The sequence below is a fragment of the Blennius ocellaris genome, assembly GCF_963422515.1.
Source record: "Blennius ocellaris genome assembly, chromosome: 9".
NCBI classification, from domain to species: Eukaryota; Metazoa; Chordata; class Actinopteri; order Blenniiformes; family Blenniidae; genus Blennius; species Blennius ocellaris.
In genome coordinates, this window is record NC_137658.1 from 3,302,703 (window position 1) to 3,374,300 (window position 71,598).

A 71,598-nucleotide genomic window follows, 5' to 3' on the forward strand; every position below is an offset into this window, starting at 1 on the left:
TTAAAAATAAATCATATCAAAGGTTTTGCAGGTACCACTTTTAAACTCTAGAGGCAATAAAGGAGCGAGTGACTCATAAAGGCTGGTTTGCTTTCATGTCATCACATCGACTTAAAGTAAACCTTCCCTCAGCACGACTAATCTGTTGTTTTCTGGAGTGAAGAAAGCCGAGAAGCCACAGAGGAAGAGGTGGAGATTCAGCGCCGAAAGATGATTTCGCCACCTAATTTATCTCCGTCAACCACCGTTTGGATTCAAATCGTGTCGTCGGACAAGGAAGTCCAACACACGCCCCCCTTCCGATAACCAATGAAGAGGCTAAATTAATATTTATGTTTCTTTAGTGAACGCAAACTGAAGAGATCTGACAATAATGAGACGTTGGCATGAGGCTGTCCTGCGGCGACGATTCACGGCATGTTGGTGTTGATGAGAGCGGAATGGAGGAGGAATGAAGGAATCCGATGGGTTTATCAGGGTGGAGGAATGCTGCGGGGCCAGACGGGCGAATCAGCTGATCGGAGGTGTGCTGCACTCTGTGACTCCAGCATGAAATATGGGGAAACTCATTGTTGTCAGAGATTTTCTTTTTTTCTTTTTCTTTTTCTGCTTCTATATTAGGAAAGTGACTTGATTTCAAAAGGTCATTCTGTCAGGACAAAAAACTTACACGACACTGAATCTTTACTGTGGACGGCGACACATAAGGTTTTTTTTTTTATTTTAATCTAAAGGTGATTTATCACAGGTGTTGCATAACATTCATTTTAATAGGATCCAAAACCTGCACACCTGCTCAACCACTAAATAAATAAATAAATAAATAAAGGATTTACCGTACTGTATGTATTGAACAGGAAATGTGAGAATTTGCTTCAATCAGAGGCGTCAAACATGAGGCCCGCGGGATAAAACCGTCCCGGAAGAGACTCCAATCAACAAGTAAATTGTAGAAACGTCCAAGAAAACATCGATTTCCTTTTAAAAAAAGAGTTTTAGACAAAACACTGAGATTTCAGACATGCTGCCATGACAGAAATCAATCTTGTTGTTATCCAACTGGACTCAAAACCATGCTGGGTTTTTGGTTTTTGTTGGGACATTTCACTGAATTTTGTACCGCAAGGTTTCATTAAAATTAGCTTTATGTTGGAATTGTAGTCATTTTCGGTTGTAACTGTTTGGTTTTACAGATAAAAGAGTTTTCATCGCATATACTCTGCGCCACAACAAAGAAAAACGTTTAAAAAGTTTAAAATGAAAGGCTTTTAAGGCCCTATGTTAGCAGTCCGGCACACTCGGGATGAAACTAGGCTGCATGTTGCACCTGAACGAGAAAAAGTTTTACACCAATGTTGACTGAAAGTCAGACTTTACAAAGCGGTTGTGAAGTTACATTACTGATCTCCCCGATACGGTCACTGTGACTCAACACAATCAGACTTATTGTTTGTTTATCTCATTCTTCTAATGCGCGTCAAACCTTGCAACACTTGCACAGAACCCGAGTCAGAGGGAGGAGCGGTGACGTGGTAAGAAAGCTAAATTAAGAATGTTTACTGTAATTGCAGGCTGGACCTGTTCCCGCGTGTGTTTGCCTGCACCAGTTTACATGTATAGGATCGCTCGGAGGTGGTTTCAGACGACAATTAGGTTAAATTTAGAATAGCAGCAGAGCTTCCCAATCTTTTTTGTTTATCAAAATAAACATTTCTAGGCGCCCTCATCCAGACATACACAAACTATTTTTTTTTTCACTTTCAAACTGCAAATTTAATATTAAATAGATCAGATAAAGTAAAAAAAAAAATTAATACGGTTAAAATATGATGGTTTGAAATGTGGGGGTGGGGTGGGGGTGGGGGGGTTAGCCCATTAGGTCACTTAACTTTTCACTGTGTTCACTGTGAATGAAGGAAGTGTCGTACTACAGAGTAATGTTTAATAGATCATGGATCAAATGTGAACAACTGCACCACGTTAAATCAAGCACATAATATGGTCAAAATGAAACCAGCTTCTGGGTTAATAATCAACAGGATCGACTCACACCACTGTTATAAAGTTCAATATCGTCGCTGCCAAACCAGAGGAGGGAAATCTGATTGAACAGTGTCGGTTAAAAATCTCACCGCGAGGTCTCCCTGCGGCAGGTGAGGTGGCAAAGTGCCGAGAACAAAAAACAAAACAACAAAAGCGGAGATGAGAACACAGCCAGTCAGACTTTCAACACGAGGAGGAAGGAATGACGTCAGAATGGACAGATTAAAAGCTCAGACATGCCTTTATTTGTCAGTTTGAAGTCACTTTGGATTGTAGAGGTTTGTAATTTGCAGGTGTTTTGGAGGGAAGAGAAATCCTGAGGCCTTGACCTGATGTGTCTTTTATTGTTTTTCTTACGCTAATGTCTGATAAGATAATGACTGTGTCAAAAGTCTTCCTTTAAACTTCTATTCTCTTTTTTCACTTGGTCTCGACTTTTGTAAATCAGAGTGCACCTGATGGGTGTTTCTTTAGTTTAAGTATTTACGGGATCATTTTTAATGTCAAACTTCCTGCCGATATGTAATGATAAAGACTATAATAAAAAAAAAACAAAAAAAAAAAAGATTATGACAGAAAATGAGTACAATCTTAACATAAAGTCAACTTTAATGAAATCATGCTTGGTGGTTTGGCTGGATTGGAGCCTCTTCTGGGTCAACTGCACTTGAAAGTTTCAGAGAAATGACATTTATTTCTAATATTTTCTTCTTGGTTTGGAAAAAAAAAAAGTGTTTACACTGTGAGAAAAGCTCCGTCTCATCGTTTCCCTTCTTGAACAAATTACATGTGACGTAGGCCTCATTCACACTGCAGGGAAATGTGACCTAATTCTGACTTTTTTTTTTTTACTCACAAGTGCCCGATATCTGACATGTGAACTCTGAACTCATGAAGCCGCTTTCTGTTATGAGGCGTCGCCGCTGACATTCCTGCCGGAGCAATTTACTGTACAAACCATGAAGGGATATCAGATATAACACATATCACAAAATGAATACAAATTATTACGTATATAATTCAAGAATATGTATTAAAGTGCAAAAATGCAGTAAATAGGACAAAGGCGTGTGAAGAATGTCAATATTTTGGGAATTTTACTGTTTTGTATAAGTGTTTGTTAATCATTTGTGCTGAGATTCCCCTCCCATCAACTATATCTTTGTTTTTACTGCAAGTCAACTTGATCCAACTCAAATGTACCTGTGTTTTCTTCTATATTAAAGCTGCTCCCCTAATAAAATTGAATAAAGTTATTCAGATATAATTACTACTATTGTGTCTCCTGTATGTTCCCCTGGTGTTGCTATACATTTGTAGCTATTAAAACATTTAGACATGTTTCTGGATATGGTGATATATTTTTTTTTTCTTAATTAAAGCTATATTTATTTTTTTCAAACTTTTATTAAATGATCATGTGTATTTTTGTTACAAGTCTTTACTTTTTCTAGGTTTATTTTTACCAGTCATAATGTTCATAATGTGTCGGAAAGGTGCTTTATAAATACATTTGACCTGCAACTTTCAGCACAAACACACCTGAAAGATTAGAAATATTAAAATTTTAGGGAAGATATTGCATTTGTGCAGGACATATTTACAGCAACATTTGCAATGCATTTTATTTCTCCAGAGAAGGCTATTTTCTTCTCCTAAGCATCATATTTCATTAAAAAGACATAATTTGTAGTAGATTTACCGCTCCCATATATATCCTTGTTATTTTAATTGCTATTCCACCCGATCTCAGCAATAACATGCTCGATTATAACATTTCAATGACTGTCTGGATTTCATTATCAGTGAGGGGCGGTAACCACACAGTATAATATCTGGGATTTTTAGCGTTTTCCTCAATGGACGTCGATATTATTCTCATAAAATAACCAGAATCCCGTCGATGAACCACAAATCGAGGTCACAAATAAGGTGAAACACGTCGTTTTGGTGTGAGATAATGGGATGAAAAGGAACGTCTGTCTGTCGTTTTGTCCGTAAAAAAAAGAAAGAGAGGATAAATAAATGTAATAAAAACGTTTACCTTTGTCTTGTCCTCCGGTAGCCGCGCGCTTATTGTCGTTAAAGCGTCCAAAACGTGTCGCTCACCTGTTGTCAATCACGCAGAGCGTCAATCACCTTAAACCAATACACGCTGCTTCCGGTATGCGCTCCACACAAATAAAAGCGTTTTAAATGTGACTTCCGCTCTTCTATTTCCACAGTAAAAGCTCAAACATAAACGAAAACTCAAACAGCGCTTTAACATGATAATAATCTGCAAATACCAGAAGAGAGATTTTACCTGCTTCCTTTTTGATGCTATAATTCGTCTTTGATAAAGCTGTAATATCAAGAATATTATTCATTCAACTATATATATATATATATATATATATATAAAAATCTAAATCTAAAATCAAAATCTGCATTGCGCTGTACTTCCTCCTCGCCACCAGGGGCAGACAACGCTGCGTCCTCCTGTTACGACGTCATCGGTCAGAGGTCATGCGAGTCTGACAGAGCCACATGCGTGTTGTTGTGTTCTTGCTCCTGGATGATTTAGAGATTTTATCCCCTGATATTTTATCATCACGGTGAGTTTAAGCTATTCGATGCAAGTTTGAAAGCTTCGTCTTTCCTGTTTGTTGTTAAATCGAGACAGATTGTTGTGATTGAAAGAGCAGCTAGTCGCACTAGTTCCATTTTCGGACAAGAGGTAAATAGGTCTTTATAGATCTCAGTTTATAACTCAAAGATATGATCGAATAATGTATTTGAAACGTTACGTTGCCTCTCAATTCGTCGTTGTTATTGTCAATGTGAAATATGTGTAATTTGTGACGCATTCTCTTGGAAAAATAACTCATTATTACCGTAAACAAATGATTGTGATTAAATATTTAATAACATTATAATTACATTAGTATAATGTTTTTTTGCACTTCCACCACTATGTTTTCTATTATTGTTATTATTGCTAAACTATTTCACTGTGATATTTGCTTCTTCTTGTCTTTGCTTGGACACATACTAATGCTTTTAATGTGGCTTCCCTTTTTAAGTAGAAATAAACAAACTACGCTGACGTCAAGATCATCCTCCTCTCACAGCTTCCACTCATCAACGTGTTGTATTTTCAGGTCATCCTCAGTCTTTGGGACCGAACTGCTGAGGTGACATGAGGAATCTGAAACTGTTAAAGAGCCTGTGCAGCTCAGAGCTGCAGGGTCCGGGCTCCCCGCTGGGTTTCTCTGTGAGGGCTGACACTGGCTCGCTGCTGATCGCGTCTCAATACTCGATCACGGAGTACGACCCCCGAACAGGCCAGGTGGAGTACTGCCGTTGTTAATATTGGCAATATTGTGCCGATTTTCCAAGGAGGTTGAATAGAAAATGAACTGTGAGAAGAAGATTTTGTCACATGTGATGACTGATCCTGAGGGTTTTTTTTTTTGCTGCGCAGGTTGTCAGTGAAGCTTCATTGACGGCAGATGGTTTCCTCCCAGAGGATGGCAGCGGGGAGGTGGTCGGGCTGCAGGATCTGGCTGAGCTGGAGTCTGCATGTTTGGCCACAGCAGGCGGCGACGTCGTTCTCTTCAACCTCAACACCCACCAGGTTGATGGAGGAGAACTTTTCTTTCTTTTCACTGTTATAATTAAGTGAGGAAATTGCTATGAGTCCTAATGACAAAAATGTTCCCGCAGTTGGAGTGTGTTGGCAGTGTTGACAGTGGCCTTACGTCGATGAGCTGGAGTCCGGATGAAGAGCTCGTCGTTCTCACTACCGGTCAGTATTTTGTACCAACGGGTCAGAAGTCAGTCCTCCATGACTTCAATGTCGGGATTCCACTCAAAAGTCGCATTACGTGGACATACAAACACTGTGTGATTTTAGTCTGGTACAATTTCAAGAAAGGGATTAATTTAAGTACATTTTTGAAGTTGGACTCTGAAGACTGAAAACTAATGTTGTGTATAATGTTTCCAGGTAAAAACAAGACATAGTTGCTCTGGCGTTAATAGAATAGAACTCTAACACACTTATGAAGTCATAAACAACTGAGAATTTGTGTTTACAGGTCAACAAACTATCATCATGATGACCAAAGACTTTGAACCCATCACTGAGTTTGGAATTCACCAGGATGATTTTGGTGAAGGTACGCTGCCTCCAAATTCATCATCTCTCTCAGATCAGGAGCCATTGGGTTTGGAAACATGCAGTTTTCTTGTTTGATTTTCAGGAAAGTTCATCACAGTAGGTTGGGGGAAGAAGGAGACGCAGTTCCACGGGTCAGAGGGGAAACAAGCGGCACAGAAGAAGATCCTGGTCAGTGGTTGAAGCCTTTTGAAGACCAAATTTCATCCAGAGCTTTTTGAGTAATGTGAACCCCACCCCCCACAACCACAGGAAGTGCAGCCCGCTGTGGCCTGGGACGACCGCAGGCCTCGGGTGACGTGGCGAGGCGACGGTCAGCTTTTTGCCGTCAGCGCCATCTGCCCTCAGACCGGCGCCAGGAAGGTGCGGGTGTGGAACCGGGAGGGCGTCCTGCAGGCCACCAGCGAGCCCGTCAACGGCCTGGAGCAGGCGCTCTGCTGGAAGTAGGCGCTCTTTTAGCTTCTTCTTTTTTTTTTAATTATATATATATGTTATAAACTGGACATGAAATGAAAAACAAGAGTCTCTTCCGATAAGAATAACTCCCTGTGCGTGAGTCGTTGCTCTCCGGGGTCACCAGATTCCTTCAGATCCAATCGGCTCTGGTTTCCTGCATGCTCATAGACTCGCTCGTTTCACATTGTTTTATCATAAGAGAAAAGGAGTCACTTTGATTCTTATCGACAGTTATTGAGCACCGGTGAATAATAGATTACCAGATATTCCGTGAATTTGCAGGATGAACGTACTCTTCATTTCGTGGGTCTTTAAGTGAAGAGGATATGTTCAGAGATAGACGTCGCTTTGTCGTTTCAGGCCATCAGGCAGCCTGATAGCGAGCACCCAGCGTCACCCCAACAAACACAGCGTGGTGTTCATGGAGAAGAACGGACTGCTGCATGGAGACTTCACTTTGCCGTTCAGTAAAGACCGAGCCAAGGCCAGTTCAAATCCAGATTCACACATTTGGAGTGAAATAAAAAAGATGCATGTAAACAACATTTTGAATATCGGCTCCATGAAGGTGTAATCGGGTCGTTCCTTGTTTGTGATGCAGGTTAAAGAGCTGCTGTGGAACAGTGACTCCACTGTTTTGGCTGTTTGGTTGGAGGATATGACTGCGGGGGACGATGGACGGCTCAACACTTACAGTGAGTTCTTCTCTCGTTTTCTGGAACGACACACAGCAGATTCTGAATGCAGCTCCTATGATCCAACATTCAAATGGAGGGAAAATCAATCTGATATAAACCCGATACTGAACAAGTGGAAGGATGACGTAGGAAGAACTTGTCCCTCTCGCTGTAGTCCAGCTGTGGTCCGTGGGAAACTACCACTGGTACCTGAAGCAAAGCCTGGACTTTGGCACAGACCCTCAAAAGGCTCCGGTCTGCGTCTGCTGGGACCCTGAGCGCCCCCTACGGCTTCATCTGGTGACTCGCAGTTGGACCTGCATCACCTACGACTGGGGCTGGACGACCGAGCGGAGCTTCGGGGCCGACGCCTCCGACAACGCCAACGTGGCCGTGATCGACGGAGGTGAGGTTTGAAATTCAGCTCACGTGTTCACGAAGGGATGAGTCACCGCAAAGCATATTTTAAAATACTTTGTAAAATGAATCTTTTTTTTTTTCGCTGTCTCTCTTCAGATAAAATCCTGGTGACGAGTTTCAGGCAGTGTGTCGTTCCTCCGCCCATGTCTTCGTTCCAGCTGCAGTTAAACTCGCCGGTCAACCAGGTGGCTTTCCTCTGTCGGGCTCAGGGAACCAATCAGCTCGCAGCGTTCACGGCAAACGACGAGATCGCAGTTTACAGCCAAGGTTGGTCTTCAAGCGAAGCACAGCCCTCCTGTCAGAAAAGAAACGACTTTTGCCTGAGACGCATAATAAAAACCACATCATGTTTTTATGTTTTGCATTTGTTTTGAGAATTTTAAATAATTGTTCATCTTGCAGTTGAGCTTACTTTTGCACACATTTCCCCCCACTGGTAATTAAACCACATTGAACTCATAAGGTGCCAAACATGATGCATTTCCTTCGGTTGTTTTTGCCTTAGATTCTCGGGGTCAAGCTGAGACAAACGGAGACGTGTTCAGGATCATATCTCAACCTCTGCTCCTCCAGAAAACCTTCAGGTAAAACAAAGAAAATGAGTAAAAAAAAACCGCTCCCTTCAGGCTTCCTGAATTCTTTCCGCGATTGTTTTTATTTCAGGCTGGCAGTGCCTCGGGACGCCCCTCTGGCCCTGAGGCAGCTGCTGTGGCTGCAGGACGAGCTGTTTGTGGGAATCACTCCCGGTCTGCTGCCGACCTCCTCCACCCTGCTGATGCTCCGCCCCCTCCAGGATGCAAGCCACACGCTCGCCGTCAGGTCGGCAAACGTAACGTCATCTCCTTCGCGTTTGATTTCAATATTTCTTGCACGTGTTTTGAAACTGTTTGTGTGAAATCCTTGGCGGTGGTTCAGGTGCGAGGTGGAAGTGGACGGAGTCGTGGTCAGTGTGGTTCACTGCCCTCAGACCGGAACGGTCGCTCTACAGCTGGAGGACGGACAGATCAGAAAACTGCTCTGGGGTCAGTAAAGAATCTGTGTTTATTAGTCTTAGTTCATACAGCGAAGAGCCATTATCACAGCCTGAGATTATTACTGGTTAGTATGAAAGTTCTCGTCTTATTACGCGGCAGCTGCAGGTAGTCGATTCCAAAGCAGGTAAAAAGCGGCAAAATGTCCACATTTTCTGCTTTCATATCAAATTTTGCTGTGTAGATAAATACTTCTCGAACAACGGCTCATTTTTGTCGAATGTACCATCATCGGACGTAAATTTCATGCAAGCGAATGTTATTTTTCTTGTGTGGTGAAATGTATCATATCAGTCATTTTGTTACTAAAGATTTAAGAGGTCTGCATTGTTTATTGTTTTTGTATAAGGCTTACAGATATTATTTGAAATCTAGCAAAATGATCAGTGCATACACAAGGTATTTTTCACAACTCAGACTTGAGATTGGATCTTATCATCATTTAGCGCTATAGCGGCACTCATTAACTGCTGGGTCTGCAGAAAGTAAAAAGGCTTTACTTTAAAAGACTGTTTGTTTCAGAAATTGTATTATCAGTTTATAATTTTGGAAATTCTTGAATCAACTAGATAAAGACATACAAATTGACATTTTAAATCTATCTTCTATTTGACCATTGTTTGAAATAAACACAACTTGATTACATTAAATTTTTTTTGTCTACTTTAGAGAATATTGCTAATGTTATAATTGTAATTTATATCTTTAATCAGTTAAAACAAGCCCAGTCAAGGGCTTATAATGCTAATTTTATGTATGTCTGACTTGAAAACAGACTTTTTATTGCTTGAAATAAGCACGACGTTGGTTAAATTATAGATTTGTTTGTCTAGTTTTGTGATCTAGTCTTTCGGTAGATGTTTCTATAATTTTTAAGAATTATAGCCAAACATAATTTGCTCACCCCACCCCCCAAAAGGGAAATAACTAAAATAAATAATGTAATAACACTTTAAACTTTAAGTCTTCCATCATTTAAACTTTTAATATTCAATTTCAAATTGATTTTTGCTTTAATATCTCAGCACACAAGTGTGTAAATATGCTATTTTGCAGTTTTGCTTCCATTTATTTCCCAGTGGTCTTCTTTCCCTCTTTGCGCAGACTGCCCCGAGCCCTCGGTGGAGGTCTGGCGTGATTCCAGCGGCTGCAGCATCAACTTCCCCGTCCCCTGCGTCCAGACGGCTCTGTGCTGCATCAGCGGAGAGGTACAAACACCGTGGAACCCATGAGCAGTTGCCAGCAGGTTCTTGTGTTCAGCTTGCACGTTCGGCCCGAGTGCATGAACTTCTCCTGATTCTCCCGTCGTCAGGAATGTCTGCTTGGCCTGACGGACCGATCACACCTCTACGCCGGAGACACGGAGGTACGTTGTCGGCGTACCTGTTTAGGATCTTGAAAGGAGGAGCAGGAACCGAGCTGTCTTGTGTTCTTTACTCCTCCTCAGCTGGCCTCCAACGTCAGCTCCTTCGCCGTCTGCAACGACTTCCTCCTCGTCACGACACACTCACACACCTGCCGCTGCCTTCAGCTGAGCGCGCTCACACTCAAAGGTAGGCAGCAGTTCAACACAATGGTGAAATAAATACAAAGTTGGTGTTATTGGGTTCTGGTCATTTTTAGTTCAATGCTCATGATGGTGTTGCGTCAAGTCTGTTTGAATCATGGCTGCATGAAATGTTCAGAAAACCTCTCGTATAGCTGCTGCATTATTTATGGATTTACAAACTCCCCCTGTTTGAAAGCAACGGGATAGATGCCTTCCATAGCAGCATCACTGATATCTCAGCTCGGGGCTTATGTTTGACACCCCTGCTTTCAACCCTGACATGAGCTTCCTCGGGCTGGCCTTCACACTGCCTGCTTAAAAGTTAATTTGATTCAATTTCCAATTATCGTTCTCATTTAAATGGGTCTCTAGTTAAACACAACTGCACATCCTCCAGTTTTATTTCTTCTCTGTCGTGAGGGATCTTTTTCGACGTCCCGTCACAGTTTAGTTGAGTGACCTCTGACCTCTTCAGGGCTGCAGGCGGCCTTGGCGTCCGACGGCGGCCAGAGCGACGAGACTCTCCGGCGCGTGGAGAGAGGATCCCGGCTCGTCACCGTGGTGCCTCAGGACACCAGAGTCATTCTACAGGTCAGTTCATTACATGTGGATTAAAAAGGGACTGATTTGGATTGCAGGTTTGATTTTGTGTGTGTGTGTGTGCGTGCGCGTGTAGATGCCTCGAGGGAACCTGGAGACCGTACATCACAGAGCGCTGGTGTTGGCTCAGCTCAGGAAGTGGCTCGACAGGTCCGTACGCCATCTTTTAAATCTGCGAAGTAAAACTGTATTGATCAAATGCAGCTGTACTTTCATCCCCAACCCTCCTAACTGGCTTTGCCAGTTCTACTTTTCATCCAGTTTTAGCCTTTGAAGATGATTCTCTTCACACAAAGAATCATAAAACAGTTGAAGCAGTTTTTTCTGCTTTTTTTAACCTTGAAATTGAGGTTTTTTTATTAACCTTGTTGATTTTCACCAGATGAAAATGTGAAAATCTTTCTTTCCTGGTTATCCTTCTTTACTGCAGCCACAGTTTTTTACTTTTCACTGTGTTGTCGCGGTTCGAAAAGCTCTGATGATTTTAACGCCTTGACATTTTCTACCTTTAGAAGCGTTTTGAGCTGCATGTGATGTGAAGCAACAGCTTTCTCACTGTCTTTGAACTCATTCACATGTTGTTTGTTGTAGTTTAAGGTTTAAAGAAGCCTTTGAGTGCATGAGGAAGCTGAGGATCAACCTGAACCTGATTTATGACCACAACCCAAAGGTACGCAGCGGGTTTGAACTTGGGAGTTGGAAATTTATGTTTAATTCTATTCATTTATTTAGTTTTGTTAATATATTATCACTTTGGGGTTTGTTTTTTTTTGTTTTTAAGAATCCACAAATGATTAAAATTCATTTTTATCCCAGTTTCAGTTCAAAAAGTTATCCGAATAATATTCAAATAACAAATTTATTATTAAATAGATCTGTAAAATGTTCATATTCTGTACACTTTTTAATGAATGAATGAACTGAAACCATCAATGTTTAAATAAATGAATGGAAATGGACAGAAAAACCAAAAACTACAAATGTTTTGAAAGCCTATTAACAAGAAAAGGTTCTTAGGAAATAATGAACATTTGAATGTTTAAAAATGTAAATAACGGGTTTCATTGGTGTTGTTTTCCTCGCGCCAGGTTTTCTTGGAGAACATCGAGACCTTCATCACACAACTCCACTCCATCAACCACATCAACCTTTTCCTCACGGAGCTCAAGTAAGCTTGAAGGAGAACATTGTCACATGTTGAATTCCTCTCCTCTCTGAATACATGTTGTTTTATTGGCGTTGTTTTTTTTCACGGTGTTCCTCAGAGAGGAAGACACCACCAGCAGCATGTACCCTCGTCCTCACAGCGTCTCGGTCCAGTCCCACCCCGCCCCGGGGCAGAAGAAGGTGGATGTGGTTTGTGATTCTTTACGGAGCGCGATGGAAGGAATGGATTCCAACAAGTTAGTGCTGTTTTGCTTCTTTTTTTCCTACCACATGTATTTTCACAGTTAATGTTAAAATGTCTAAAATGCCCCATTTTCTAAGCCAAATCGGTTCCCAGAAAAAAAAAAGAAATCTAAATTAGAGGAAACCAGTGAAATATAGAAGTTGCAATGAATTTCTGTGAAAATGAACTTTCAAAACGTGATTGTTTTTCTATTAAAGTGTAATCTTCTATGTATGTTTTGTCTTCACGAACAATCTGCCCAATTGTAAAGAATTGTAGGCTTTCGGTGGAATGGTTAAGATTAAGATTTAAAAAAAAAAAAGTGCAATCATTTTCAAGTATGATTCAAGACAATTCACCGTGATTAAAAAGGAAATAAAGGAAATACATTAAAGCAAAGCAATTAAAAGTCTTAATTTAAAGCGATTAATCTTGTGAAATACATTAAAACAAATGGATTAGGAAAAGCCTTCAAAGGAGAATAAATAAAGTAAAAGCTTTATTAAGATAAAGGTCATAAAAATAAGTCAAATCTATCGTTTAATGGAACGCCCGAGCAAATGAGAATGTTTAATGGCTGATTTAAACGAGTGTGTCAGCAGGAAGTTTGTTCCACAGCTGAGGAGCGATGGATCTAGAAGTTGCTTCTCCTCATTTCTTCTGACTCTGAAACATTGAGAAAGCCTCTTCCTGTGAACCTCGGGGGGGGGGGCTCTGGGAGTGTCAGTAGATAATAATGTCGGTGTCTCCTCTCAGGTTCTGTCTGTCTATACTGACTGCACATGTGAAGAAGACCGTCCCCGAGCTGGAGATCGCGCTGCAGAAAGTCCACGAGCTTCGAGGTGAGGACTCCTCTGATTGTGACTTGCAGGAGGAAAAAAAAGTTTAATATTTGATATAATATTACTGTTTTTGTGTATCTGCACAGAAAACCCTCCGCAGGCTGCAGGCGCTGTGAATGCCGAGGAGGCACTGAAGTACCTCCTCTTCCTCGTCAACGTCAACGACCTGTACGAACACTCTCTGGGAACGTACGACTTCGATCTGGTCCTGATGGTGGCCGAGAAGTCTCAGAAGGTAAACAAAAACAGCAACAACAAATAAACACCAGGAACATTCCATCAGTCCCATCTTTTGCACTGACGCTCTGGCAGGTTTCCACACATCGCGGAGATTGTCACAGTAATGACTCGTGTTTTCACTCGTTCTCTTTCTCTCCAGGACCCCAAAGAGTATCTTCCCTTCTTAAACATGCTGAAGAGCCTGGAGTCAAACTACCAGCGCTACACTATCGACAAACACCTGAAACGTTACAGAAAGGCTTTGGTTCACCTCAGCAAGTGTGGTCAGTCTGTCAGCAGTCTCCTTTTCTTTAATGGACTAAATCATTGAAAGTGCAATTTTAAGTCTCCTAATTGGGTTGTAGATGAATAGTTCTGCATTTGACAAAGCACTAATTATGTTAAAAAAAAGTGTGTATATCAATATATAATCTTCCAACATTAAATGGTGGACAATTAATGGGAAAAGGGAGGAAAGTTTCACAAGATGAAAGAGCTTCACTCACTATTTTCACATCAAGAACTCATGATCCCTTTTAACTTTCTCCAAAAACCAACATCCACCCGGAAGCAGTGCTTTTCGTTTTTGATTTTACACGTTTATTTTTTAGATGAAACTTGAAAAGAGTCACGTACCGTGTCAAATCGCCAACAGTGAATGCTGAAAACACATCAATTTGTTCTGTGCCTTTTAGGGGAAGAGCATTTCCCCGAGGCCCTCCAGCTGGCGAAGGAGCAGAAGCTGCACGCCGAAGCTCTGAGACTCTATGCGGCCGACAGCGCTCAGTACAAGGTCGACACAGCCCGGCGTTTCCGAGTCACTGACCCTCCGCCCCGTCGGGCCGGACGCTCACTCTCTCTGAACTCCGTCACCTCCAGGCTCTGAGCTGCGCCTACGCCGAGCACCTGGTGGAGCAGCAACAGGCGGAGCAGGCCGGCTTGTTGCTGTGGCGATGTGGCGAGACGGCCAGCGCCCTGCAGGCGTTCGCCACCAGCTCCAGCTGGAGGAACGCCATCTGCGTGGCGCAGCAGATGCCGCTGCCCCCGGACCAGTTAGCGCTGCTAGCCAGGGACTTGGCAGGTAACCATGGCGACAGGTAGAAGAAAACAAAACAACGCATGCAGCTGTTGGTGAAACGTTTTGTGCTTCGCTCTCCCGCAGAGAAGCTGATTGAACAGAGGCGATACTCAGAAGCCGCTCTGCTGCTGGATCAGTACGCCAAGGTAAGTTTGTTTTTATTGGAATCTCACAAATCAGAATCCGTTCACACCACTCCTCATAGAGAGACTGAGGTTTGAATCCTTTGGTTTCATCCAGGACTGCGAAGAGGCCATCTTGGCTCTGATCACCGGGGCCGTCTGGGAGGAGGCACTGCGGCTGGTCAGCAACTAAAAAAAAAAAAAAAAAAAGATCAAGCTCTTCTGAGAATTCTTGTTTGTAAAGTGATTTGTTTTTTTTCTGCCTCTGCTTCAGATTTACATGCACAGCAGGCAGGATATCACCGAGACCAACCTGAAACCTGCACTGCTGGAAGGTATCAACAGACTTCAGTCTCGATCAGATCGTAGTGGCAACACAGGATGTTAATTGATGCAAATCTAACGATGAATAGAGGTGCAGATATCATGAAAAAGACCTCGTCCATCCGTCCTGTTTGCAGAGGAGGCAGTTGCTCGCTGTGCCGGATCTCTGCAGCAGAATTTTTCTTTGTTGCGGTGCAGATGATACATGATGAAAATATCTATATTTTCACAAAACACAAAACATTAATTTTGGATAATTTCATCATGAAGCCAAATTTACTCAGACCTCCTGGTGCCAAATACAGTGAAATGTCTCCTATAAGTGTTGCATTATGGGTGTTTTTACAAACTCACCCATGTTTTCTTAGAAGTTTTTCTGTATACAAGTTCGATTGGTTTTCTCTTTTTTACTGGAAAACAGTAGAGCACTGCTGAGCACATCTCAAATGTTTTTTTTAAAGGTATCATCCAATTAAGCTTAGTAAATATTTTACAATCGGCATTTCTTCTGGTCGTCTTTCACCAGCTTTCGGTACTCAGACTGCGTTCCTGGAGGCTCAGGTGGCCACGTTCACACGTCACAGGAACCGGCTGGCTGTGGTCCGAGAGCAGAAAGAAAAAGCCCGACAGGACATGCTCGGTAAGTAACAGGCAAACTTTACAAAATATTGAAAGATGGCCTTCATGGTTTGTTTTTTTTTAATTCATTAATGTATTTAAAGGAGTCATGTTATACAGCTTTTCCCTCAATTTTCAATTATATAATGGGATTCAACATTTTGTGTTAAATATTACAGAACATCTGTCATTTAATTAAACTATGAACTTTGTGCTTTACCAGATGAAGACGGCCCGGACTGTGCCGATGCCGAGCTTTACTCCGAGGCGAGCACCGTGGTGACCGGCTCCAAATACTCCCATAGTAACTCCCGGATCTCCTCGTAAGGCTAACGGTTCACAGCGATCCATCTTCGGTTTTGTTTACTGGTTAAATTTTTTTTTCCACGTCGTTCCCGCAGGAGATCCTCGAAGAACCGAAGGAAAGCGGATCGAAAGAAGCTGAGTCTGAAGGAGGGAAGCCCGATGGAGGACCGAGCGCTGATGTACGCGCTGAGCGAGATAATCTCCACCGTGGACAAGATGAGAGGTACAAACACTGAGTGGGGTTATTTCTGTGTGTGGGGGGGGGATGAAAGTTGGAGAATATGTTTTGTGTGGGGTTTTTTTTCCACATCGGCCTTAAAACAATACTTAAATATTCATTTGAGAACTTGATCTGGAAAACACTGACCAGCACATTGGCCCTTTTAGTGCCGCATTATGTAATAATGGTGTAATATATACTATCGTCATACATTTTTAACTCACTATGCAATAATGCCGTATTTATTATAAACTAAAATAGTTATAAATTTTACCAAATTAAATACAGAATATGAGTACTTTTAGAGCTTCTGATGCAAAGTACTCTTATGAACTCTTTTTTTTTTTTTTAAATACATTACGTCATGTTTAGTTTGATTAAAGAAAAGCCCAGTGGGTTCTTGTGAATCTATTTGTGGAAGTGGGAGTGAACATATGCTGGCGTGTGCTCCATGCAAAAACAACTAGTTTAGGTGTTAGATTAAAGTTTGAAGCACTTGTTCTTGCAGTTTATTGTAGTTTAGTAAAACTGTTTTGGCATTGAATTGTTGTCGAAATTATATCACATTATATACCTCCATCAGCATGTTTAGATCCTATATGTTGTAAATCCAATGTTAAAAATGAGAGTTTCAAACAAACTGGACCAAGCCAGAGTGTAAAGTATTGTTTTTTTTTATTTGGTCCTATGGTGGAAAACGCCACCGAACTGTTTATTTCTCCCTCAACTCTCTTCCAGAGGAGGTCCACGGCCTGCTGAAGGCCTTGGTGCTGTTCCAGTTCGACAAGCAGGCGGAGAAGCTGCAGCTGGCCTATGAAGAGGCTCTGCAGATGATAGAGGCGGCGGTTCCTGAGGTGTGGCCTGAAGGCCCACTCAGCAACCAGGGACCGGTATGAATACACTTCCTCCTCAGTCTCATCTTTTTTTTTTTTAAGTTATTAAGCTTTAATTAGGCATTAAAATACATTTCTGCTTCTCTGGAGTCTCAATAATCATCTTAGGATTTAAGGTACATGCATATTTGTGTGTATTATTTTGAATTCCTGTGTTTTCGCTGCAGCTCACTGGACCGAACTCCACTGCAAACAGCATCATGGCTTCTTTCCAGCAGCAGCAGCAGCAGCAGCGGCCTGCAGCTCCACAAGGTTTGGAGAATTTATTTTGATCCGTTTTCTGTTATTATTGACTTCATTACATCTAAAATGGTCAAATATTTCATCTTATTGGCTGTTTTTACATCATTGGTGTCCAGCACCATGGCGAGCAGACTTAGCATTTGATATCTCACAGATTAAAAAAACATATATATATAGTTTTTATTTACTGAATTTGAAATGGAGATGTATATTTAAAAAAAAAAACTGGGAAAGGAAAAGTGAAAAATTGTTTGAATCCGCTTTTTATCAAGAGATAATTAACTATTGAGCAAAACTTGAATTTCTCTGCCTTCAACAGTCGAATGTTTCATCTGTATCGTTGAGAAAAGTAGTTTCCCACCATTTTACCTAATCTTAGCCTCAAATAGATGTCCACATATCTGAATTTATTCTCAGTATTTAGTTTTTTTTTTTTATCAGAAGTAAATGCTGACTCTTTGCATTAATCTCGCTTTCTGTCATTGTTTCTCATTTTATAGATGTTGAAGTCCCAGCACCACCAAAGATGAGAAATGGAGTCAAGTGGAAACTTTCTATTCTCAAATAAATCAGTGGAGTTTGTTTAGTTTTTTTTACTAAAACTTCAAATGTCAGTTATGTAATAAATATGTAATAATTAAAAATTCAATCAGCGTCGTCTGTCACTCATTCTCTTGAGTTTAAATGAACTACACAACATAAAATCACCCATTTATTACAACAGTAATTGCAAACATGGAACATTTCCTTCCAGCTGCACACAGTCGCTCTGCTGCTCCACAGCAGGAAATCAAACTCTTCTTCACGAAAAGGAGCACGGTGCTGTTTGGTCTTTTATTTTGAAAAGATAAAACAGACGTGAATCCGGGCGTCTCTGAACCAAGTCCTGCTTTGTTCTCAGTAACTCCCCTCCTCCTCTTCACGCCCTCCTCGCCTGTTTGCCGGCGGCGGCCCGCCTCTGGTTGATGGCCTTGGTTGTGGCGCGGAGCTTCCGCATGCGGAGCTGCCGCAGTTTGAGCTGCAGGTCCTTGGGAAGCTTCCCTCCCTTCGCCAGGATGTCCACCAGCCTCTGCTGGGGCATCTTGGTGAGGCGGAAGTCGCAGGTTGTGGGGTAATAATCGTACATGACCTGACAGGAGCGAGAAGAAGGGAAGTATCCCTCGGCGGTGGCAGTGACCCGATACTCGCCCGGGTTCAGCAGACGCCAGTAGTCTCCATCAGAGGCTGTGGGAGTGGAAAAAACAGAGGATTTCTGAGATTTGGTGCCAAATGGGACAAAAAAAAGGCAGTTTGAACAGACTAGACGAGATTAGAATAGAATATTGTTATCATTCCCAGCTAGTATTAATGAAAATTGTTGTTCAAAGTAAATTGTGCAAAACAATAATAGTTCTTCCATAAAATCAAGTGTTGAATTTTTTATTTTCAAACGATTTTGATTAAGCGTCCTATTTAAGTTAAGTACAGTAGCAAAGTAAAAAAAAATGCTCTCAACTGAGCCACTAAACTGTACCTGATCTAATGTGATGATCGATGTCTTCAACTTCAATGGCGGCATCCGCGATGCCGGCCTCGGTGTCTTTGTCCCGGACGACCCCTTTAATCCCGCGGTGGACCTGGAAGGACGCATGAAGAACAGAAACATGAGGGGCGACGAGCCTAAAGAGGAAAATCAAACGCAGAGGCTCCGGGAGAGAAACCGCTACCTGCTCCATGTAGGTGAGCAGAGACTCCCGGTTGTTCTCCCACTCGGTGGGAAGCTCGCCGGCGTGAGGAAACTTGTCGCAGGACAACTCCACCGTCACCTCAAAGCAGTTGGTGTGCAGGTAGCTGAAGTCATTCATACCTGCAAAACGACCCACAGAAAAAAAAATGCTTTTAATTTATTTCTTTTTTGGGGGATTTTGGAATGCCAAACTGATTATCTAAATTTATGAAGTTAAAGTTTCCATTGGAAAAGAGTGATAGGAAGAAAAAGTTTTTTTGGTTTTTTTTAGTTCAACCCCTTTACATCTTTCTACAAATCACACAGACGATTTATTTGAAGATGAACACTTTAGAAAGTGTTCATGGAGCTTTATAAAAGTGTCTTTTTGTAAGCGTCGCGACAGAAATATTTTGAAATGTAGTACCAGGGGTAAATGGAGTACCAGGGGCGCGGAACCTAAGTGTGGCATACAGGGTAACCTCGAATTGTGGATTACCCTGGTTACCCTGTATGCCACACTTAGGACCCAGCAGGATTTCAGAAACCCAGTTTTCAGAAACATTTTTACGGTTTCACACCCCCTCTGGAGCTCTTTATAAACTTTATAAACTTTTCAAACCTCACTGATGCAGTGGCTGGAATTAAACCTCCATCATATAGGGATTCTTATTACACTGAGAAAAAAAAGTCTTACTTCCTGGTACGTTGTGCCAGTCGGCTCCATTGATGATGTTGTTGTATCTGAGAAAGTCTATGTAGTGACACGGCCGGCGGTCCGGGTTGGACATCACCTGGTCGCGTGAGAAAAAAACAAAACAAAGAGTTCAACACAATCCCTCCCGAAGGTGTCGACTTGAGCGCCGAGAGCCACAGAGAGAGTGCTAACCCGGTTGGTGCTGGCGTACGCGGTGGCCAGCCAGCGGAAGAAGCTCTCGTCGGCGGTGGGAGTGTGTTCGCGGGGGGCCCAGTCGCGGGTCATGTCGTAGGGGTAGGTCACCACCAGCTCTCCGCCGTGCAGGTTGGCGCTGAGGACGAAGGGGATGTCCTGCATCCAGTTGATGACGGCCCGGGTCTCCGGGGCCACCTGATGGCAGAAACACAAACGGGAGAGACTCAACTTTTAGACGTTTTATTAATATCAGACTGGCAAAACGCAAAAAAAAACAAACATCAAAAGCACAAAACTGCTGCCTCGCGGACCGCCCATAGTTATCTGAGATTGGATCTAGCTCAAAGATAAATGGATGGAACTCCATGGACATTTCCCTTTATTATATCTCTTGGGTGGAAGTTTATAGTAATCCTGCCACAATCTTTGGCATACACAACATTCGGCAAGTTCTTTAAAACTATTAGAGGTGACTTTAATGTAAAATTTTTACACTGAAATTGACTTGTCTTTTTTTTTTTTAAACCAGATTATGCATAAATCTACTATACACTGCTGTCAAGTCACAGAACCTGACTTACACTTTGAGATATATCAGTTTAATGTGTTTTCTATTATCTGCTGTTTGATAATCACTGATTAAATGAATGAAAGTTAGGAATCTCCTATATCCTCTTTGCAAACTGCACCATGAGCATGTGTGCATCATGTACTAGAATAGTCTTTATTCAAACTTAAAATCCTTCGTGGGAAGTTTGGTGACTGTTACTTGAACTATTCAACTTTTATGAAGCCTGAGGAAGAACTTTTGAAGATTAATCAATAATGAGACGGGGAAAGAACATTTCCACACTCACAAAAGCTTCCTCGGAGGTGTAGTGCTCCGGGATGGGGAAATAATGGTTGATGAGCTTGGACGGGTCCGTCTCCAGCTCGATGGCCAGCCACATCTCCGAGTTGAGGTCAGCGAAGTTGTGGTTCATGTCGATACCTTCGTAGCTGTAGCGTCCCAGGGCCCAGCCCGACAGCTCCGAGCCCTGCGGGGGGGAAAGAGGAATGAGTCGGACGGTCTTGAGGTTAACAAACGCGTCTTGCCGGCGGCGTCCGGCACCTTTTTGAACGCCATCTCGTATCCGTCTGGGTTCATGGAGGGCAGCAGGTGGATGCGAGTGTCTTTGACCAGGCGGACTATTCTCTGATCCCCACGTTTGTACTCTTGGCACATGTACTGCATCAAGTTGAGCAGAATCTCCCTGCCCAGAACCTCGTTTCCGTGCATCCCTGCAACGTATCGGAACTCCGGCTCTCCTGCAGAAGAAAAGAGATGAGATGAGATGATGAACCGCCTGGAAACAGTGCACAAGGTGTAAAGCTCACGGGAGATAAACAGAGGAATTTAATCTCTATTAGTGGCACAGGTTAAACAATTATACAGGTTAAACAATTATACTGTAATACATACATACGAATACATCCTGAAAAATGTTTAATCCACTTTTTTTTTTAAATCCATGGAGACAAATATAGATTGCCCAAAAAAAGAACACTGGATCCCTAATTCAGCTCAGTTCAGTTTTATTGTGTCCCTATTGGGCAATTTGTGTTGCAGAAAGCGAAAAACACACATGAATAACACACAAACATACTGTGAGCTGTATATTAAGAATGCTTTGTGCCCCAGAAACAGTGTTCTGAGAAGAAAGAAAGTTCTGAGGTGCTGAGATGGTGCTGAGCCAGAAAAAACACAGAAAACAACTCTTATTTCTCGCTGCATGATCGCACTACATGTAATTTTCCTACTGACTAATTTTCATATATCTGTCTGCAAGTAAAAACTTCTGTTAGCTTTGCCTTCTGATAAGAAAAACCCAAACAACCTATTTATGTGATCTCCACAGTCATACAAGCATCTTCAACAGCTTTAGATGCAGACTACATTTTGGAAAACATGAATGTGGACGATCTGACCAACTGGAACCGCTGCAATAATAACTCGTCAAACACTGGAACAGAAGATTTTACCAAGCCAGCAGTGGCCTGTGGGAAAAAAAATTAATTATAAGATGAACTCAGCAGAGAGAAAAGGAAAAAGTGATTTTTTTTTCCTTCATAAAAGCTGCAAGATATCTGCAGAGCCTAGACTGTGGGTACTTGTAAGCATATTTTCTGCAACGGTATTCAAACAAGCTGAAAGATATGATACGGACTGATTAGGGACTCCTTCTCGCCTGTGCCGCTTTCGACCCGCCGTGTGTTTTGGCGGGAAAATCTGCTGCCATGTGGTGTGAGTCGAGGAGGCCAAAGAAAACATTTGTACGTCTCTGAGCAAACGGATAGGAGCTGCAGTCTCTACGGGCTCACAGCTTGCACACTGCAGCCCTCTGTGTCTGTCGCAGGACACTGAGTATCAGTGTACAGGTCCGCTCTGACCCCGTGACCCCGCAGATTACTGCGTGATTCACTCCGTCAAATTCACATGGACGAAGAGGCAGTGCATCATGGGCAGTGTGTGGCGAAGTTAATCCCTTTTTTATGGATTTATTTTAACTCTTATGGCTACAGAAGTACAAGGAAATGTGAAATGTGTGAGAGTTTCTACCCATTGTTTCTTCAACTTTAAAAATCTGATATACTTATATGTGCTTTTGACACGTAATAAATTAGAAATAATGTTAAGTGGATCTAGTCTGTGATCGGCTGATCGTATTCTATTCTGCTTCATTCAACTCAGCGCTGCAGATTTCTGGAGTTGATCCCAGTTGAGTTGACTGTGTCCTTCACGAGGAATACTCTAATAAATCCTAGTGTGAATACTACATTGCAAAAGCTCTCAGCCCTGTTCCACTTTTGGAATTTTCATTTTCACTATCAATGGTTTGAGAGTGCAAAGGTTGAAGAAGCATTTCTCAATTTTAAAACAATCTGAACAACCTGCATTGTATTTCCTAAGTAAGCTGTTATTTTTGAGCTGTTTCTTTAAAAGATTTTATGTTACAACGAAAATTTTCCGAATTTTCTTACAAATTTAAACTAAATATGGTAAAATTTCAAAATTCAAACGCCCGTGACCGTGAGCCACCTCGTAATATTATTCAACTGAAAAGATATTTGGGGATTTTCATTTGAATGGTAAAAGAAATACAATCAAGCTTGATTTTTTCTTTTTTTGTTTTGGGATCGCCGTACTGTACATCTCTCATATGGGCCCACCGAGTTCGTGTTTGCCGGGGTTGTCGGAGATCTCCATGACGTAGAGCTTCAGGCCGGTGTAGCTCTTCCCGATGCTGTAGATGCGGGTGATGTCAGGACACGCCTCGTTCACAGACTTCATCAGCTGGAAACACAGTGAAACTTATTGCAAAATGTCTGACGATCTACATTTATAGTCTATAATTTAGTTGTGAAGCCTCCTTCTCTGAGTAGACCGGATGAAGCTTTTTATCAAATAAAACAGGAAGCAAGGATCAGACTTGTCAGGGGGAGTTTTTAAAAACATGCATAATGCAACAGTTGTAAAAGTTTTTTTTTTTTTTACCATTTCACTGTATTTTGCACCAGAATTTTGATTAAAATTGGCTTTATGTTGAAATTGTTAGTCATTTTACGTGGTAATTGTTTAGTTTCATGAAAATATGGACATTTTCATCACGTCTGTTCTGCGTCAAAACAAGGAAACAACTTTGAAGTGTAAATTTCAAGGTTATTATAGCACTATTTTACCAGTCTGGCCCACTATCGATGAAATTTTGAATTAGTGTTCTATACATAAATATGTATAATCTTCATAGAACTATGTTGGAGAACACATCATACTGAGTCAAGTTGTGCGTCCACCTGGTAGCTGAGTAAAAGAATTACCCAAAACATTGGGAAAGTAAAGACAGAAATTAAAGAAAGATAAGCAAATGTGGTCTAGAAAACTTGATCGTACCTTTCTCATCTCTTTATAGTTGTGGTGTCTGAAGTCCAGCTCGTCTTTGGAGCCCTCTGGTTCCGTCTGCCATGCGTAGATGTTATTAGGATCTGGAGAGCGTGAATGATGTGTGTTACGGCAGTTTTAAAAAAAAAAGTGCATGTCAGGGTAAGTGGTCTCCGGTCGCTGGGTTCAGGTACCTGGGAGAGGACATCCCAAGACTTCGGCCCTCAGGCAGATGTCCCCCTGCGTCCCGTTCTCATACCACGACTGTGGGTTGATGCGGATGTAACGCGCCACCGTGGAAGTGTTGAACAGGGCGAGGACGGGCGTCTCTGCATCGCGGTTTCCTTCAAATACCTGCAGCTCGATGACACGTGCTGATTGAAAGCAAGACTCTGAACTAACTTTTACATTGAACAAACATGGGAAATCTATCTTTTAATGATTTGTCATCCTTACCTTTGAGAATGACTACTTAATTCCTGCCCTTCCTGTTCTTTCATATTTACACTATCCTCTCTGTTTTACATTTCTTCTTAAACACAATGTTTGTTTGGAGAATCCCAAATGGGAAGTCAGTCCAGAGGAGTTCACCAACAGGAAGCAGCCACTAAATGCTTTGAGGGCTCCGTGAGGGATCATGCGACCGTGATGAAATATCATGTTAGATTTAAATTTTCCGGATAGAGATCAGAACGGTTGACGTGTTCACTCACGGCCTCTTGCGTCCCGTTCATGCTCGGCTTCCAGACCAGCGTGTCGTTGCTGAACTGCACTTTGTAGCTGTACACCACATCCCAGCTGCAAGTGAACAAGACATTACAGTTTTACTGCAAGTGACAAATGAAATAACCTTTGATTTATGCTGTTCTTACATCAATTTAACCGCCTCAGTACAATAAAACATGGAAAAGTCAAGAAAATTCTGCCTTTTTGCAGCACTACCATTAAACTTCTGTTTGAAAGTCTTACACTGTTCTAACAGAAGTAAAATAATGAAAATTAAAGCAGCTGAAGCATGTGATAATGGCCAATTATGTACCGGTAATGAGATAATCATTTTGACCACTTTAAATGTAATGAAGCCATTGATGAAGCAACTTGCTAAAAAAAGTGATAAAATATCTGAGCAAATATAGCAATAGCGTTTTGCCAATCATTTATTGAGTTATCACATTATTGGAGTAGTATTTGAAATCCTTTGAAATTGCAAACATTTCATATTGTATTATTACAGAAACTCCAGAAACATAGTTTCTGTTTCAACAGTTTTTATCCAGCTTTCTAATCAATAGTTGTAGTAGCTGATATAACCAACATTATGATTAATTGAGGATAACAATTATGCAGTAGTCTCTCAATTATAGTTGTAATTTGCAGTATTATATTATTGGTTGCTCTGCTTTATCACTTTAAAATGACTATTCTTCCAAGAAATCACTGTGACACTACATTACTGTGCATCACGGACCTCCAAATGGAGTTGCGACCCTGCAGGATGACTCCGGTGAAGCGGGTCAGCTGCCGGGCGTCGACCTCCAGCCACTGATTCTTGTCCCGGTACTGAGCGCACCACGCCCCGTCGTAGATGTCTCCATCCTGGATCCCAGACTGCACACAGACGCGGCAGGCTCAAAGAACAGGCGCTCAGGAGGTCACATGCAAAATCTATATGAACACAGTTTTTCACTGCTTCTTTGAAATTACCTCATTAACAAAGTATTAGCTTGACTTCACTGCTAATTTAATTTAATTTAATTTGATTTAATTTGATTTAATTTGATTTAATTTGATTTAATTTGATTTAATTTGATTTAATTTAAACACTTTTTTCTATTTATTTAATTTTATTAAAAAAATGTAATCATTCATTTATGTCCAAACATGTACACAAAATTACAAAAAGAAACGAGAGGAGCAAACAGAATTCCTTTAGGTAGCTAGAAAAGTTACTGTATTGGTAATAATTGCATCTGATACACACAACTCAGGTAATAGGGCTTAAATAAAAGTTTGAGTACAGATAATAATAATAATAATAATAATAATAATAATAATAATAATAATAATAATGTTACAATCATGACAGCAATAAAAAAAGTAATTAGAATATTAGAAAAATAAAAAAGAGAGAGAGACAGCAGCTCAGCAGTTCTACTTTTATAATAAAACGTAACAATAGTGGTGTTTCTGTTATGTGTGCACGTGATTCTCATTGCTGATGGCAAGCTATGTATCTGTACATTTACCTGGATGTTGAGGCGGCCGCGGTGCGGACCCAGGCCTCGCCGTTTGAAGGACGACGCCCTCAGCTGGGTCTCTCTGACCCTCAGTGACTCCAGACCCAGCGGGGGGCATTCTGGCGCATTAAAAAAATAAAAAAAGGGCTTTATTTAGTATTTAAAGTCAACTGGTCATCACATGTTATTACATTAAATGGCAGGGAGACAAAGTGGAGCAGGAGCTGTGTTTCTACAAGCAAAGCTCTGATGGAAGCGTGTGCAGCCTTTAAGGCAGGAGGTTCATGAAAATATGATTCAAGATTTTTTTTTCAGTCTTCTCTTTCAAGATCAAACTTTTTTTTTTTTTAATAAAAATCATGATTATTTAAAAAAGCCCTACAAATCCAGATGTCACAACTGTTGCTATAAGTACAAGAATTATAAATTGAAGCTAAAATGTGGGCAGGAAAGACAGAAAGTAGTGCTCTTTTATAGTTATTTTGAACTTGTCCAGCTGCAGTATTAAAGCTTCATACAGACTCTCACTGTCTGCGGGGTTCAGTTCGGTTCAAACGGCCTCTTCCTGTCAGGAAGCTTTCCTGGCAGCTCAAAAGCAGCGGGCCAAGGTATAGGAGAGGAAGAAGCATAAATTAACGCTAAGTGGAGGTGGCATTTCCTGTGGCGGCCGTTCTCCCCCTTTTGCCTTGTCGTCCTGCGGGGTCTCCGAGATTAACTTGTGACTTCGCGATGTTGCTGCTCAGTGCTGGAACGGTGCCAGACCTCAGAACTTCTCTGGAAACCACGGGACTCAAGCCAAAGCAATATTTGGGAAAGTGATTAACACAAGACATTCAACTTCCGCCCGGTTACTGTTAAAGCAGCGCACATCTCAGCTGAAACAAACTTGACTCACAAGAAAATAGATGAGAGATGAAAACTGATGAAATAAAGAAACTCTCATCAAACCAAAGTCAAACAATAAATCTCCTTAGTTTCCTTTAGGATAGTATAAGAGCTCTAAATGGCAAATTAGTAAGCATAACAGCATTTAGTTGATTTGTAAAGATTATTATATTGAGCTTGATCAGTTAAAATTCACTTTAATGGCATTTTTTTTACATAACTGTGAAAAATTGATCATGTGTTTTTACTTGAGACACACAAAGGGGGCCTCACTGCTCAATACTACTATTAATGACAACTTTCTTATAAAAATTTTAACTGCACCTCACATTTTGGGGAAATTCTGAGCTTGTTTAGACTAAAATACATTTTGTGGAGTTATCAGATTTCTCAAGTGATCATGAAAGCAGCACAATGTGACATGTTAATATGATTATTATGACAAATTGGATCAACAATTAATCAGATTTACTTTATTCTTTTACATTTATGCATGGATAGCGGGCAGTTTTCAGACATTTAAGAGACCAATGAAAATAACAAAAAGCTCAATCATAATCTTTTAAAAGTTAGTTGCAGTCGCTGGGAGAAAGCTTAGATAAACAGTATGATCAGAACAGCTGTGCTGAGACCGAATGTCTTATTATTAACACCCACATCTGGGTGTCATCAGTGGGACATTCGGGTTATTATTACGTTAATCCAGCACATGGTTGAGCTTGTTTGGTTCTTTCACATGTGGGCATATTTGAAATTTCCATCTGAATTTTGACTGTAAACACAGCAGTTTTCAAACAGGCTCAAGCAGAAGAAGCCATGAGGCCGCTGTCTGACCGCCATACTGCCATACTGCATCCGTCCTCATACGTACGTAGGACTCGTTCCGACGCCACCGGCCGGCTCGTGCCCTTTTTGACCTTGGGTCGCATTTTCTTTGCGACCTTGGGCTTCTTGACGACGACTTTGGGCTTCTTGACGACGACTTTGGGCTTCTTGCGCACCGTTCTGGGCTTCTTCCCTACCTTAACACTCCTGGTGGACCTGCTCGCTATAAAAACAAGTCAAACCAGTTTATGTCCAGGTGAGCGTCCGCTGTTTAACCGTTCCAGTCTGCGACGTCATCAGATGCTGCAGAAACCCTAATAATATAAAGTTCTTTTGCTCGTTTTTCTTGCTTCTTTTTCTTTTTTCTCTCTCTTTTCTTTTGTTCCTCTTCTCTCCGTTCGAAAGGGAATAGGGAGAAGCAACTTTTTTTGATTTGAATGAAGTTCACCAGAGCAGTGCAGGGCTGGCGGAGCAGGGTCGATAAAGTCGGGCTATTGTATATATTCGCACAGTCAAAGCAGTTTTCAAACATATACTTTAAAAGAAAATGAGTAACAGAAGAAACAGAGGCACAGTCAGCAACATCTGTGCAAACCACAATTTGACATTATATCAACACCAACTGTATAAGTGAACAATTCAATTATTCATTTTTTTTAATGAATTATTATGTAATATTTTATTATTTTGGAACGTCAACAACTGAAATGAAGTTGCACACATTTTGAGTTTTAATTGTCCTCAAACTCATTGTTCAGGGACTTGTGATCAGAGGGTTTGGAGTTTGTTTTCCACGCCACTAATCCACAGCTGGCCAGACAAGCTGTACGCTCTTATGTAATCGTTGCAATGTCAAAGAAGGCGATCAAAACCAACAAGCGTTCAGAAGCATATATTTAACGAAAACCATGTTGAATCAACATGTCGTTGAAAGACAGCCAGGTTACTTTTTCAGGAGAATTTCATCACATTTTGGCACAGCTATTCTTGGCTTATGAAATACTTTCTGCCTGAACTGACTTGGAAAATGAGCCACAAATATACTTGAAACCACAAATGCTTCATTTTTCAGCACATATTACGAGGTTGAACCCAATAATATTTCTCAAACTATAGAAATAGGCTTTTATTCTTCTATTAAATAGGATTCTTCTATTAAATGTGAGATTATGTCAACATAAATGCCAACGTGTGGTATTTATACTGGCAGGAGGTTCATGTACTTACATCGAGGTCAGTTTGCAGTGGAATGTACAGTATGTCAGTTTTACCAACGCTACACATGAGTGATTTAATGTCTCTCTCTCTTGCTCTCTTTCTTTCCTTTCTTTAGTCACATGGCCCATCTGGTTTTCATTATTGGAAAACAGAGTGGAGAACAGTGGAGAATGTGGGACATCCTCCCCCCAGGCTGAGGACACTGACAAACTGACCACAGAAATGTGTGTCGATCAACAGTTTCTAACATAAACTACAAGACAATGAAAAGCAGAGGAGGGACTTCAAACTTCGAGTTTGGACGATGAAAATTAATTTCCCTGCACAATGACAAATTTGAAAACTTTGCCTGAGTAAATAATACATTTCCAGAGCATTTCAAGTTTTCTGCCTTTATTTATTTTTCTTACAAACGATCAGTCTTCTAACAAGAAGAAAAGTCCCTAAATGACCTCACATATGACACGTACAACCTTCCCAGAAATGCCATTTTCTCCATCACATAATAAATAAAGAAACATACAAGTGACACTCACCTAATTCTATTGGTCCTTCCTCTTCTTCAGCTCCTTTCCTGGACAGTGTTTTCCCTGCTGTTGATGTCTCAGGTGGTTTCTCAGTAGTAGTAGTAGTAGTAGTAGTAGTAGTAGTAGCAGTAGTGGTGGTGGTTTTTATTGTTGACTTACTATAACTGTGTGTGAATCCTGTGGTGGGAACCTCAGTGGCAGAAAGAAAAAGCTCCTCGCTCGTAGTAAAACTGGCATCTGGATGCACGGTGACTGTTGTTTTATCAGCAAGCGTGGCTGGAATAAAAGCCAAAGAGCCCCAGTTCACACATAGGAGCAGAGTGAAGTGCAGAAGGTCTGCCATAGTGAGTGTTGCCTGCTGGAGCCCCTCTGACACTGAGCAGACATTCAACCCCCCTGACCCTCCTCTCTGCACCGTCAAGCTCCCAAGAACACAAACACACATTCCTGCTGCTGCACACAGATTTAAGAGAATAAAACTTATGGTTGTATTTTTTGGAGTGGATGGCTCTTGTTTCAGGCCCGTGAATGGAGAAACAATCAGTTAACTTCCTTTGTTATGTGGAAAACTCACAAAAAACTGATCATGCTGATCAACTTGTCCAATCAGAAATTTGCTTTAAATGTATTAAAGCTTGGATTCTCCAACTCTGATCCTGGTTCAGCAGGTTTTTTTTTTCCCATTAAAAGATAGTTTTACCACTTTACAGTATTGAGTTTTTCTCTGTTAAAGTGTCTTGAAATAACTGCTATGTTTGGCGCTATAGAAATAAAAGTGACTTGAATACTTCGATTAAAAACACGTTTTTTTTTGTCTCTATATGGAATTCAGCATAGAAGAGTTTAGTAATTTACAACCTGTGAGATAAAACCTTTTAGTTGTCGCTGAGTGGCATGGGTGAGCTCAGTGAGAAATTATAAATCAAATGAATGTACAGGACTCATGCACAACTTATGTCAGATTGAATTTAAAATGTTCATAATTAGAGGTGCATCGATGTGTTCTCGTGGTCGTTTTGAATGCCGTTTGCAAATCCTCTGGTTTTCCTGACCGACGTGACTTTTTCAAACATCTGCTTTAAACTTTCTTTTTCAAAATCTGCATAAATGCCGTTTCAAAAACTCAAACATCTCAATTTCTGTCTGGACGAACACAGAACACACGTCAACTGATCTGGTTAAATCGCTTTAATGGCTCAAAGAAATCTTCCACCCACAGTTCAGCTATGGAACCTTTTGATTTGTGGAAAATTCATATTGACAAAGAAAATATAAAACTGGGAGAAACAAAGTGAGAAACTGCTTCTTTTAAAGTGTCTCCAGGGATGCTGTTTGTAAAGTCAAATTTTAGCAACTTAATTAAAAAAAACATACTATTTAACCAGGTCTTCTTGAAATATCAAAACAAAAGTGAGTAATAAAAAACATATTTACAAAAAAACAGGAATTAATTCTATTATCTACAATCCTCACGGTGATCTCCTCCCTTTGTATTTGGTCACTGTATGAAACACACTGAAGGACAAATGATGTAAATTCATCATTCAGTGATGCCAAACAAGAGATTACAGCTCAGGAGTTGAACAGCAGAGCCTTATTTATTACAACGGAGACTTCAAACGTGTCATGAACAACCGCAAACGGCAGTTTTTCATTATTCTGGTCATAAATTCAGAAGTATTTTTCCTGTTGGTATGAAAATACGTCCAGTGTTTTCCGGGATGACTGCAGTAGACGTAAAAAAAAAAAAAAACCTTAACACACAACAACCACTCTTACAAGTTTATCATTTTCTAAAACATCTTTTACAAGGAAAAAAAAGAAAAAAAACATTGACAACTAAGCTCAGTTAAAAAAAAAAAAAAAAATAGAACATGAATAAGGCTCTGTTGTGTCAATCCTTCCACTCAAATACAAAAAAAACAACTTGATCCTTTTCCACACAACAACATGCAGCTGTTCTCGTATATATCTTGACGTGAAATTCCACACGTGCTCGAGATCCTCCGGGGGGGGGGGGGGTTTGAGAAACGGCCAGAACAGAGTTCAGAGCTGCAGCGTGACGAGTTCCTCAAGGCTTCCAGAGCTTCAGCAGGCCGTCCTCGCTGTACGTGGAGATGAGGTTCTGGTGCGGGTGGTGGGCGATGCCGATCACATCCTTCTCGTGTACCTGGGGGGGGCGAGGCGGAGCGGCACGTCAGTAAAAGCCAAGGACTCAAAAAACCCACCCTCTTCTAAGTGCGGCGGCGTACCGTCAGCGTTCTCTCCAGCTTGCCGGTCACGGTGCTGAAGCAGTAGAGCACAAAGTCTTCGCCCACGCAGTAGATCCACTCGCCTCGGGGCGACAGGGTGCAGCACACAAAGTCTCCACCTTCCCTCTTACCGGAGCTGAAGCTCCTCACGATCTGCATGGGGAGCCGATTCAGAAACGCATCAAGCATACATGGAGAACACATGGAACAAGTAACACTTTCACCGCTGTCATAAAGTACAAGAGTAGCTAGCGACATGTAAGCAAACATAGATCAATAAAACCAGAATACACTAAATTAGGCAGTAAAAAAATGTAAATTAATACAAATAAACCTATAAAATGAAGAAAAAACATCTGTGTGTCTAATTCCAGCGAGTAACCTGACAGCTCTGACAACAAAAGACTCCAAACGAAGCTTCATTAACCACCGTCTTGAATTTCTGAAGCCACTCGATGGCGCCGTGCGTCTAATGGGATTGAGCTGAAGCCCCTGGACTATGAAACTGCCCCCCCCGGTGCAGCAGAGACCAACTGACCTGCCCCTGCATGTTCATGATGACCACCGTGTTGGAGCGGTTACACACGACAAAGTGCTCGGGGTTCTTGGGCAGCAGGATGACGTTGTTCACCGTGATGTCGGTGCCGGCCGACGTGCCCAGAGGTTTGAAAGTGCTGGAACACTCGGTGGTCTTTACGTTCCACACCTGAAGGACGGGGGGGGGGGGGGGGGGACGACGACACACAACAAGGGTTAATAGAATTTGGGACACATATGAACCAAGCAAACTGTTGTGTCTACTTTTTGTTTTACCTTAACTGTACCGTCGGAGGAAGCGCTGATGATGTGATGGCCGTCTGGAGTGAATGTGGCTTCGTTGACGAATGAGGAGTGACCGCGGAACTCTTTCAGAGTTTTACCCGACTTCAGTCCGTGAATTCTAATGCAAAACAAAGAGGAAGAAGAAGAAAACATGTTGGTAAACGGGAAAAGGATGGTAGGTCAGTAATACTTGTGAGTGAGGAAGAAGAGCAAGGGATGGATTTGTTGTACCTGATGATCTGGTCGAAGGAGGCGCTGAGCAGCTGGCTGCTGTCTTTACAGAAACTCAGACATGTTACTCCTTTGCTGTGCGCTCGTTCAAATCTCCTCAGACACTGACCGCTTTGGATCTTCCACACCTACACAAACACACATGGACTGTGTTTACCAACGGACTAAAACTAGAGTATTCCAAATGTTATACTTTTGATTCAGAGAGCAATTCATTTAAAGAGACAGACACATTTATACAAAGACTTTGAGCGACATTTTCCTTAACAGTTCAGAACTATAATGTTGAAAAGTCATATTTAACCGTGAACCCTCCTCCCTGGTCTCATCACAAACTGTCCTTGCATATATGAAACACCAGCTGTGGTTACTGGGACCTCAGTTAACGGATTAAAATCCCACCAATCAGATTTCTGCTATCCTATTGAATTGAATGGGATGGTGTTCTTGCTGCATATAAACCTGAAGATCAGTCTGACCTCTCACTCATAAAGCAATAAATCAAAAGGTCCGTTGATAACACCAGTAGTGGTGTTATACCTTGATCTTTCCGTCCTGGGCTCCCGTGGCCAACATCTCCGTGTCTCGGCTGAAGCACATACACAACACCGCGTCGTCCATCATCATGAAGTTATCCTGAGCCTGGTATTTCAGATCCTGGCGGATAAAACAAACGTGCAAAGACATTAAAATGTCAAAGAGTGAAATGCTGAGCAGTATTTATTACCGCTGTGAATCTTCCGTCTTACCTTTCGGATTTTGCCTGTGGTGAAGTTCCACACCTCAATGAAGCCATCCACAGAACCGGTGACCAGATACTGACCGTCGGGGGAGAACCGGGAACACTCCACGTGAGACTTCTGTCCAAACTAAAAGAGGAAGAAAGACAAGTCGCATCGAAGTATTAGCAAAAAAACCCAAAAAAGTTGCTTCAATACAGAAGATCCTGTAATGTAAACAATGCTGCCAATGATCCAGGTCATATGTACCTTGACGTGTCTGCTGAGCTGGGTAGGAAAGCGCTCCTCCTCCACGTCTTTAACAGCAGCTTTACCTCGGAACAAATCGATGGTCATACCAGGAGGGAGGAGACCCTGATGCTGCTGCCACTTCAGAGCCTGAAACAACATTTCACTTTAAACGTGTCGAGCGTAAAGACGTAAAGCCGTATGCATCTACCGACGACCGACTGGTGACACCAGCAGCCGTTCACTGTTCCTCACCTGTCCCAGCAGAGCCATGAGACGAGAGGGCGGCACCACGCTGACCTCTCCTGCCAGAGCCTGAGCGATGGCGGCTCGACGCTTCTCCTTACTGCTGCCGTCTGGGTACGCCTGAAAACAAGCTCAGGCTGACTTTCAAATGCAAACGCATGCGTCCTGAGTGCATTAGTTCCGTCAGGTGTAGCTGGTTTGTGTTCAAGCAATCAAAATACTGTTTATCCTGCTGCAAGGAAACCCCCTATCCACTGCCGCATATGGTAAACAAGAAACGCCCCGCCAAAGTAACAGGGAATGTTTGCAGAAATATTAAGCAAAGGGACAAAGGGAGAGAAAATAAACTGTATCGTCTGAAAGTCTGCCCGAAACATAGAAAACCAAGGACTTGGAGGAGGATTAATAGTAAGCTTTCACACGTGGGGCTGGTACTCACCTCTCTGGGATCGAAATAGGAGCGAGCCAGCAGGTTTTCCAGGTGGATGTATCTCTCTGGCTGGTTCTGTTTGAGCATGATCATGGGGTCTGTCTGTCTGAGGAGTGAGCGGGCCGCTCCCAGCTCTCTCAACTCGATCAGCTCCAGCACAACCTGAACAAGAAACAAAAAAAACATGCGACTCTGCATCATTGTTCTGCCTCCGAGGAGAAATTATGGCAGTGGGAACACAAATGATCAAAACCTTACAGATACATGTCCCATTCTTTTCTGTAAATTACTATATCGCACATTTGTCTTTATACAAGCTGGCAAATCATTCTGCTTGTGACTACTGTAGACATTACTACAGAAGGCAGAAGATTCATAATATCTTGTGAAAAGACAAAGACAAAAGGTTGATAATACTGTATGCAGCAATTTATTCAAACCTCACCTGCTCATAAAGGTCTATCAAAGTCTTATCCGGAAGCTTGAGGGATTGGATGGCTTGCAGCACAGTGTCCCAGTGGCCACTATTGATGTCTGCCACGAAGCTCTCTATGCTGTCCACTGTGTTCAGGGACACCGTGGTCTCTTCCTGCAGCGTGGAAAGAGTTCGGTGCAGGTTGTTTTCTTTCAAGTACTGCATAATCAGACGGATCACGCTGAGAAGAAGAAGAAAAAAAAGACAAAGAAGTTCAGTGAACCAGTGATGCTTTGCAAGGGGCAAATACACACTAAGGAGTGAGACGTCTTGAGATTATCTAATAACCAGAAACAGTTCAAATTCAGAAATCTTCATCATACCCGGAGGCGATGAGTTCAACAGCCAAAATTAAGAATATCTATACGCGAGACAATGTACAGATACAAATGAATGACTGAAATCCGCCAAAACCTCAAATGATCTTCAGTGAATCATTATGAAGGAATGAACCAAGTAGCAAGTGAGGAATTTCAACTGGATTAATCTTTAATTGAAACAAGAGTTAAATAATATCCGGATGGTATGTAGCTGAATTTAGATTAAGAAAGCTTTGGACTTGGGAGTTTTGAAAACCTTTTGCAATCTGTAAAGGTATAGATCTCCTATTATACGATTGTTAACACATTCATTATTCTAACAATTAATAAATACCAACAGTTTGAAAATAGTAATATTGGAATAGCAGGTCTGGTTGGTCTAATTTCTAGTGCAAGATTCTAGACATACGTTTTAATTTACATTTTGAATATAGCAAAACTGCTGTAGGAGTTTAAGTGACTTGCTAATCGAGTATCAAGTAGATTCAAAATAAAACGGATGTTTTGAACTAATTTAATATTTTGGATTTCTTAATTTTTTTCCCATAAAAGTGTTTTATTGACTTAAAAGAACGTTAACTTCTGACTAGTAAACTGTGATACATAGTGAACCGACACTACGCAACAATCACAGGAAGTAATTGAAACAACTATATGTAAAATCCTAGGAAAATCAGCTGTTTAATACATGTTATCCGATCATTCTTAATTACTTCAATATTTGTCTTCTACTGAGGAGACTCTGGAGCAACGGGATGTTCACCGGTAGCACGAGATGCTAACTTCCTTTAGCTAGCCTCAACTTCACCATTCCTGCAGAACAGCAAATAAAATACGCGAGATCAAACGTCATTGAACGCTTGGCGTCACGCAATAATTTAAAGTGAATGTACCTTCATTTCACCTTGATAAATACACGTAATTACTCATGAGTGTACGTCAATGTTGGCAAGTTAGCTTAGCCACAGGCTAATGCAGGATGAGACGGGCCTCACTGCAGAAAAACCTTGAAACTGCAGCTAAACACGAGACATTTGTAACTGAAACGACACCGCTTTAATGATCATGATGTGGACGACTTACTCTGCGGATTCCACTTCCAGGGACATGATTGTTTAGCTGAAAACAGCAGAAACAACAGAAGTTCAGAGTCTGCAGCGAGTCAATGTCGGAGAGGAAGAGACCGGAAGTGCGTGCGGGGCCGGGGACTTTCAAAAATAAAATTGTTTATTGTGGTCTTATTTTAATTTAATATAATTTCATTCTATTCTGTTTTGTAATTATATTGTTAATTTATGAAGCATTGATGCGCCAAAACGTTAAGATAATGTTCATACAGTAAATACATCAAACATTAAGATACTGAATAAGAAAAATATATAAAGGAGAATAAATAAAGTGCAAACATTATTAAGACAAAGATAATAAAATGCGTAAAAATATATTGTTTATTAGAATAATTGAGCAAATAATAATACTTTAAGTCCTGATTTGAAAGAAGAGAATGTGTCAGCAGTCCTCAGATGTTCAGGAAGTTTGTTCCACAAGTAAGGGGGAAGTAAAAGCTGCATCTGCTTTTAAAAAGTTAAAAATACAAACAAAAACAAAACAAAGAAAAAAAGACCTCAGAGTATATAGACTAAAAATACCATTCAGAATTGAATATTATTAAGAAAATAGAGAAAATTGGCAAAAAAACTTGAAAGACTGAAATGTGCAATATACATTATATTGTAGCCTTAGAATAACTGCAATTGTGTATGGATGTAGAATGTGAATAAGATCTCACTGAGGTCAGATAATCAGTTGGACTTGAGATAGATGCTTTGCTAGCCTGGTTTTCCTCTTGTCACCTGTTGAGAAGATAATATAGATTTGAACCTACACACTATGAATAGAGGAACAATAATGCAATTATTAATGATTTCCCATTTGCTTGATGTGATTTTCTCCTGTAATGATCACCAGGGGGAGCTGCACACTCAGTTATCAGAGGGCCTCTTGACTTCCTCCACTCTGCCAGTGAAGGTCTTTCAAGGTTATGATGATGATGATGCACAGAGCAGCCCCACTTCAGTCTGCAGGCTTGGCTTTGATTGTTTCAGGCTATCATGACATAATCCCACTGTGATCCCCATCCAGACTGGAAATGAATTTGGCACAGGGTACACGACACATCCGGTTTGGTATCATTTTGCCTTTTTAGCACGATGGAGAAATATATATTGGGAAGCGGCGATGGGCAGCGGTGAAGACGAGGAGGGGAGGAGCTGCGTTTCCCACACAATACGATAACACTAGTCATTATGAATACATTAACATGAAAGCAGGAGAGAGACGTTAATAAAATTTCACTGTCTTCTGACATGACAAAGCAGAGGCTGTGCAGGAAATGCTTACCAATGAGGTAGACGCCGCCATGCTGGAAGAGTGACAGCCACACAAAGCGCTGTAATGTAATCACATCATCCTTTCTGTGAAAAACAAAAGGACATTCTAAATTTATGTGAGGCGCCATTCTGACAGTTTTACCCATTTCCCAATATAATTAGGACACATTACCAACACAAAGAAGCGTCACCGTTGTTCAGCGTGTTGGGAGGAAAGAAACGCGTCATAAAGATTTTTTTTTTCAACTTTACAGATGATAAAGGATTTAATTATAAAGCAATAATGAGTATAATTAACAGCTACTCTGTAACTGTCATATTTTATTGTATGATTTAAAGAAAAGGCTTAAGAGGGGCAGCTTTGACCGTTTTGATTCTACCCACATGGTCACTTAGACTAAAATACGACATTTACCAGATAAACTGTTCAGTTGTTCAGCAAATCGCCGGCATGTTGCCGTCAATTTGCTGCCTTTAAATCACCTACTTAGCAAAACACCACCGAGCGAGTCGCCTTTCTGGAACGAATTCCACAGATACAATCTGGAGTGTTCTCATGGAAACCATTTAGAATCACCACTCCGCCACAGTGAACACTCACAGCTGTCACAATGAAAAGAATTAAAAAAAAAAAAAAAAAAAACAATCACTGTCTTGCTTCGCAGATGATCAGTTAAAAGAAACAAAGGCTGCTGTACGAGGTGGGCAGAGATAGGAAGAGGAAGACGTGGGGCGGGGGGGGGGGGCATCCCCGGATACTTGCAGGACTCGGACAATCATCATCCAGCAGTCGGGAACTTGAGCTTATGTAACATTGTGAATGTGGTATCAGACAGCTGCCCTACTTTCTCAATACTTTACTCCATCCTGGAGTCATAGTACGTATGATGTAATACACTTCACTACCTGTACGAGGCTACATGATCACTGCATTACTGCTTGTATTGGGCATTTAGGGTATAAAAAAAATCATTTGTTGTTTCAACAATAGTAAAACATTCAACATTCAATACGGAGATCGTTGTCTATTTCTTTTGACAATATCAATATCTCAGACTTCTTTAATGCAAAACTCCATAATATAAAGTATTTACTATGAAGTGGTAGAGCTGGTATAGATAGATATACCACACCTTTTAGATTATTGTCAAGCTGAATGTTTGTGTAACATGTATGGCCCGTGAACCAAAACAAGCTCTGATTTTTTTTTTTACCTTCACTAATGGACATGAGGTGAAGGTTGTATGATTTTTTATCATGTATTTATTGGTTTGTCTGTCTGTATGTATGCCAAAGCAAACATAGATTTTTAAAAACCAATTATTTAGTAAAGAAATATATGAAGAGTAGCGGAAACAAGACAACACCGAGATCCGAGTTGAGATATCGATGATGTTGCTATGAATGCTAACCACCTTGTTGCTATCAAAGTAGCTTCATAGCCATGCTGTCAGGGCAACAGTTTGTTTTGTTTGTTTGTTTGTTTGTTTTTAGATATTTTACTCTAATTTGTACCAGAAAGTCATTAAAATTGGCTTTATGTTGAGCTTGCAGACATTTTCAGTTATAATTGTTTGGATGTGAAAACAGACTTTAAAGAAAATCATGTTTACTGTGTGCTACAACAAAGACAAACTTAAAATTTCACTTTCAAAGGTTATTATGGCATTAATTTACTGGTCTGGCCCCCCCTCTATGTGGCCCCTGAACTTAAACGTGTTTGACACCCCTGCCTTAGTGGTACAGCAATTACACTTACTACTGAAGCAGAAACATTTTAAGATAAATTAAAGTAGAGACTGCTGTCAAATAAAACGTATAGTTTAAAGGTTGTGCTGTTATTTTACAAGCCCAGCCCAACAGCGATGATTTTTTTTTTTAGGGGTTGTGACTCAGAGGTTCAACAATGAAGAACTTTGTTGAATTTTGAAATGAATACATGAAGCTCCAGACATGCAGGAATAAAGATTAGGGTCTGGGGAGTAGCGACAAAAAATATTCCATGTCAGCGGATCCTGACAGCGGGGAAGTGGCAGTGTCAGTGACTCTAAGAATAAATCCATAGCTTCTTAAAAGCCACAGGGGAATGTTATAATGCTAATTTTCTCTATTGAGCTTCACTTCACTGTACAACTAAACCGTTAGCCCTAAAATCCAGCTTTAAATACATTTATAGAGACTCTCAATGAATGTAACTAACTATTAAGTATTCAATGCTATTCAAAAATACAACATTAAATATGTTCATATTGGATTCAAACTGCAACTATTACAAGTGAAAACTGGGTGCGTCGATTAAAATATACAGAGGTTCTTCCAATTATAATACAAAAAGTGTACAAGCTGACATTGGAAAGCAGGAATAGTTGCTGCCTGTGACAGCTGAGATTCAGTAGCTTTACCTTTTAATGGGAATGAAACCAGATAGGAATAAGTTACAGATAATAGAAAATCTCGACGATGTCTTGTCAGCTAAAGGCGGGTTGACAGGTGTGCTGCTGGAGTCGGATGCATTGGCTTTTCTATGACTGGACGAGAGAGGAGTCTTTGCACACATGCTGCTTTTCAGTTGACTGACGCACATTCACACACAGAGACAGGCAGCGGAAACAACATAAATCTAAAGCCAGGATTTTGACTTAGAATCGGAAGTGCCACCGATTTGATATTTATAGTTTGAGACACGAGAGAGAAAATACAGCGTGGCGACATGTGTGAAGGTTTAGGTGTAATTCGAGTATAAAGTGCTTATTTTTGCAGCTTAAAGTAGAACAATATAAGGATATGTTTCCATTTCAATGCATGCATCTTCTTGTAATCCACATTTAAAAATTTTGAATAGTATCTGGAGGAGTGTATTCAGTTACTAGTAGTTTCTTCTGATTCTGATTCTAAAAAAAAATTTGACTTTTCGTCTCGAAAATATGGTAATGAGCTTGTTTTGAAAGCCTTAGGAGTAATAAGTAAAGATATTAGTTGTGAAGTGAAAGAAAGAAGTGCAAGACCGAAGAAATATAGAGTAGTGGGACAAAGTAACACACTTAATTCAAGTCTGTTTCTGTGAATTCATTTTTTTTTTTAAATCTCTCAGTTTACAAAAAACATCTCAAACTAAAACTCTGAATAAAGATAAACAACCAAGCAAAGCATCCTTCCCCTGTTTGGTTTTCTTCACGTCTCTCTGAGAGCGGTGCCCCTGGGAAGACCCAGCGGCCGGACACAATGAGCAAGGGTTCATTAATTTGCTGCTGAGAAGCTTCTTGCTAAAATGTAATTTCTCTGCCAGTCAGTCTGCCCTCAAGTCAGGAGTGGTAGTGCGTGGAGAGAGTGTCTGTGTGTGTGTGTGTGTGTGTGTGTGTGTGTGTGTGTGTGTGTGTGTGTGTGTGTGTGTGTGTGTGTGTGTGTGTGTGTGCTTATCGAAGGTATTAGACAGAGGTAGAGGTGGTTGTAGTAGAAGGGCGTTATCGTCCAGATGGTAAATGCTGATGTATCTCTCCCCTGTGTGCTGCTCGGATCCTATTGACATGCCCATTATTCTGAATGCATGCATTAGAAAGCCAAAAGAGTCTCACAGGGAAACCTTTATTGATATTTTCAATCTTCTTGACACAATAAAACAGGGATAAGGAGCCACACTGTCGCTGCAGGAGTGTATTCAGTTAGTTGGAGAAGAGGTGCACAAACCCACACAAAGGCTCAGAAAAAAGGGGGTTTGTTCGTGGCGTCGCAGCTCGCGCGGGAGTGCGATAAATTACAGGTCATATAGGTGACAAAGCGCTGGGCTGGAAATGGGATTGTGCCTGTAAGGCGGCGTGCCAGGCAGCACATGTGAACTGATGTATATTGGTCCCTGTGCAGCCTGGATAAGAAAGATATGTGGCCGGGCACGTCTCCACCCGTGACAATGTAAATAGAGGCTATCCACTTACCGGGTGAATGCAGCTGCCTCGCCTCAGCTGAAAGGCTTCAGAGGCTTTGTTATATTTAAATAAAAAAATAAATAAAAAAATAAATAAAAAACACCCACAAAGTGCTGACACAAGTGGATGGTTTTTGAGTTGGGTAAGCTTTCCCTTTTTCACTTACTCGCCTATCTGTGCTTGTTCCAGTGTCTGCACTCATGTAAGTGTAAAGTTGGGGCCCTTTTTGTGTCAGTTTGTTTGAGAATTTCTATGGAGTTTTTCAGAGGCATTCAATAGCAGTTTTTTTTTTTTTTTTTTATAAAGAATTCTTTTTTTTTTTTTCGCAGAGGCCCCATTTACATGGCTACATTTCATGTTAACACCTAATCTGTTAACAAATAAATGGTGTGTTTACAATGCAGCAGCAGACACACTGACAAAGGTTTAGCTAGTATTCCAGGCAACATGAGGGCGCTGTTGCTTCTTTTTGTAAAGAAACCACACAGACGCGTGTGCAGAGAAGAACACGGTATACATGTTAACAAAATGGAGAGAACCCAACGTTCGTATGGACTGATGACGAATCGGATGCTATCTGGGGAAAGTCTCAAACCTCACACTACTGATATGGACGATAAAACCGGAATACGGATTGCGAGTCATACCACTACGGGTCCACCATGTTTGTTTAGAGGTGTATGAGCAGAAGGAAGTATTTTCAACAGGGAGGGGGGAGAAGGAAAGAATCTTTCCACCTTGGGAGTCGGTATAAAAACTTAACGGACCCCCCCCCAAAAGTCAAGAAAGATTTACACTTGTATTTGTTATCGTGTAATCGGGGCCTGAATGTGGCTATGAGACGGAAAGTGCAGCTGCAGGCTTAAACAAGTACTACTCCAAAACATTGTTGTTTTTAATCAAATTGCAGTGCGTGTAATCAGACACTTTAGTTTATTTATTGTTTGAAACTCAAACATGATTCTCTTTGCAGTTTCTTCATACTTTTTGCTTGACCTCACACAAATGACAAATTATATAATTTGGAGACAGGTTTAAAAAACAAAAAATGATGTACTTAAGTCACCACTAATAAGATCCAGTTCAGCCATTAAAAGACTTTCCAAACATCTGCCTGCACTGCACTGATGCTGAAAATCGAAGGGTTTAGTTTCTTGCTGCTGCCCTTCGAAAGCCCCTGGAGCCCCACTGGCACCCGACTTTAACCCTTTCAGCTCATTGCCAGTATGATACTGTAAAAATCCTCCGAGGTGCACGGCCACAAAAGCATATGATTGCTCTATTGAGGTCCACAATTAAAGCCTAATTGTGCTCAGAAACCCATTCAGCAGAGGCAAATCCAGCAGGTTGAAGCAAGGTTATTATGCAAAACACCGACGACAAAGGGAGGCGATTCGCAGAGAATTAACATGGTAATTTTCTTACTAACTCTCTAATAAGTAATACGGCACAATGGATGCAGATACTAAGGACATTTGGTCCCATTTTTAGTGGGAAAATTACCTCGTTTGTAACCCGGCTCGTTTGTACGAGCTTCCCACTTTTCCCAAGGATGTATTGATTCTTCACGTCTTGCCTTTTTGGCGTGCACAAGCACGGAAACGGGTAAATCCATCTTCTGGTCGTGGCTCTGCTCAGGGAAATGCGACTCTGAGAGGAAAGACCAGGAACATTCAGGTCTAATTTTCCTGTCTTTTGCTACGGATTACCATCATATTGTCTTTACTGTCCCTCCATGGCACCAATGCATGAAGCACGGGGGAGCCACAACGCATTTAGGATCCTCTCCGCGAGACAGAATTCAATAATAGAATATATTAATCGGCGGTGGTTTAATTAACGGGTGCTGCTGGAGTGGAACAAAGCCAGTGGATGCAATAGAAAAACACTCAAACAAAGACATAAGTGCACTTAATAAGATAGATACACCTGAGCTCACCCAATGTAGAAAGGAGATCATGTGGCAGTCCGGGTCTCACATGTGGTCTCGACGCCAGAAGACTATTTAATCTTGTCTATTTTTTTACACTCTGTGCCTCTTAAACCCACTTCAGTTCAGTTTGTATTGGGTTCAAAGTCTTTTAACACTACTACTGTTGTACTACTACTATTGTACGAATTTCCACTGTTTTAGATTCTCCGATGAAAATGTTCAACGTTCAACTCAGGATCCACAATGAACACGATAAATGTGCTCCTTATTCTATGTTTTATTAGGAAATAAAACCTACTTTAAATGAAACTCTACCAACTCTCATCTTGTTTATTGTGGGTCGTGGTGGTTGTTAGTGTTGTTTTAGGAGTAAGTAAGCTGGCAACAATAGTCTGGCTTCGTTTAGAAACCTGAAGATTGTACGTAATGTGGGACTCATGATGTTACTACTGTGTGACATGAAACAATTCGGATTTTATAAACTAGCCGAATGTCCCTCACCACAGAATAAGAACTTCTACAATGTGCAAGAATATGGAAGAATAACAATGTCATCCTCTATACTGGAGATCTACGTACGCTGCTTGTCCATTCATAAAATATAATACGTTTAAATAGATTTTAATTAAGCTCTTAGATTATTTCCTGTGGTTGCATCATGTAGCTTTATAAGGGGGGCATTATTGTATCAAAACTATTTGTCAGAATTTGTCAATAAGTCTGTATTTTCAGCATTTGAAAACAGACTTTTCAACTACAAATATCTTTGTATGCATTGACAAATCTTATTACATGCACAAATTCAAATATGGATGAGCAGAGTTATTACACATTTAAATACCTAATTATAGACAGACAAAGTACGAGACGACTTTTGCAGATTCAGGTTCACATTGAATTGAGTTTTTTTTAGCTGTAGAAATGATCATTCCCCTACTCCTTCCTGATCGCGGCTCGTTTCACTTCTCCGTAGAAGCACATCCCAGCTGGTTTCCGGCTGAACTAATGGGCCGTGGACAGTAACGGTCCCTTGTGTCAGCTGTCATTCGTGAAGAGAGGAGAGGACACATGGTTCATTTCCAAATATTGAATCGGACTGAAAGTCAGTAGTGGGTTCTTCGATGGGTTGGCAGCACAAAAATATTAAACAAGAAATGTGAAATGTCACTGCCTCTCCCCATCTGTCTGGAACTCTATATAATACTTTTTATGTGACGCCGTCTCCTCTATAGGAACGGACCTGGATGTAACAATTGCATGAAAACCAGGGAAGAGCTCACCTGAAAAGGTCACCGCCTGATAATAAAAGCCAGATGGATTTTCACTTTCTATTCATCCTTTGTGATATAGTATAGACCAAAAATAAATCCTGTCAAGTTGCACTGTCTCCGGAGGTGCAGGAACTACATGGAGACGTGTCTGCTTCATGGACATGAACAGTCAAATGAAACGGTTAAATGGCAACACTGCAACACATTCTGTGGTTTTCCAAATCCTCAATACCTCATTTATAGTGTAGACTTTAGAGAAAAGTTCAGGATGGAAGCATGTCAATTTGATCAATGTTCTTGTTATATATATTTTGTTTAAGTATTTTAACACAGAGGAGAAAATAGGTGATTGGTGCCAGAAAGCCTGTCCTCAATAACCTGCTGTTGGTGTATTTTATTCATGTGTACTGTGTTCTCCTGATAGTCCAAAAACAATCCCTTCTTGTATTCTCGCTTTGCCCAACGTCAGCCAAGATTGACTCCAGAACTCTAAATCACTACATAAAATGGATGATTGCTTATAAAATGATCAGCAATATTAATAAAAACATGCTATTAACAAGATGAATATCCTTTATAGGACAATTGGTTGTCCTCACTTGCCTGATTAATAGCACATGCCTTTAGGATTAAACAGCACAGAATGATTTGTAGTTTTCCACGCCTGTAAGACAATTCAAAAGTAAGTGGTGAACAAAAAGAGCTTTTCAGTGAGGCAGAGTCATCTAATGATCAGAAAATCTTCACAAATCTTTTAAAAGCCCTTTTGTTTCTTGAGTAGAGTGGCAATGCAGAGCACATAGGTAATGGGCTTGTTTACAACGTCACAGGTGTCAACTGAAATGACACCAAATGTCATGAATGATGGTGACATGCAATTCGTACTTTTAATTAAATTAGCTGCTATAATTATCAGAACTCTCTTTGGGAGATGCACTCAGTTGAATTTCGTCCCTCCCAATGAAAAATAGTCTATTCCTGTATAAGATTCACCATTTTATGGGTTGTTTTTTTTCCAGATTTTTTCAGAGGTTTTGCATATATTTACACTGGTTTTTTTTTAAATCCTCATTTAACTGGATTATAAGGCTTTTAACTGTTTTCTTGACAGTTTAAAGTTTTCTATTGGTTTTTGAAGCTGAGGGATGACTCATTTAGTAGTCAATGCAGTCTTTCTTCAACGGAGCAAGGATACACTGTATCTAGATTTGGTGACGCTATTGTTCATTGAGATTTAATCACAATACAGTTATTTTAGCAAACATTAATACCCACAACTCATCAAACTGTTGAATTAATCCGAAAAACATTATGAATGATGATGATATCCAAAATCTGCTCATGCTCCTCAAAAATATTTTTTATTGTTTTTGTTGTTTTTATTTGTCACTGTTACACGTAACTCGATTTTCAGATGAAACGCCACAGTCTCTCTGCACACAGGATGAATGCTCACTGATGCAGGGGAGGGAAAAAAAACACCTGCTATCGAATACAAACACACATATATCTCCACTAAGCTGAAGCGCACACACACACACACACACACACACACACACTGAGGTGGGCTGGTGTGTGAACATCTGTCAGCCTGTCCCCTCCTCATCTGCCGTCTTCAAAGGAGAGCCTGATCAGCAGGACGTGAGGAGAAAGTGAACACGGAGGCTGCTGGCGCATCATGCGGCGGCGGCGGCGTCTCACAGTCGTCAGGCAGGCAGCAGCCACAGATCACTGTTGAGGTGACTTTGCACCACAGCATCACCACAGCACATCGAATTGTTTTGTTGATGTTTTCGGTCTTGTGCACTGCTCCTATTGATGTATGGTTTTAATTAAAGACGTCCCTCACCTCGAAGCTCTGGTAAATATTGAATCTGCTTGAACCAGCATGGGAATACTGTAAAATGAAACTCACAGGTGGAGTCACTTTGATGTTTGCTTTGAGGGACGATCAACTCAATGGATGTTTTTCGTTGACTGGAAATTTCTCTATAGACCAGATATTAAAATATCAACTTAAGACGGCAGGTTATTTTTTGTTTTCCCATTGCAGTTCAGGTCTATACAGCAGTAAAGATTGACAATATAACTGGGGTTAAGGGTTCAGTCACTAAGCCATAAAGGAGTTAGTGCTGTGAGAATGTTGCAAGGTGCATCTATCTTCAACAGTCAGTTCATACCTGGAGGAAGGCGAGATACATCCTGGCAATGTCACTTATAAACAACAATACAAGGCATTTTTGAAATAACTTCTGTTTACGTGGCCGCGTTACAGGTGATAACAAATTGTTTTTACGTTTTCAATCAGAAAAGTTCACACGGAACCACAGAAACGCTCAAAATGATGTAGTTTGCGTGTTGGGTCACTAGTGGGTGCTGTTGTTTGTTTATGTAATGAAACTACACACACATATTTGAAGAGAGCAATACTTTATAAACATTAACAATGGGAGTACTGAGACATTAGTATAGTAAGATGACCAAAGTGGACTGTTATTACAGTGACCATCAATTATAAAACTACAGAGTCCCAGGAGAATATGGACTGAGAGTCAAGACACTCTGGAGGAAATCATTGCTGTTATTGTGCATCTGCTGAGCATGTGCAGAAGAACTATGTACCACAACCAGGGTGTGCATCCATAGACGTTTTCTAAAAGTTGTGTTTTGAGTGGCTGTGGCCACTGTTGCCATGTGAACGAGGCATAAAAGACACATTTGTATTACTGGATGAATCACCAAGTGTGATGGAAATGACTGATCACTAGCATTAGAAGACTTATTGTTGTGAGTATCTTATAATGTTACAAAAATTAGGAAATCTGGCTTTCAACTACATGCATGGATGTGGATTGAGCCCCGTGAGTGGGCGCTTGTTCTGCTACACTCGGAGAACTACTGCGTGAGGAAAAGGAAAGACTCTGGGCAAAACTTTCCTGGATTCAAGCCTTTTCATTGCAGCACTTTGTGAATCATCCCCTGGACCATCAACCTTGACTCGGCACACGTGAACTCACTCACCTAACACAAACTTCGTCGTTCCAGTCGGACTGTAAAACTCTTTGTCGATGGTTATTTTGTCTGAAAATGATAATCCATCTCATTTTTTTCTTGATTTGGTTCTGAGAAGAGCTGTTACAAAATGTGCTCGCACCTCTTCTGCTCGAGGCAGACTTTATGCAACACTTTCTGTGTTCTGTGGCTGAGAAGAATGAAAAGAATGAACAATATCAGAGAGAAGAGGTGTTTCTAAACCTCTATTCGGCTTTGTTAAAAAAAAAGCTTACGCTACACAAAAACCCACGCCGCCAAATGCTGAAATGCTGATAAGGCACTTAAGTTAATCCAATAAATTAGGGTGCCAGAAATAATGTACAAAGGAGCATTTTTTTTTTAAAGACTTCAAGATTTGTTGAATCTGGATCTTATAAAGAGAATCGGTTCGGCTTGGCCTTAGAACTGGCAGTTTGTCTGACGTTTATCAAAAATGGTAAAATGTCAAAGTCGCTTCGTAAAAGCAGCCAAAACTGATTGAAATCAGGAAACTGTTTCATATGCAAACGGTATTCTTATATCAAGGTATCAAATATGCTGCCTTTGGGGATAAAACCAGCCGAGGAGACGATTCAACACAGGCCATCAGGATGGCTTCAAAAGAAGACCATACCTCCATTTCCTTTTCCAAAAACTAACTATTCATTCTGATTCAATAATTGAGAGCATGTTAAGAGTTAAAAAGCACAACACAATTCAACATTTTCCAGATGAAAATGTAAAGCTTCCATTGTGTGTTGGGGGTGTCCGTCTACATGACAACGGTGCTTGGAATCACTGAAAACACAGCTTTTTCAAAACTGCTGTCAAGGTGGAACTTTTCGAAAACGCTCCGACTCCAGGCAACATTTTGCTTCCTCTTGCTATAGTTTGATACCTCTGGATTACGCAGTCCAGTATATGTTAATCAGAAGAGGGTTTTGTGTAGGGTTGTCAAGTTACATCGACCATAAAATGATCAGCACATTAACTTTTGCCTTCTGGATTCGACATGTTGATGAGCTTTCCTTTTCTTTCTGTTGGATCTTCTATCCCGCATTATATGTCATACTGATATCACAAACCCCCACCAAGACCAAGAAAGCTAAACTGTGAGCTCTCAGGAAGATATCAAACAGTTTTCAGTCACTGACGTAGACGGCTCAATTGTGAATCTTACGTGTTTAAATTGAACAGCGAAGCTTTCTTGGGTTCATGTGTCCAGTGTGATAAAATACATAACTCTTTAAGTCTTTTGTCCTCATTCCCACTGTTTGCTGAGGCAGTTGCGACTCACACTATATGTTAATATGAATCATATATTATGAATTGCAGCTTTGACGCAGACATTAGGTCTTTTATACTTGTTTTCTGGGCCACTGAATGTTATTTCATGCCTCGATGCATCTGTCAGCATATATTGCTGACGTGAAAACCTGAACAGTCTCTGTTTTTTTTTTCTCCTTCCTTTCGGTGTGAAGCTCCTCCACTCAGACAGACATATTTCAGATTCCAGCAACAGATGAATGCAGCACTTTCATTACAGTTTTGCTATAGTGCTACTGACATATGCATATGGTAATGTTGTTTTTTATTCCACTATCCTAACACGAAACTGTCTGTCTGTGTCCCCCGGCTGAACATTTCACATGCAGCTTTCATTATTGTGCAACATGCCTTTCACCAAGAGTTGTTTTGAATAAATCTTCCACAATTGTATTTTATGTAAAGTGACTATAAACGACGATGATGTTTCCTCCATAGGGACAACATAACCTTCCGACTCCCTGTTTAAATGATCAGAATATGTAAAAAGGGGCTGTTGTTTTGTATGATTACAAAAATGAGAATATTCACTCTGCAATGCAGATCCAGAAGTTATCCAGTGGTAATAGTAACTTATTTTTTAATAAGTTTATTGTGGTTACATATGCCTTAAAATAATATTATAATAGTGGATGTATTTCCATAAGAGGAGTTAACCTCTGGAACCACCTGGACGATAACTTAAAAAAAGCGGAAACCCTCAAAATAACTAAAAGGCGATTTAAGCTAACCACTCTCGAAAGGTATCGGGCTCTGAATAGACAAGATTAAAAGCCGTGTTCCCTCAGAGGACAGTTTTTGTTCGGTAATCTGGGAATGGCAAAAGAATTGCAAGTTTTTGTTGTTGTTTTTGGTTTTTGTCACACCAGTTGCAGAAGTATTATGTTTATTATGATTTATTATGTACAAAACCTTCAGTCTTCCTCTATTTGTTTTCCCTTTCTTTTTATTGTTGCATTTCTGTTGCTGCATCTTGCATTTGGTTGACTGAATAATCTATTACTACTACTAATACAATGCAATTTTCACTTGTGTCATACTTTAATGCAGAAAATCATGGGATTCTAATTCTAAAAATACTTTAGCGCCACCTATTTAAACAGACAGACAATATGTTATTCAGCTCATTTAGTGTCCTTTGGTGGCCCGTCTTGGAAAAACACCCCGCTTAGGACCCGTGGACAGTACATATATTTCTGTAGCTCACTATAAAACCTTGCTCCCATGGCAGTGCTGGCAGTGCGAATGAAGACAAGATCGCCTCCGGGCTAAATGATGGTTCCTGTTGACTAGTGTCAGAAAAGCCTGGCTCGCTATCCTGCGGGGAGAAAGAGAATCCTGCAAGAGTAGAGTTTCAGTCTGAGTGTCTCAGTCTCTCTCTCTCTGTCTCCTCATATGAACCCACACTGAGTGCAACATGACATCATACCATTCACCTGAAATATCCCCTGATAGTTATTAAACATCCGGACAATCTTTTAATAAGTTGACGATTTTATTGTGTTTTCATATCCTCGCCCGACTTTTCATTGGTATTCCTCATAATCTTCACATCTTCTTTTTTTCTTGAAGAACTGACATCTTCATCCGTTGCTCCGCACCCCGAGGGATCAATAAAGTTTATTTTGTCTTATCTTGTCTCTCTGGGGAAAGTTAACTGAGGGCGCCCACTTTTTCTTAATCGCTGATGTGATCAAGCGCAGTCACGGTGAAATGAAATCGCAGCGGGATGCTTCCTAATAAAGCCACAGTCTGCTGAGCATTGACTGAACCGATCCGATTGCAGCGGTTTGGAGGATGTTCTAGTTTCCCGAAGGGCGTTTGGATCGTAAAATTATTCAAATGAACCTAAACAGGCTCAGAGGGCTGAGGCTATTTTGAAGGACTGTTGGTGGCTCTCTGGTTGGTTGATCATCCTGACACACTTTTTTTGTGTACAATACCTTAAATTGTGTGTCATGTGATGTGATTTATTAAAAGTAAGCTGTGGGCCTTGCAGCAACGTGCACCACCACATCTCCGTATATTAGATACTGTATGTCTAACATTACCGGGGACAGCATGTCATCAAGTCCTTACAGATGAGATACAGGACTTGAAGGGGGAACAAATTGGATGCTGATAAAGTCACACTGGTTTCACGCAGTTACAGATCTGAAGAAAGTAATTCATGCCTATATAATTTTTTACTATGCTTGGCTACAGTAATAGTCTGCAAGCTGAACCCATTCAGAATGATGCCTCGAGGCTTTTAAGAGACTGTAGGAGATCCCCTCCATGTGAGAGTTACAGTAATGTGAGGATTGGGTTAATAACTTTAAGTGGTTAGAGAAATGGGTGTCTGGATATCACTGTTTTATTCACTCCTCATTCGACCTTGTGTGGCGGTTTTTCATACTTGGTTTGTGTGCGCGAGCATTTCAGGGCCTGTTCAGTCAACATTTTCAAGTGAAAATGGAACATTTTTGGAGAGTTTTGGTTGTGCGTTTACACGCCAGCAGTGCTCAGAGTCACTGAAGAACGCAACTCTTTGAATATGGCTTCCGTTTTCAAAACACGGAGACTCCGTCTCGATGTAAATGGGGGAAACGTAACTTTTCAAAAAAGGTTCAGGCTTCGATTCCCTGGAGAAGGAAAATGTAAATCTCGCCGATGTTATTGGCGCTTTTCATTTTGTACTTTTTTTGTGTATTTTTGATTTATTCTGTTTTCACAAATAGCTCGATTGGAGTATTTTTGTTGTTGTTTCTTTTGTATTGCCTGTCAATGGCGAGGAATGGGGGTTGGACTCTTCCTATCCCCTTTTGAACGAGTCAAATGTGTACTATATTGCAATTGGCTTTTTAATTATTTTTTTTATAATTATTTATTTATTTGTTATTTTATATTTGTTTCCTCTCATTTCAATTGTTCCTTTGTTTGAAATAAATAAATAAATCAAAACAAATAAAACAAAAACGCTGTGATGGCAAATGCCCACAACAGCCGAAAAAAAATACAAATCCTTCTTCTGCTCATGCTCATTAGATGGAGAATAATAATGAGTGTCATTAATCTGGTATGAATATCCATGTACTCTCAATGTTAAAGTTTATAGCGTATTGTTCTCTGCTTGTGTGCTTTCATTACAAAAACAAACAACAGCACCCACGAGTGGAGCCAGATGCAACTACATCGATTTCCATGTAAAAAAATTTTGCCGTCTCAGCGTGAAACCTTTCTGAAATAAAAATGTAAAAACAATGCGGTTTCACTTAAAACATCATGTAGATTGGGCCTCAGTCTAGCTACTTGTCGCTTCGAGGAATGGTAAGAATAGCCTCCTTGTGTGTGAAGGTTTTTATTTTGCCACAAAATGCACCAAAAATCCATGGATATAAATAGGTAGATGTGAGGATTGTGTCCCTATATTATATTATTATATATTGTATTGAATAAATAACAAAATAAATAACAAAATAAATAACTAACTAAATAAATAACTAAATAACTAACTAAATAAATAAATAAATCTCTTCTACTACACAGTATAAATCGAGTGACTAACCGTCAACCTGACTGCTAGCCCTGAGTAACCTTACAACCAACTGTAAATTTAGCTCTAAAAACCACATTTGCACACTAAATCAACATGCAAAAAGAATCTGTGGTTCAGGATTTCGGTCCCGTCAAGGTACTTCACACTGGAGTGTGCTCTCAGGCGCCGGTCCTCACAAATGGAGTTAAAGGCAGCAGACGCACACACGCACTCACAGACTTTTTGATCCTAAACTTCCCATTTATATCAGTGCAAATGAGATCGCGACCTCGTACTCTGTACTTGGCTTCAGTCTGACCTCTGCGGTGTGACATTTCGCAAAATGCTCAGAAGTGAATTTCTCATTAACCTGATGACATTTTTGGATGTCGGCTGTTTTTCCACGCCGCACAAACTTCATGGGGAGAGTCTGATACACATCTGGAGCCACCTTGGAGGAGTTTGCGTCGTCTCTCCGCACATGGTTTTGTCCAATTACTCCTTCAAAAATCCAAATAACATTGTTGGCGACTGTAAGTAATCTCCCTCTCTGTGCTAGTTGTTTGATAGACCACCAACCCGCTGCAGGGTTGCACCCTGCCTTTGCAGATGGATGGATAGATTTAGCATACAGGTACACAAGATGGAAGACACATTTGAACCTAAAGAGATTCTCATTTCAGAAGTTCGAAGCAAACAAAGATTTACTAGATTGTCATTCAGTCCTTGCAGAGTGTATAATTTATTATTCATGAGAAACAGAATCCAGTTTATTAGAGGACGCTGTGGAACCAGACAAAACATGAATAAACGCTGATGCACTCGCTGACAAATTGCCTCCTTTAGCTTTAGCAGATCGTATCTGCGAGGACGAGATCTCATCTCCTTGCTTCTTTTATCCACTATCAAACTCATTCTCCTGAAGTCGTCGGCGGCCCCCTCCACTACCCCGCTGCAAAAACATGACAAAAACAATCAGAATGACTCTGGGGAATTTGGGGGGCAGATTGGACACAATATTAAAGGTCACCTCATTTTGCGCCGATTAGCTCACTGTCTTGTCTTTCATACACTTGTGCGGTAATAAATCTTTTCGTCCCGCTTCCACAGTGAACTCTTTTTCAAACACTCATAGAGTGTAATCAGTTATCTGTCTTGTGACTATAATAGCCCGCCCCCCCCCCCCCCCCCCCCCCCCCAGCTGTAAAATGCTGAGGTGAGAGTGTGTCAACTCTGAATTAGTTTAAGCCCAATCAGAACGGTAAATCCATCCCACGGCTGCACTGCAGTCACTTCTGGCCGTAAGTTCACTACCTTCACTCCATTACACTAATGACTCCCCTTTCCATCTTGTTGAAAGGCATCTCACCGTGAGCACATGCAGTTTATACTGAATAGTCAGTGAGACTCAGAGTAGTCCCTTTAGATTATAATCAATAGCTTTTTGAAGGCTGGTCTTTAGTTGGTGGTAAATTATGGAACATTGGATCTTAACGACTATATGCGGGAAGGAAAAATCCACTTATTCTGTATAGAAATCCTGATTATTAAACTGTTATTTGTACTAATACTAATTATGTGTTCATTGCTGGGACTTTTCTAATCATTTCAACTATTATGAGACTGACTTCAATAGCAGCATTTTGAAAACATGATGAAAAATGATGTAGTTACCTTGCCAAGTCACAGGTTTTTGTAAGTAGCAGCATATCAGAAAAGTTGTGTCTTTCTCCACTTTCCCACAGATTGTTGTCAAAAGTTCCACCTTGGGAGCCATTAGTAGTTAGAATGGTTCAGATCACTGTGCAGTGGCCACGAGTTTCAGCCATCGAAAGATCAATTTTTACTATGTTAGCTTCTTGGTGTGACTCAATACGCCACCTTGTGGTGCAAACTTGTATTAAAAATGGGCTGAGGGAAGTCGGAAACCCGACTGACAATCGATAAGTCTTTGGCATATTATTTCAGGCTATATTATATATACATTAAACTAAAATACAACTTGTAAAACGCTAAGGTTATATATCCTTCAGAATAAAGCTCAAATAGTTATTTGAGACAAAACTAATTTTTCCAAAATCAGACTGAACAGTTTTTTTACACATCATTATCAAACTTTTGAGCCCCACAGAAACTCCATTGCACATTATTTTATTCTCTTCTCGTGGTTCCAAGTTGCAAGTATAGCGATCACATTGGTTGTTTAATGTAAATATATTAAGACTTCCCCCAAAATCAAATAATGGCAGAGTTTTCCCAGTGGTTTAGAAAACTGTAGCACACTAAATATTCAGATGCTCTTGATAAGGAGGTTTTTCTATTGCTTTTGCGTTTTAGCTATTCCGTTTTAGAGGATGCTGCTGTGCATTGTGACGGCGCCTGAAGGTGGAGGTGAACAACCCTCATTACAGTCGTCAGCGAGATCCTCCCCCAGGATCCCCAGATAGCACTGCCTCCCTCCTGTTTCCCAACATCTTGTGTCCCCTCATTCCGTATGACAATAAAATAATGGCTGTTGAATAGCGGGTTGATAATATAATCACACGCTGCCTCGGGACGGTGCACACACGTCTCGCCTCCGGGGGCTTCGCGACGGTGTCAGATAAGCGAGTGTGTGCCGTTTTGTAAAGTGTGACTTTATCCTGTAGCAGGGTGAAGAGTCATGCCACGGGCCTCGCTTTGGCTCCCACATTCGCTTTCCACTGAGACTTGAAGAGTTCCATGAATTTGAAATGCCGTGTGATCGTGCGCCGCGATTGTGCGATTTCACGGATGAGTCTGGGTGACTTTGAAAAGGGTGGCGAGTTCACTGCTGCTCCACGGGGACCCATTTATTTATTGATTTGCCTGCGGAGGATTAGAAGTGTCGTCTCAATATCAGCTCTGAGGGACGCACGGCGTGGAGAATTTCACAGTGAAACATGAGATCTGCACGTCAGCCTCTCGGCCAAACCAAGGCTGTCTTTTGGTCCACTTTCGTCTCTTCCAGGGCTCTTTTGCTGATTCTCTCATTTTGAGCTTTCGGTTTCGAAATGTCATGGACAGACTTGTGGGTGGAAAGAATGCGGCATGTATGGGTCAAGTTGCAATTCATTTGTAGCCCCAAAAATCATTGCTATGATTGAATATTAAATGATGTTACTAAGACTTTTCCCAAATCAATGTAATGAGTTTAATGTTGTCATGATCCCTCCTCCCCTCCTGTGTTCCCCTTAGCTCCGCCCCTGTGCACGCCTGCTTCCTCCTCCCCTGATCACAGCTGTTTGTCGTTGTCATTAGTGTGTGTATTTAGTTCCCTCTCTTCCAGCTTCTGTTGCTAGTTCGTCTGAGTTTCTACACCATCCGTACCCGCCTTTTTCCCCTCGTGTTGCCTTTCGTGTGTTTTTGACTTTCTGCCTGCTTGCCCGACTTCGCCTCCTGGATTTCCTCCTCCATTGCCTGCTCTGGTTTTTGATCTTGGACTGCCTGACGTTGCTTCTGCTGTGTTTTTGAAAATAAAACACTTTTGAACTGAGCTTCTTGTCTGCCGTGCAATTGAGTTCACAAACGTGATACTGTATGATATAAAACTATACAAAACTACATCTAGCGGTTCGCAATTTAAATGACTTATGTTTTTGTCATATTCCAAGTTCGATTTCTGCAATCGTAGGTTTCTGAAAGATTTTTTTTTTTTTTTTGTAAAAATATGGATAAACTTTTTATATTTGCTGCAGTAAAATGATATTGTGGTGACGGGAAGGTTATTTCATAAAGTCTTATTTCTGCAGACTGCCACTTGTGGGCTTGATATAAAGATGTTGGGCCAGAAGAAGAAGAAGAAGAAGAAGGGTTGATTGAAATGATTGCAATTAGATCGATTTTTAGAGAAAATTTCTGAAAATGGGGGGAAAAAAAGTAAAAACTGAAACATTTTGTCAAAACTGCAGTCCTCTCACTCAGTTATTTCTGAATGAGAGAAATTCGGCGACATCATCAGTGTTGTAACGCCACAGTTTGAACACTAAAAATTAACATGCAGTATTTATTGAGAATTTTTTTTCCATTTCTTCGTAGCTGGATCTCTCCGCCATGAATAAAGATGCTTCCTGGTTCAGGTGTTGCATGCACGACTTACCCCGGCTGAAATATTCATGTCCTCTTTTCCCAAACAGCAGGAGTTGAGATTGTGGGTGCCTGCCGCTTTGATGAGACAGGCAGCCACTCTCTCAGCAAACGTCTGTGACCTGCTGTGTGCCCAGTGAGAGACGGGGAGTCAAAATGCCTCCTTCCCCTTTCCAAAAGAGTGCACTTTCATGTTTGAACTACAGAGCCGCTTAAGCGTAGATGGGAATGTTTGTGTCTCCAAGCAACTGTCAAGTTCCCCATTGGGGGGAGCCGACCACATGCGGCAACAAGAAAATTAAGTCACTTCCCCTAAAACTAAGCTATCGATGGATTAAACGTGAACATCTCTCATGCTTGAACATGCTCTTCAACTGCTGTTAAGAAGAAATACAGCTGACACCCCTGACTGCAGGACACATTGCAATTTTTTCCGTTATTAAAAAACAAATCACTCCAGCCCAGAGGGTGAGGGTGTGACTGAGGAGCCTTTCATATTCGGATTATGACATTATGATGTTTTTAAAAAGTTTAGTTTTCAGTGGCTCTGGGCACCATTGTCTTGTAAATGGACACCCAAAACGCAATGAAAGTTTTGTGTTTCCACTTAAAAAATGGCATGTAAATGGGTGCACAAAGTCTGAGGAGCTGGAGGTTGTATGGAAAGACTTTTTTTGGAAACCTGATTAAATCACAATATCCATGCTCGGAGAAAACATTTTGACCTCAAATATGTTGCTGGATGCCAAGAAAATGGGCATGCAGAAGTATTTCAGTGAGTTTGTCAGAATATCAAACTGTGGGGTGCCGTGGGCATTTCCTTGTCTGCAGAGGACAGTGTCCATCAAACAATGTCCAAGGAACTAAAACCAGTGACAGGGTCATGGCCGGCCAAGTCTCATCGATGCATGAGATCCCGCGGGGGTTCCATTTTGCCACTTGTGAAACTTAGAGCGAATACTGTTGACATCTTAGTGTCAGACGCCACTTCTTCTGAAGTCTACGCCTTCTAATGAGGCAGCGTTTTGGCTGCAGATGTGAGATCTACATATTAAATATGTGGTCAGAAAGTTATGGCTGATTAGAGGATGTGACATCATACTGTAGACTAAAGTGACTAAACGTCCTTCCCACCCCAGATGTGTTCATTTTTCATCCCATGTCCCAAGGGGGTACCAAAATAATACTAAGCATGACAGTAGATATTGAAAAAAAAGTTAGAATTTTGTTGATGTTTTCATTTCCTATTTGGAAGACGGATTATTTCTTTAATTGTTTAATTACAGAGATTTTCAAGCCGTTTTTGTATAATTTAATGTGAAAGAGATTGTTGTAGCCATAATACAGCAAGTTGAGTGACTGTCTGATGTGTGTGTGTGTGTTTGGTTATAGATGGATATTATTAGTTTGACTGAATTTCTTTATGCACACAAAGGAGGCATGCTTTCAATCTTTATATATATGATTGTTCAAGTAAACATTAAAATACTGTCAAATACAGCCCTTATTCCATGAAAATCCCCCAAAGTCATTTTATTGTTACTACATGTGTAAACTATTTCTGAAGAAGGAATATTTGTTTATTGGGTCGAAAATCATTTGAATTGTTTTTAAACTTCATATTAACACAAAACTGCATGTACAGTGAAAGTCAAACCAAAATGGTGTCTTCACTTGCAGCAGATGATTTGTTTTTTATGCTGTCAGTTGCTTTTATAGGTTATTTTTCACCTCAGTGACAAAGACCTCAGCTGATGGTCTGGAACGGCAGCTGCAGCCCCACTGAGACAGACAGATGTGTAACCTTTACACGGAAGCGGCGCAGAGAGATGGATGAGAGTGTGGGGAAGATGGAGTGATCAGCGTTATTGTTGTTGTCAGTCCAATCTCCCTCCCATCTTCAGTCCAGGGAGGCCCGCAGCCATCAGTGTCGTAATTTCTAGTCTTGACCAGTGGGACCGGTAAACTGGAATTGAGAGGCATCGCTATTTGTCTGGATGGACATTTATGATCTGCTCTTTGATTTGAAATATTGAGCATTTTTTTACTTGCTTTATGTCGTGATTTGAGTCAGGCTCTGATGGTTAATTTAGTAAAAGAAAAAGATGAAACATCAAAATATCCAATTTTAGCCACAAATGAACTTGAATGTGGAACTTTGATGGGTTGCATTAGTACTTCCTTTCGCCAAATGAAGAACACATGCACTGTGCAAGACCTCACATTAAGCTTTAATATATTGTTGTTTTTTTGGGTTTTTTTGCAAATATGACAAAAGTATTGTGTTACTATCTCAGATACTATTGATGAAATTACATGTGAATGTAGTTTTTGATCTGTTTATCTCTAAATTAGGTTTTTAAATATTGTAAATAACACGGAAAACTTTCCATTGTGTCTTGGAATTATACACATTGATTTAAACATGGTTCTGCTGCAGGCTCATTTAAGTCAATTCATGCTACTACTGCAGTGTTATACTACAGCCTTTGCGAATCATTTATGTATGGAGTATGACTTTGGCTTTACGGTAGTACTCCTGTCAGTACTTGTACCGGCAAGTAGCTAAAGGTTAGTACTCGTACTCGTACTTTCACCTTTTCATTGAACTCGTTTCCTACTTTTATGACAAAAAGCTAAAATGTTTAATATTTTCAATTATAGTTATAATTGGTGCTACACAAGCTAATTGTCAGGATCCTGTATGGTTGGTTTTGCTATACGGTATAAATTTGACAAAATACACATTATTCAATTAATTATTTTGCCTTGCAAATACAAAAGCATGGAAGCAGCTGTACAATTTTCATATAATTACTTGGAAGTAAATCAAGCTTCTGAATTTTTGAAATCAGCTGAAATTGACAAATCGAAACGGCATTGAAGGGATGAATCTGCGTACATTTTCACCATTAGCACACAGGATGATGAAGCAGAACGTCTCAGACTGATCTGGTATGAATCAGTGTCAGTGGAGCTGAGTGGTCATATTATACTGTCGGATGAGCCTCTGGCCTCCGCTGACCCCCAAACAAACACCCAGACGTTTTGTCACCACAGCTCCGTCATGTCTCTCTGCCGTGATGGACGGCTTGAACGCAGACCCATTTCTCCTTGCTCGGCGTGAATCCGCTCGGCGTTCAGAGACCTCGTGTCACAACCACATCGACATCATCTGCTTTCTCCATGCAAACGCTTTTCAGACAACTTTTATTTATTTATTTTTGTCTTAATGCACGGCCCCCTCTCAGAGTTGAGAGCAGCCAACGTATGGGCTGTCCTGTTCCTGCGTCGTCAGTGCTCGAGTAGCTATGAAAAACACTGGCCACACACAGCGGTGGCGTGAGCTTGCATGTCGTGTCAAAAGGCTCAAACGTTGCCGCGGCTCGTCGTGGCATTTCTCAATGTCACCACATGCCAGCAGCCGAGGCGCCAAGTGGGTGGAAAATGTCAGGTTCCTATAACCTTTATTTAGCCAAGGGAAAGGTGATTCAGGGCGGCTGGGGCTCGTTTGCTAGAGCGGTTGTCTCCCAGTCGGAAGGTTGCAGGTTTGATTCCCCTCTATCCCACATGTTGAAGTGTCCTTGAGCAAGACACTGAAACTCCTAATAGAAGGGTAAGGGTTTTCTCAGGGTCACACCAGGTGTGTGAATGTGTGTGAGAAGCGCTTTCGGACTGTTCAATCGGTGAAAAAGTGCTTTATAAGTAAAATATCCATTTACCAACTGCTGTTACATGATGCTTCAAATCCATATCGGAGCTCTGATAATTGTAAATACAACATCTGGAAAATTTCTGGATGGACGAAAAAACTGATAGTTCCCAACAATTTAAGTTCCAGAAAAGCTTGTGAAGCGTTTTGGAGAAGTTCCACTTGGGAGCCATTTTCAAAAAGTTGCATTTTCACTGGCTCTGAGTACCGTTTATCATGTAACGGGGGGGAAATACAGTTCTCACTTGAAAACATGGTGTAAACAGGCCCCCAGCCTCTTACATATCTCATGCATTTTTTTCTCTGAAGGCTTCCAGCTAATTTTCTTTCCTAAATTAGCGTAAATACCTTCCAATAGTTTTTTTTAATCTCCTGCAAAGTAATACCACATTCAGCACATGCCTCACTCATAATGTCCATATGAGCTTCTCGTTACCTATTTAGCCGTTAGCCCAGGTTTTTCACGGACATTTCCCCACTCACGTAATGACTCAGTGATTCTCTGCCATACAGAAAGCTCACTAATGATGGGGAATAACATGAAATGAATGACATGCATGTCACAAGTGGCTCAGTCCCGTTATTGGTGCAACAGCCTGTGATTTTTCTAACAGCCTGTCATTTCTCCAGCGTGGCAAGCTGGGGGTTGAGGGAACAGGCAGGAACTGCGATTGGCCTATTTATAGTGCGTGTGGGAGTGTGTCGGTGTTTGTGTGCGTTTTTCAACGGGAGTCCGTCAGTGGTGAGTCGCTTCGGCTGGGTGGGATGACTTTCTGCTTCCATTAGTGGAAATGTCAACACTGTGGTAAAGGCCCTAAATTATTTACTGCTTCTACTATAGAGTCGGTGTACTTACAGTCACGCCACCTCCTTCTGCAGATTTCTCTCACTAGCAGAATGTGCTGCCTGTTCGGCATGGCCAAGGGAAAAAAAAGAAAGCTCCTTTTGTGTCTGCGGTTCATGCTATAGGCAGCGCTGGAGCTAAATTGGCTTTCGGGCTTAAGTAGAAATGTGTCATTCATCTCAGTGAGTGGTCACACATCCCATCCCTAATTAGATGTCTTGGAGAGATGAGAGTGATGTGGCTCGTAGTTTCTGCCTGTTACCAGGGTTGATCAAAGCTTGCCGATGATGCAATATGGCACCCCGTCCACAGCGAAGCCTCCAGTGTTTTTGTCCAATTCCAGCTTTTTGGGAGATTTATGTACTTTTTTTGTGGTCTGCTTTCTCAATCTGCAACCCACAGAGTAATACGTGTTTATGATTGGGAGAGTAGATCACGTTTAAATTCAAGCCTATTAGCCAAATTGACAAACTGACACACTGTAGTTTAGATCTGATTCAACACCACAAACAGGTTTATAAAGAAAACTTCAGAAAAGGTGGGCAAGCTGGAAGAATAGACACAAGATGAGCTAATGATGATACAAACACCTAAATGTATAACGGGAAGTGAAGTCAACAAGTAACAAGGGAGTGCAATCAAGAACAGGAGCTGTAATCAGCAGTGTGAGAATCCAGGGAACAAGGAGATCAAGACACATTGGAAGACAGAGAACATTATAGGGGACCAGAATATAACAGGAAGTAACCATCAAGACGAGGCAACAGAAGTGATCTAACGAGCAGCAGCAGTCTTGGTGCGGATCTGAATAATATAATTCAGTGATAATGCATTATGAGCATTACCGGGTCAATACTAATGCAGAATTAAAATGCAGAAATAAAAGTTTGACATTGGGATTTGTCATACAAAATACGATTACAGTTCAAAAGAAGTCTGACTTCACAAAACCTGTCTCAGAAAACTTCTCCTATAGCTGTTGCATTATGGGTGTTTTTACAAACTCCCCCTGACAGCGTGGCTTTGAGGTTAGTTTGACAGCAGCAAGGTGGCTTGTTGTCAGAGCACCATCACAAATACCTTAGCTCAGGTCTCCGTGACTTGATCTCCTCTGAAGAATTTTGAAAAAACAAAACAAAACAAAAACAAAACAATGAATTAAACTGACACAATTTGCTTTGGTGGGCCAGATTGGAGACTCTTTTGGCCCCCCAGATGTCATGTAAACAAAGATATCAGACCAATGTTTTGTTTATGAAATTAAATGATCCTTCTCTCTCTCTCTCTCTCTCTCTCTCTCTCTCTCTCTCTCTCTCTCTCTCTCTCTCTCTCTCTCTCTCTCTCTCTTCTCTCTCTCTCTCTCTCTCTCTCTCTCTCTCTCTCTCTCTCTCTCTCTCTCTCTCTCTCTCTCTCTCTCTGTGTGTGTTGCCAGTTGCTATCTTCTTGTGATCCAGAACAAGTAATTGCTTCCTTTCTCACATCATGTTTCATCAGATTGAAGAAAGACCCACATCTGCCCTCTCAGCACAACCCCACAGCCTGAAACAATCCTGGTTGATAATGAAGAAAGAAAACCTCCGAGGCGAAATCAAATATCCTCTTCGGGTCAGTCAGTAATTAATTTGAATTGCCTTCAGACCCAGCGTTGTAAACCGGTGAACACAAAACTGCTTAAACTGAGTAGTATTAGTGCAGCTTCTCTGTGGCTGTTTTCTTTTTCTTGCAGTAGAAAATGGGAATATGTGGTTCAGTCACCTCTTAATGCCGATAGCATCCTTCTGCGAATACAAACAGACAATTGTCACAATGTTGACCAGTCAACTGGCTAATGGGAGCAGGGGACAATCAGAAGTGATTCCAAAGAGCAAAAAAATGTCACCATGGTGATGAGTGGAGTAATTAAAGTGCTTGTCATTTGTTTGGATGGCAGTTGCACACGGACAACCTCGACTATAACGAGCAGCATCATGTCGTCGGAATTAGACGCCAGAAACACAAGCAGCTAGCCAGTAACTGTTGAATCAGGACTATTGTTGAATGAACCAATTTGCACAGATTTATTACAACATTTTAAAACAGCGCAGGGGAATAAAAGCTGATGCATGTGGCTTTACCTCTGAGAGAGAGGAAAGCGTTCATAGAAGACACTGGGGAGTTTGTGCAGGCACTCATAGATATCAGATGAACAAGACATTTCAATGGAGTAACTACTTAAGTATCTCAACTTCAGTTGAAGAAGTAATCAGCGACTGTATTCAAATACTTTTCAGCTTTTCAACTTGTACAAACTGCTGATTAGAGGTAATTGCAGCAATTCTTTTGAAGACATCAGTTAACAGTTCCTCACACAGTGCGACCGCGGCTGGATGATGGAGAATGTGTCACAATCTGTACTCCATTCGGGACCTTTTTCTGGGGAAGTCGCCACCCAGCTTGCTCGGCTTGTAAAACTGCAAATGCAAGGCTTTTCGTCAGAGCGCCACCAACTCCATCAACATGGTTCCCGCTCCTGCCATCGATGCACGCAGAGGCACACCGCTCCGCTGCAGACGCCGTGCAACTCACAAATTAGTTTGATGTGAGAGTCATCGCCGTGACTTCAGACAAATGAGGAGGAAATGAAATATACTCACTGCCAACAATTTCTTCCACTGTCAGTCATAGAAAAGCATTAGTGGAGGGCTAAGGAAGAAAAAGACATTCTAATAAGTTGGGATTCCAATGATAGAGGGGAGCTTTTCTCACTTTTTTAAAAGGACTTTGTTACCTGTAACAAGCAATATAGGAATTTTTTGCTTTTTTTTTTCCTTTTCTTGATTTTATATTAGGGCGATACCCACTTTTGTCACTAGGGGTCAGTAATGGCTCTTTCACTCTGGGAAACTGGCGAACAAGGACGAAAGCTAGCCAGACAAGCAGTGTTTTAAAAGAATGACATGATACTGAGACAATTTTCTGTGTTCTTTCTGTGTTTTTGCAGGTGAGTAAAGAGCACAAGTGCCATTTATATTGTGTTACACGTATCTTCATGTTCCATGTTTACAAAAGGGTAAATATAGGAAAAGAAGGAAGCGAATGACTTTTAGCATTGGATGCTAATGTAGGCCCATCAGCCAGCTGTAACAGTCGTCTAATTGTTTTCGTGTATATTGACTGTGTTAAGTTTGAAGGTATAAGGGTATATGTAAGTCACCATTGTGTTGACTGAGTAATTAGTTTCATGTGTTCAATGAGATATAATTGACATTTGGTTATGAGTGTATTTAGTTCAGAATTTTTTTTTTTGTCTCATTAGACAACCAGAATACGTTTCTGAGGTGATCAGTGTTGACATGAAAGGTTCCCAGATAAGTTCCAAAGCTCCTTGGACCCCGCTGACTTGGAGCCAACTTTCTACAAAAGGGGTTTGAATTAAACAAGACTGAGTGTTTGCCTTTAGCATGGATCCCTGTCAGCAGCTGCCAAAAACTCAGGTCCTCCTATCGTCGCTATTTGCTTCTGACAACAGCTGAGTGTGTCACACAACAGACCTCAGGAAAGTGAGGCGTCCACTGAGACATGGAGGCCTGCAGGCTGCTGAGTCTCTGTGAAAACAAGACTTCCCATCAAAGACAGTTACTCCAACTGGAAGAACTAGTGCAGAAGAACATGCTGCGTGATTGCGGTTTGTTTGAAACTGCAAAAAATAAAGGGAACTGTTGTCAAGTTTCACATATTTTATATGCACTGACCAAAGACTGTGGAGGATCGATCGGAATAGTGGCTGATTTACAGTCGATTGTTTCAAATAGACTCACTTTATTACACAGCATCCTTAATTCAACCTTGAATCCCCTTTGACACGTGCAAAGTAAATTTTGTAAAAAAAAAAAAACAACCAAAAAAACATGTGGAAGCAACAGAATAGAAGCATTTTTCTTTCTTTTCCTAGTACTCAGGCTAGTTTATGAGTATATGAAAGTATTGAATTTAGCTGTTCTTAATATTCAAATAAAGTTTTATCAGTTCTTGGAAACAGATCCGCTCCACCAGGGGTCACCATTGGCAGACTGGGGTCCAAGTCCGGACCCAGACGCCGTCCCATCCGGACCTGGACCTACCTCCAGCCAAAACAGAAGGTTTTGTTTTAAAACTATAATGGGCCGTTTCCTTTTGAGCCAGCACAACTATTGTAGAGTTTGTGGTACAAAGCCGATCTAATCTGTGTTTTCTGACAAAGCAAGAGAAAAACAGAGAAGAAAAAGGTGGTAAGATGGAGAAAGCTGAGGAAAAACAGGGGCGAGATGGTACTTTCCAAAGAAAGAACTGAAAATAGAGCATTTAATATGGATGGACAGTCATTTTTATTCATACTTTCCACTGGCAGTACTAAACCTGTGTCTCATTTGCTCAGAAAATGTTGCACTTATTAAAAGTTCCAATGTAAAATGGCTTTCTGAGACAAAACTTAAACAGTTTTGGCCCATGGGCCTTCTGTTTGACACCCCTGCTCTATAATATAAATGTCTCAAAAGCATTTCTACAAAGAAAGATTCAAGAATTCATGACATGAAAGTTTATGTAAAACTGCTACTGGTGGTAAGGGTTAATGTTAGTGTTGCATACAATTGGACAGCTTTCCTGTTTCCTGTTGTTGTCCTGAGTTACTTTGTGATTACTGATTATTTCATAAAATATTAGTTGAGATCAATAAAAAATCTGGAGACAAGAGGATTGGTTAACCTAAAGCAGGATACAAACTGTTCATACTAATGACAAAAAAAGTACTAAGAAGCTCACTGATATTGAATCAAATGTGTAAAAGTATTAGATTACTGCCAAACGTGTTGGCAGGAAGACAGTGATATATATATATACACACTGGTAGCTGCCAAAAAATAACTACTTCATTACTCATCAAATTTGTCATGTTTAGGCTTCAATAAAAAATGTTTTTAATAAGTAACCCTAAGTTGTCTTTCTAATTGGCTATCTCTGCCAAAATAAATCATTTTCTAAAAGCAATGCAGGGATAAAAGCAGTTTACTGAGTGATGAGCGTGAGGGCGCCTCACGGCAGACGGCAGCACAGATGTGTGGACTCTCTAGAGGACAGAAGTTTTATGTCAGCGTCCGGCAGAAAGAGCGGATGGTGCCGAGGGATGTTCAACGGGAACCGAGCGGAAAGAAAAACAAATCACTCAGACCACTGAGACAACGCAGGCTAATAAGTATTTGTATATCAAAACAATTTCTAAATCAAGACAATAAGAGCTGTAGCAAACTTATAACTTTCTCATTGTATAATCAGTTGTTTGATCCATTAGTGTAATAAAATGTTGCCATTATTACAATACTAAGTAGTATTAAAAAAGAATTTTCAAAATGTTGCAACTGCAGCTACTCGTGTAATAAGACATAAAAAGGATTGCATTCCTTGGAAGTATAAGCTTTTTTTTGCTGGTTTTGTGTCGTTGTGAAAAAACAAGTATAGTCATAGATATTCATTGACGATATAATGAATGAAGCACTTTCTTTCAGTTCTGGTTGTAAAACATATTTTATTATTTTATGACATTAATGACAAGTTATGTTATTGTCCAGGGTGTAGCCTGCCCTTGCCCACAGTTAACTGAGATTGGCTCCAGTGCACCACAACACTGCACAGAATGAAGGGATGAATGGATGGAAGGATGGATGAATTGATTACTGTTATGTGTTAAAAAATAAAAGCATTTTCATTGAGTTTCTAGTAAATGTTAAGCAAAATGCAATGTCCCAGGAAAACATGAAAGCAAAAATATGTGAGTTAAATTCCTGTTTAAGTCCAATCACAAGACACCTTTGGGGATTTTCTTTTTTCAGACTTATTCAGACAGCATGCTGGTTTCCTGTTAATACCCCAGGTCGAGGCAGTGTTTATGCACTGAGGGGTATGTGATAGCATCCCTTCATGTTGTGGTGCTTTGCTGAGTAGTGAATGTGAACACATTTAATGGTCACACATTCATTGACCTTTAAGTATCTACAGGGGTCCTCTGAGTCAGAAAGATAAAGGAAGAGGTGATTTGAAGAAGTGGAGATACAAAACAACATGAAAAAAATAAGAAATTAAACAAAAAGTGGATGAACCGAAAAATTCTAAGAGGAGGGTTTGAATTTATTGAAAGACGTAAACGTGTGATAAAACAATTCATTAGGACTCAACAAAAAAGAATATTAAATAACCTATATTGTAAATTACAGAAACACACACAGTCAACTCCACAGTATGAACGATCTAAGTAGATTCATAAAGAAAAATGAGAGGGATCAAAAACAAGATGTGACAGAAAATTATTCTCAGAAATTTGCAAAACCTTATTGCGAAATCAGTTAAATGAGATGTGTATCAGTGATCCTGACTTATTTTTAAAGAGAGATGTCTCTTGCTGAGTTGGTAAATCTAAAGATATACTGAAGTAAATCATCTTGGAAAAGTGGCCTAATGACAAATTAACCACAGATCACGTCCCCACACGCTAAACCAGATAACTAATAGTGCCGCTGGCTTATTCATCCAGCAATAATTGGCTTCCAGGTGATCTGTGACACTTTGAAGTCTATTGGAAATAGATCCTACTGGGGGTATGGTTCCTCATCTTCTGATGGTGAACTCCTCGATTTGGAAAAACCCTGCTTGTAAACACGAACAGCGCAACATGGCACAGAGAAAGAACCATGAATAGTGCCGTTCGGCTGATGAAAGTGACTGCAGCCAACTGACATTGTGATTCATGGTGACATAAAAATGCAATCTGCTGCAATGCCAGTTCACTCAGGAGGAGAAAAACCCCCAAAACAAAACAGGAGGGTTTGTAATAGTACTCTTTGTGTAATTGCATGAGAGTCAATATGGTGGAATTTCTACATTCGACAAACAGCATGTGTATTAATGAAACCTCAGTCAATGTTTATAACCAAGTGATTAAATGATCATGAAAATTAACTGTTGCGGAGGGACTAAAAACATTTGTTACAAACATAAAAACAAGTAACTCTCATTCCGATTTAATTAGTAACACATTTTCATACCCAGGGTGTTGAAAAAGGCAAATTAGCATTCACTATCTTCGTGGCGCAATTTTTTTTGTTTCTTTTTGAATTTTTCATGACCTTGTAAAAATAACATGACACTTAAAAAAAAAAAGCCAGTGAAATAAAATCCAGGTCTTTGAAGCGATAATGATAAAAATGAACGATAACAGAAGTAATCATTAGCAGTCTTGCCTCATGTTTGGAGTTTTCATGTTCTCTCTTTATGTTTTTTTTCTTCCATACTGTAATGTAGAGGTGATGATGTGAGTAAAAAATGTTATTTAATGTAGGCGCTTAATAACAATTAGGCGGCGGGCATGCTGTTAAATATCAACAGAAGCAGGAGTATTCAGGTACGATGCAAAGTAGCCATTATATTATAAAACTTTCTAAAAATGAATAAACGTACAAAAAAAAAGGACTTTAAAACAGAGTCCCTGCTCGGCAGACCAGGATTAAAGCTGGAGCTCCGGCGAGGAGGCGGGCCAGTACAGCACACCCGCGGACACAGACACATCGGCAGTGGGGGTGAACGACACAACACAATGCTCTGCCAGCTCTTGTCATGCCAAGTGCTACTAGAGTCAGCCGGTACTCACCGAGCTGGCAGAGCTCCTCACTCTGTTGCTGCCACACCGAAGCGTCGTAGCACTCTGGACTTCCTTGGCTCCCTGGCCGACTCTACTCCGTGTTGCACTTCCAGGTCCCTCGCCTGTGAAAAGATATAGCTTTTGCGTTTTCGTTTCAGAAAAGATTTGCATTTACACTGCAACGTTTTGGAAATGATGTCTGTTGACGTGGAAACGGCAGAAATGCTAAAAACAATGTTATTTTGACATTGGGCTGGTGTTGTTGTTCGTCTACTTGTACATGTGCAGAAGAACTATTTACTCTGGCCGTGGTGAATATGCATCATTGAATAGCATCATTTCCCCGCATTTCCACGGAGACGGAGTCAGAGCATTTTCAAAAAGTCCCACCTTGCAGCAGCTCTGAGCACAGTTGTCGTGTAAACGGAAACTCAAAGCGCAATGAAAGTTTTTGCATTGTCACTTCAAAATGTTGAAGTCGGATTAAGTGGCATAGAAGACAAATGGATGGAAGTTGTTTTTTCTTAATTACCATTATAAAAAAGATGAAGCCGCTGTACGCGGAGAAAACCAGTGCAACTACACGAAAAACAACGCAAACCTTTAGATCAGGCCTCAAACCTGGATCCATAAGAAATGTGCATTAATCATCCGTGAGAATAACATGATTAAAATGCCTTGATTTTCAGTGCTATACTCAGCCTCAATCAATGTATTCATCCAACTTTAACACGTTTTTCATCACAGCACCTTAAAGACTGCTAAACCCAGCAATTTAAACATAATCACATAATTATAGGATGAACTCTTCTCGTAATTTTTGCAGTAGATTTTACTACTCTAATAGAGATTTGTTTTGCTAAAGTAAATCCGACACTGCGCTTCTTGTAAAACATCTTAGCTCCTTCAAGTGGCTGATGGCCAAACTGGCGAAATGAAGAGATCTCTGGATAATTAACGTTTTGTCAATGTTTGGACAGCAGGCTGCAGGTGGCCGCGGCCCACCAAGGGATCCTACTGTGAGGGATAAAGGCTAACATATGATGATCACTCCTGCTCATTAGATGACCTTTCAAACAGCTGCTTTCATTAAGCTCCACATTAGTCAGATATTTTCAGCAGTAAGCCCCATAAGCCCCTGAAATCAACCTCAGGGACAGAGCTGGAAGAACAACAAAACCTCTGATGAGTCGTCGTACAGTATTGTTGGATGAGTTGAAGAAACAATGAACACTGTCTTTTAAAGCGTAGACTCTTCCTTCTTTGTGTACATACAACTCAAAGCACTGCAGTTATAGCAGTTATTTTGTATGCAGTAGACGTCACATTCTGACCAAGTTGGGAAAACGGCAGTGTCTGTACGGGTTTGGGGATGCACATGAACGAACACATAAGGCAACAGAGTGTGTTCAAACCAAACACCGGCTTTATTAATGTGTGCTTTCAGAAGCAGCATATACACAAACTTTCTTGCTTTATATGTATTAAGTCATCGCTCTGACACAAACAACTGCACAGTGTAAGCCGTTGCATTGACCGTACAGTCTGCTCTCACAGCAAACTGAATTAGGCTGAATTTATGTCGTACAGTGTGGCGGACTGTGACTATAACATTGTTAAAGTCACGTGCGTGTTTGTGTGTGTGTGTGTGTGTGTGTGTGTGTGTGTGTGTGTGTGTGTGTGTGTGTGTGTGTGTGTGTGTGTGTGTGTGTGTGTGTGTAGAAGGCCTTAAAGGGAAATCTATCCATCGTCACAATCAGGGCTCCTCCTGCCAAATTCAGTGAAAAAAGATCTTTTTTAATGAACTGACTCTAGTGATTCTGTGACATCTAAAAATATATTTAATATCTTATGTTTTTGTGTCAAGTATACTTAATAATCCTTCCAAATGTGTCAAATATACTTTGAAATCCAATCCTTCCAATTAATAATGCTGAATCCGTTCGCCGAGGCAAACGGAGCTTGAAGTGTGTTGCCACTCCTCAAGTCTCAGTTGTTGTTTGCCTCATAGCGTGACTGAATGCACATATCTGACCCCCCTTGAGACCCCCGGTAGCTCCCCAGAGGAGACCTGTCCCACACTTTGAGAAGTGTATTGATTCTTGCTGTTGAAATCTACCTTTGTTCAAGTGGAGTCCTGAGTGGAAATCTTTAACAGCGGCATTGGCGTCTGTTTGTAAGATGTTGTCGTCTCCACGGTGACACTGCTGATGGTCAGAGGCAGATAGTGGCCCTTCCTAACATCAACAGCCATCACCTTTTCTTTCTCTATGTTGAAGTAGAGACTCTGTCCACCATACTGCATGCATGCTGCATTTTATTTTAGGTATTTTTTTAGCATGTAAGCACTTAACAACAGCTTATAAGATAAAATTTGATGACTATTCTGAATATGACTTGTCTTCTGTGTTGCATCAAAAAATGCATACATGCACATTGTTGCTTTAATTTAAACAAAAAAAATGTCTCCTCCCATTTCATAGGAAGAAACTGCACAATAATTTGTCATTATTAGCTGAGCTGCTGCTAAGGCAACAAGCCTCCTTCCACTTATCTCTGTCAGTAGAAAATCCGATTCCACCAACGTAGACAAAAAAAGCTTTTCATTAAAATTTTTTAGCTCTACCTCAATTATTGTGTAGCTTGGAATGCAATTAAACCCAATTGCCTAACGGCTCTTTCTCTGCCTCTCTGTCACCTGAGATATGTGACATTCTGCATCTATTTTTTCTTCTTTCTTTCCTCAGAATGCAGCTGC

The 71,598-nt window shown here is 40.8% G+C and overlaps 3 protein-coding genes across 4 annotated transcripts; 1 reads left to right on the forward strand and 2 right to left on the reverse strand.

Annotated features, from left to right (window-relative positions):
• Positions 1–4,547: 4,547 nt before the first annotated feature.
• elp1 (elongator acetyltransferase complex subunit 1) lies at positions 4,548–17,796 on the forward strand. The gene is made up of 36 exons (XM_080502804.1): positions 4,548–4,640; positions 5,187–5,374; positions 5,510–5,662; positions 5,752–5,833; positions 6,126–6,206; positions 6,291–6,376; positions 6,458–6,648; positions 7,022–7,145; positions 7,263–7,356; positions 7,514–7,744; positions 7,855–8,025; positions 8,264–8,342; positions 8,422–8,577; positions 8,674–8,780; positions 9,894–9,997; positions 10,102–10,155; positions 10,237–10,342; positions 10,814–10,929; positions 11,015–11,088; positions 11,530–11,608; positions 12,027–12,106; positions 12,204–12,341; positions 13,085–13,170; positions 13,257–13,405; positions 13,550–13,673; positions 14,085–14,182; positions 14,269–14,470; positions 14,552–14,613; positions 14,708–14,770; positions 14,864–14,924; positions 15,440–15,553; positions 15,755–15,854; positions 15,933–16,060; positions 16,796–16,947; positions 17,118–17,202; positions 17,694–17,796. Exons 2-36 carry the CDS (start codon positions 5,225–5,227, stop codon positions 17,759–17,761), a joined length of 3,948 nt encoding a protein of 1,315 aa, XP_080358930.1. The 5' UTR covers positions 4,548–4,640; positions 5,187–5,224; the 3' UTR covers positions 17,762–17,796.
• Positions 17,797–17,909: 113 nt separating this feature from the next.
• On the reverse strand, positions 17,910–29,744 carry LOC308134109 (putative carboxypeptidase X1; the record flags this gene model as incomplete). 2 transcript variants are annotated; one of them, XM_080501737.1, is made up of 15 exons in its annotated part: positions 17,910–18,417; positions 18,707–18,809; positions 18,900–19,039; positions 19,596–19,692; positions 19,788–19,985; positions 20,648–20,827; positions 20,902–21,098; positions 23,001–23,124; positions 23,722–23,813; positions 23,904–24,063; positions 24,423–24,507; positions 25,178–25,317; positions 25,956–26,065; positions 27,703–27,879; positions 29,411–29,744. In XM_080501737.1, the coding sequence occupies 15 exons, from the start codon at positions 29,742–29,744 to the stop codon at positions 18,113–18,115; spliced, it is 2,442 nt and encodes an 813-aa protein (XP_080357863.1). In that variant the 3' UTR covers positions 17,910–18,112. The 2 variants fall into 2 exon arrangements, with proteins under 2 accessions (XP_080357863.1, XP_080357864.1); XM_080501738.1 differs by lacking the exon at positions 27,703–27,879.
• Positions 29,745–30,652: 908 nt separating this feature from the next.
• smu1a (SMU1 DNA replication regulator and spliceosomal factor a) lies at positions 30,653–36,325 on the reverse strand. Its single transcript, XM_080502616.1, has 12 exons — positions 36,229–36,325; positions 34,796–35,006; positions 34,360–34,512; positions 33,930–34,040; positions 33,696–33,824; positions 33,456–33,575; positions 33,247–33,363; positions 32,707–32,834; positions 32,467–32,593; positions 32,192–32,359; positions 31,654–31,806; positions 30,653–31,571 (listed from the first exon to the last, which is right to left on the reverse strand). Exons 1-12 carry the CDS (start codon positions 36,252–36,254, stop codon positions 31,473–31,475), a joined length of 1,542 nt encoding a protein of 513 aa, XP_080358742.1. The 5' UTR covers positions 36,255–36,325; the 3' UTR covers positions 30,653–31,472.
• Between the last annotated feature and the right edge of the window lie 35,273 nt (positions 36,326–71,598).

What these genes read in the sequence shown, in the direction of transcription:
- smu1a (XM_080502616.1), bottom strand. Translation starts at nt 36,254, where the DNA reads ATGTCCCTGGAAGTGGAATCCGCAGA. An exon ending in TGATAGACCTTTATGAGCAG is followed by an intron (nt 34,513 to 34,795) that starts GTGAGGTTTGAA and finishes TTTCTTGTTCAG; the next exon opens with GTTGTGCTGGAGCTGATCGA. An exon ending in AGCTCAGCAGACACGTCAAG is followed by an intron (nt 33,576 to 33,695) that starts GTACATATGACC and finishes TTCCTCTTTTAG; the next exon opens with TTTGGACAGAAGTCTCACGT.
- elp1 (XM_080502804.1), top strand. Translation starts at nt 5,225, where the DNA reads ATGAGGAATCTGAAACTGTTAAAGAGCCTGTGCAGCTCAGAGCTGCAG. An exon ending in GCTAGCCAGGGACTTGGCAG is followed by an intron (nt 14,471 to 14,551) that starts GTAACCATGGCG and finishes GCTCTCCCGCAG; the next exon opens with AGAAGCTGATTGAACAGAGG. An exon ending in GAAACCTGCACTGCTGGAAG is followed by an intron (nt 14,925 to 15,439) that starts GTATCAACAGAC and finishes GTCTTTCACCAG; the next exon opens with CTTTCGGTACTCAGACTGCG.